Source organism: Mercenaria mercenaria, chromosome 3, assembly GCF_021730395.1.
Source record: "Mercenaria mercenaria strain notata chromosome 3, MADL_Memer_1, whole genome shotgun sequence".
Classification (NCBI taxonomy): Eukaryota; Metazoa; Mollusca; class Bivalvia; order Venerida; family Veneridae; genus Mercenaria; species Mercenaria mercenaria.
Window position 1 is genome coordinate 48,978,170 of NC_069363.1, and position 72,089 is coordinate 49,050,258.

Sequence of the window (72,089 nt, forward strand, 5' to 3'; positions counted from 1 at the left end):
GTCCAGTTTTACTTAAACACCCATTGTCGGTAAGGTGTACCTAACAGTGACAGACGGATACCATCTAGTTCTTCCAATATAAAGTAGTGAATGTCAGCTTAGAGTATATTAGCATTTTCAACATTGAAAGGAAAAAGCTTTATGATCAGTGTTATAAAAAAAAAAGCATGCGTATCATTGTTTACTGTAAGATACATGTTTATGCAGTCAATCTTACACTTAAATTAAGCAATTGTTGAATTTGAAATGTATTGTATAACTTTTTAACTATTTGTGAATAATAATACACAAGTGTCTTTGTTATTAAAACATGCTATTTTCTATCATTTACCACGAATTATACTTTACTAAGATTTTATATTCTCAAAAATGTATTAAACTAAGAAAGATTTTTTGAATTTCATCGATGACAACTTATCATCTACAAGATAAAAATTTCCAGCAGTTATTAGGAATACTTGAAGAAATACAGTGTTTATTTGATTGATATCCTTCATGTCTGATATAAATAGCTAATTGATGAAAATTGCTCAGTGCTGAGTCAGCAATGAAACCATGGTCGTATCTTTATGAAAGTGATTATCTCAAAAATGGTCAATATCTGATTCTTACACTTTTTTTGGGATAAGCAGAAACTTAACTTTTTGAGTGGTTGTAGGATAATCCCTGTTTTGTTAATGTTTGTATTGTGATGCATGGTTGCGTTCAGTGCTTCCAAAGGAAATTACAGATTTAAGTAAGATGTATGAAAGGCATAACAAAGTTCTTTTCAATAGAAGATACTATTTTGATGCAAAATTTATTATATATACTTTGATAGAAATAACATAGAAATAATGATCTTTTTTTTTAATGTGTGAACATTTCCGACAATTTTTTATTATAATGACGATGACTAAATTGAAAGGTTCAAAAGAGGAATTTGATACAGTGTTTTGTTGTTTATTTTGAATACAATAACTGGAATTTTGATCATTATTTAGTAAAATCAGAGTCTTGGCAAATAATGAACAGGACACTTCTTTTGTTATTTCTATTACATTTTGTAATAATGGTAAATACTTGTTCGTTGTTTAAAATCAGAACGCTCTTGTCCAGACTGGCGTTGGTGATGATGAAAAAACATGACAGAAATTATAATAATAAGATAGTTATGACAGACATATCACCATTATGGATATCAACATTGAACAAACATGTCTGTATTGGTGTTACATCCTATGATAGCCGTGGCTTGGAAAACGGAAGAAATATTGGGTTACGCAAAAGGCGTAATAGAATTACTGGAATATATAAGCTTAACATTTCTCAAAGTATGTGCGTAAAAAGCACAGGAGGTTTGACAGAGTAATATTATGACAGAGTCTAGTTGTTGGACATGAATGGAACTGAGGCTACAGACATACATTGAACCTACTGATACATGAATTTTAGGTGTAGAATACGGTCTCTGCCTCATATGTGAATACAGAACGTTCAACGAGCATACATTATTTTTATGCGACTTGCATTATAATCAGTTACTCTTATATACTTTAGCAATCGTTTCCGCTGTTGTTTTGCTATATCAAAACTGGTCATTACTGATTGTAAAGTCTTTCAAACTTGCAAGCTTAACAGATGAAGGTTTATCAACATTACTAAAACATTTGATTCAACTCATATAGGTGTGTATCTAGATGGTCATAGGTTAAACATTCTTAGAGGAGGACTTTCAGATTGAAATCCATCGAATTTAAACCTAACGAGGATAATGATCCTTTTGCAGTATTTGGACTTTCATAACCTGTTCTGCAAGAAAATCAATCACTTCTTCCAAATCTTTTGAAATCTCTCCTAAAGTCGCGCAAAACTTCTGCTGCAATAACTGGTGCATATTTCTCGATACAAATCTAATAACCTATAATTACTTATTCACTTTATATTGCTTATTTGCTTCCTGTGCTTCAAATTTATCTTTTTGCAGACTGTATTACAATTAAGATTCGCGCACGCAATAGTATAAGTCAACTCTGTGCCACCGTAGATGTTGCTTTCATTTTGATTAAGATATCTTGGGGAAACCGTTTAATTGAAAAACGAGATCAAAATAAACTACTACACACTGAACATAATCTAAATTTTCAATCATATTTAGACTTGCTGGTATGTTTAACTCAAATAGAAGTAATGTGTTTAGCCACAATACCTCGATGAGTGTCAGTAACGCTTGCCTGTGTCTTTGTTTAGAGTTTGCAACATCATCGGTAAGAGTGAGGAACATGATATTAGATAAATATTGAGTGTTTTTCATAAAGCAGTTGCAGTAATATATTTCTAAGACACTGCATTTAATTTATCATGGACTGTCTATAGCTATTGTTTTTGAAAACGTGTAATATAATTATTTTTGTTCTGGAAAATAGCAAAATACTTATATTTACTCAAAAAACAGACGAATGTTTTTAAAAATCTAAATGTTTTAATCAATTTGTGCGATTACATTTAGAATCTGAATACATGTTCATGCAAAGACACAAGTAAATGTAATCAAAGTAATTATCATATATGAAAATTATATCAGCCGTGTCATACAGACCGATACAGTAAACAGCCATCGTTGAGATGTTGTCACATGATATCGTTGAGACATGACTTACGTTGGAACGTACTTCTCCCAGAGTAGTGTTGTGAATGTTTAATTTGAGTGTAAATAGTACGTCACCAACTTGAAGTATATAGAATATAAACGGTGACAAATATACATAATATCTTCAAAAAATACACAAACAAATAAAGTGCTAGTTTCCGAGGTAAAGATTAGCCAAAGACAAGTGGCGAAACCGTTGGTAACGCGTGTCTACTTACTAGTTTTGTGAAATAATGCCAGTCCTTAATTTGTTTGGATTTCAATTTATTACATGATTTTCAGCGAATTATTGAAATATTTGGGTGAAAGATATCTGGTATTTTCACAGTGAAAAATATCAAATATATTTTTCAGTGGTAAGAAACTGTGAAATGGGTGAATTTAGTCAAAACTTGAAACAAAAAGAACATCTGTTTGTTTTACTTGTACATATTGAAATATCTTTCACTCATGAATACAATATCTTACATTCACACTCGTGAAACTATTGCATCTGGTATTCATTCGTGAAAGATATTTCAATCTTACACTGAAACAAACAAATACCCTATATGTATTTCAATTTTAAACAAAAATTGTTATATATTCATTCTGATTGTATTTTAAAGGGACTTGTCTATAGATATGGCTAAAAATGATATTTCATTAAACTGAAGTTTGGTCATATGTATAAGAAAATGACGTTTCGTTTCTAAACTATTTCAATGAATGCTTAATTAAGAAATAAAGCATGTCTGAATCGGAAATCGAACGAGGGATGCATCATCAGTAAAAACTTCCCTTCCACGACCAATACTTAACAACCGTTTCAAAACCGTTATAATTAAGGTAGATCGATGATATGCCTTCAGGTAAAACCATCGGTCTTAATTTTTGAATTCTCTTATATTCTTAAATCGGATAATTTATAGTAACGATGACATTTATCTATTTTTAGTATTGTTGATCATCAAAAGTTTTACCAATTGTGTAATTTTCAAAAGGAATATCACTTGAAAATCTTTCACACGATTCTAAAAGATGAGCCATCGCTTTGAAATACGAACGCCGCGTATATCTAGTGGGCTCGATCTATGTAGGAACGTGGAACATATCACTTTCTTTTCATTGTTCATTGACAATAACTTTGAATTGGCTGAAAGAAAATGACACTTGATTAAAATATTACAGACAACAAAATTAAGTAATAAAACTCTAAAATTGATCTCTCTTAGAGATTTTCAGTTATCCATCTTTCGGTATTCATATTTTCATATTTTAGCATATTTACGAAGGCAAAGAAAGGTACTTACAAGTAAACAGCTGCATACTTTTGAAAAATCAGGTGGTACTATGCCCAAACGATAACTTGATAATTACAAACATTACTATAAATAGATTAAAATGGAACAGAGGGAATTCAGCATTTTTCTAACATGTTAAAATCTAAATGTTTCTATTTCCAGTACCAATTACAAATTAGCTCAGAGGTAAAGCGTACTGTCCATGTTAAACAGATCTTTTGCCGTGTGGGTTCGAAACTCAGCATCGACATTTAATTTTTATTTCTTTTTTTTTTTGCATGAAGAATTTAGATTCCTTTATGTGCTCTGTGACAACACAGCAGAGGAATATCTAAAGCCGATATTGCAGATTAGAAAGGGTTAGCATAATGATATTAAGTAAATGCATGCACTTACGCGAATAATGAACATAATATTATGTTATATAAAGACATATGTGCAAATACAAACCATCAAAGAAAGAAACGAAAGTAGTATGGGAACAAAAATGAAAAAGAATAAGAAAAACAAAAAAAAATATCTGAAAAAAAATCCTCATGAGGATTCGAACTCACAAAACGATTTGCTTATATCCAATTGTTATCTGCATTTTACCCATGTATTCCGTATGCTATGCCCCAACGATAACTTGATATTTACAAACATGACTATAAATAAATTAAAATAGAACATAGGGAATTCAACATTTTTCTAACATGTTACAATCTAAATATTTCTATATTTTGTACCAATGACAAATTAGCTCAGGGGTAAAGCATACTGTCTATGTTCAACAGATCTTTTGCCGTGTGGGTTCGAAACTCAACATCGACAGTCAATTTTTATTTAATTCCTTCATGAGCTCTGTGACAACACGACAGAGAGGTATCTAAAGGCGACATTGCAGATCAGAATAGTTTAGTATATATAAAAGATGATGTTGATTAAATGCATGTACTTTAGCCATGCAAACTCTGAAGATACTAAATGTGTTATATAAAGTCATATATACAAAAACAAACCATCAAAGAAAGAAACAAAAATACGGAAGCAAAAATGAAAACGAATAGGAAAAAGCAAAAATGAAAACTAATAGGAAAAACAAACAAAAACATCTGAAAAAAAAATCCTCATGAGGATTCGAATCCACACAACGATTCGCTTATATCCATTTTTGTCTGCATTTTAACCAACTGAGCTATGTTGCCACATACGAAGTGGATATTTAAAATGGAAGAAATACTAATATTTGCTTGTCAAGTAATGTGCAAGCATTATGAATTGCTATTTCATCAGTTATCATGAATTAGACTCGTCCTCGCGTTTCGGCGGGAATCACGTTATCATTGGGGATTAGTACTTAGTGGATAGTTAAAATGAAACAAACTACTAATATTTACTTGTCAGATAATGTGCAAGCATTATGAGTTGTTATTTTATCAGTTATCATGAAATGGACTCGTCCCCGCGTTTCGGCGGGAATCATGTTATCATTGGGGATTAGTAGCATAACATTTACAGTTACGAGTTTGTGTTTTTGCCTTCGCGTTATGGTTATAAAACAAGGCAAACCGCTACTTCGCTGATTGGCCTGAGCAGAAGTCATTAGATACTGCATGGGATTTCATGAAAACTTGAATACAGGTAATCAGGTAAGACCAATTTTAAAAGTAAATTAGGTGTAATGTGGTTTTCACCAAGAACGGAAACGTGACGCAGTTGTTAGAGTCTTCGGTAGTTTTCCCACGACAGCATGCAAATATAGCCACGAATTCACGCGTTTGATTTTATTAATCTATATTCTGTTTTCCATGCGTATTATTTTTGATATTATTTTAATTTCTTTAAGATAAATAATAGAGCGTTCCCTTTACGGTTAGATGGCGTGGAACAGAAACAATAGAAACATATTTTATCTTTACTAAATTAACTAATATTGGATTCTGGTGAACCGGAGGTGTTTTGATTTTTTTCTACTTATCTCTCATCCTTATTCGTAGACGTTTGCGGTTTTTTAAATATAACTAAGAACAATATGTCGTTTCACGTGAATTGTATTAATAAATCTTGGATTGTCAAACTGCATTACCATTTAACCTAAATGACGTCAACGACATCGTACAAAAGTGACGTTCCGGCGCTTTAGTTACTGTCAAGTAGCGTTAACTAGATTAACGGAAATCGTCAATCTTACAGCTGAATGCCGGTACTGTAACGTCTCAATCTGACTAAAGTACATATCCTATTACGCTACGCATAGGTAGAAGATCAAATGCTTTAGTCAGATTGGAACAGCAAATAAATAGAGGATATTTGAATTAAAATGGCCTCCACTATTGGAAAAAGTGAGCCTTTTGAAAATTCAAGTGAAAATTGGACTTGCTATAAAAAAAGACTAGACCAGTATTTTATTGTCAATGGAGTAGATGATGGCAAGCATGTACCAGCTTTGCTATCTTTGATAGGTTCGAAAACGTACGGTACATTGCGGGATTTATTTTCACCGGATTTACACAAGGATAAAACTTATGCCGCACTCTGCAAATTGCTTTCAGAGCACTACAACCCTGAACCCCTGTTAATTGCGGAACGCTTCAGATTCTGGAAACGTGACCAGAGACCGGATGAGACTGAGAGTCAATTCAATGTCAGTCTCAGGAAACTCGCGGAACATTGTAAATTCGGAGGAAATCTTAATGATTCATTAAGAGACAGATTTGTTTGTGGTTTAAAGACCGAAAGTATCCAAAAGCGATTATTATCTGAAAATGACCTAACCTACGATAAAACCATTGAATTAGCCACTGCAATGGAATGTGCACAGAAAGACGTTAATGAGCTGCATGGATCTACCCAATCTCTGAATAAACTGACATTAAGAAAGAAACAAATAGCAAAAACACAACCACAGGCACTAAAAAGTGAAACACCATGCTACAGATGTAACAGAACAACCCATAAACCTGACCAATGTAGATTCAAAGACACTACCTGTAACAAGTGTGGACGGAAAGGGCACATTTCCCCAGCATGCAATCAGCAACAAAGACCTAGTCAACTGCCAAAGAAACAAAAGGGTAGAGCTAAGTTACATCAAGTGGAGGAGGAAGAGATTGATATAGACAGTTTGTTCAAACTAGATGAACATGACACAGGAACGAATAGGGAACCTATTTGGTTACAGCGGACAGTAAATGGCAGAAAGGTCAAAATGGAATTAGATACTGGTTCGGGAGTTTCTATAATTCCTATGGAGATGAAAGATACCTTGTTTCCGAAGGACACAGTGTATGAATCAGACTTGAAATTGAAACCATACTGAAATGAAACCTTGTTACCAGAAGGTTATATAAAGTGCAAAGTTAATATCCACGGTCAAGAGAAGGATTTGAAGTTGTATGTAATGAGAAAAGGAAAAGTCCCTTTGTTTGGAAGAGAATGGTTGTACGCCCTAAAGTTAGATTGGACAGAAATATGGAACTTAAACCTAGACAGAGTTGCACAACTTAAGAACAAATACAAGGATCTATTTGACAGAGACTTGGGTAAAGAGAAGAACTTTAAGGCTAAGTTGAAGTTAAAGCCAGAAAGTACGCCAAAGTTTGTAAAGGCTAGAAGCGTGCCATTTGCTTTGAAGCCGCAGATTGGAGAAGAGTTAGATCGTCTTGTAAAAGATGGAGTTCTGGAGAAAGTCGATACAAGTGAATGGGCAACTCCTATAGTACCTGTTCCTAAGAAGGAAGGCATTAGGATCTGCGGGGACTTCAAAGTGACCATTAATCCATTGTTGGAAGTGGACCAACATCCCTTGCCTAAAATTGAAGACATATTTGCGTCACTAGGGAAAGGCAAATCATTTTCAAAGATTGATTTGAAAAATGCGTACCTACAGGTTGAAGTAGACGAGGATAGCAAACAGTATCTGACAATTAGCACACATAAGGGTCTATTTCGATATAATCGTCTCGTATTTGGAATCGCATCAGCCCCAGCAATCTTTCAGAGATTGATTGAACAGGTTGTAGGAGATATTCCTAAAGTAGAAGTGATATTAGATGACATGATAGTCACAGGACAGGATGACAATGAACACTTAGAAACACTCGAAAAAGTTCTGAGTCGTTTGAGTGAATACGGGTTAAAAGTGAATATCGAGAAATGTGCGTTCATGAATGACAAAGTGGTGTTCTGTGGCCATGAGATTACCAAAGATGGTCTCCACAAGACAACTGAGAAAATTAACGCGATAAAAGATGCACCGCCAATCAAAAATGTCAGAGATCTAAGATCGTTCCTAGGACTTGTCCAGTATTACGCGAAGTTTTTGCCAAATTTGGCAACAGTGTTACATCCCCTGCATCAACTATTGACCAAGAATGCTAAATGGAAGTGGACCAAAGCGTGTCAAGATGCAGTTGCCAAAGTGAAGGAGATGATAACATCTGATCTTGTACTGATCAACTATGATCCTGATCTACCGATTATTCTCGCGTGCGACGCAAGCTCTTTCGGAATCGGAACAGTTCTCAGCCACAAGCTACCTAATGGTACAGAGCGACCGATAGCTTTTGCATTGCGTAGTCTCAATAAAGCTGAAAAGAACTATAGTCAAATTGACAAAGAAGCACTTAGCTTGTTCTGGGGAATCAAGAAATTTAACTCTTACTTATACGGAAGAAGGTTTACTCTAGTGACAGACCACAAACCGTTATTGTCGATTTTTAGTCCCAGCAAAGGTATTAGCGCTACGACTGCAGCTAGATTACAACGATATGCTTTGTTTCTGAGTGGATACCAGTATGATATTGTTTACCGGTATACAAAGCAACATGGAAATTGTGACTCACTATCAAGGTTACCGCTTGAAACGTCGAATGTACTAGAAGCTGATGAAACCGATGTCTTCTTTAGTAAACAGTTAGATACTTTACCTGTTAGCAGTGATCAAGTAGCGCTTGAGACAAAACGTGACAGAATTTTATCAAATGTACTTGAATATGTTGCGAAAGGAAAACCGATGAACAGTTATGAAATGTCGGCAGTGTATCAACCGTTCATGAACAGACAATCACAAATATCGGTTCACCAAGGATGCTTAATGTGGGGACTCAGAGTAATTATCCCTTATTCCTTGCGGAATTCTGTACTACAGGAGTTGCATTGTGGACATCTTGGAATTGTCAAGATGAAATCCTTGGCAAGAAGCTATGTCTGGTGGCCAGGAATCGATAATAATAATCCCCTTTGCGTGATATTGCTTAAGTGGATATAATGTGTTCAATTTTTTTGTTCTGCGTTTAACTTATATTCGTTTTGAGCTGAAATTAAACTGTGTGGGGTAACACATACTTAATACAAAAAGATATTTCAAACTTGGATTTTTATAGTTCTAGTCTGTGTTTTCTAGTCTTATTCATTTAAATGTTTGTATTGTTTTGTGTAACTAGTGTTTAAAAGTAACATTCTATGACTAAATATTCATTTCACATTTAGAAATTCAACATCATTATTATTCTTTATACTTACTCTCTAATTAAAAGTAATGTTGGTTTAAATTGTATGAACATTTTAAACTCAGTCCACCCCTGTTTATTATTTCAAAACTTGAACTTGATATATTTAATCTTAGTGTGGGGGGTGTGTTATGTATTGGTACTCTGAAACTAGTCACTGCCATGTCTTATCAATATAAGGTTTGTGAAGTCATTGTGAAATTAAATGTTTACATAAAAACGTGTTCGTTGAATTACGTCCTCAAATTATTCCAGGGTTCATCCACCCAAAATTGTGAATTATAATATAAAATAATGTAAACATAACATGTAGTACACTGAATTATACTGTAATAGAATTCCGCTTAAGCCGTGCTAGGGGGGCGTGAGAGGTATTGCATATTTCGTTACCTCTCATGAACATACTCAACAAAACCAAGTCTGCTATTATTTTACTTGGTTGAATTCTGTGCTTCCAAAGGATCTTCTAACAGATTTTATTCATATCCCAGTGGTGCTTATGCCACAGAGTGTTCCGTTATGACTGTTAAATCTACCTACTTTGCTTATGTATCTTTGTGAGCATGTCTATTACGCATATATCATAAACATATGAGCAGTGCCATGAGAAAACCAACAAAGTGGGTTTGCGACCAGCATGGATCCAGACCAGCCTGCGCATCCGCGCAGTCTGGTCAGGATCCATGCTGTTCGCTTTCAAAGCCTTTTACTAGCTGTTCACCGCTATCAAAAAAAGTTCATACAAATCAATCAAAGAAAGCAATTGTATAAATCATTTGAAAAAAAATGCGTAAAGTTTAGCTAAAGCACTTTTTTAAAAACAGTTTTGTTTAAATTCTGAATTTAGTTGAAAACATCGGTCATACTTGACCTTTTTAAATTACTTTTATTCTGAAAGCGGTTGATCTATGGTTACGATGACATGCATTCACTTACCTTTGATCATCAAGCGTTTTACTACTAGTTGAGGCGCCTTTCTAATGGGTTTGATCTATGTTAAAATGTAGAAACATTAAACACTCACGTCCTTCATTTCTAGAATGTAATAACTCGTTTATGTGACACAGTCCCAATGATATTACACACAGACTTTAATAGAAGTTCTTGAAATGGAACTTCAGTATGTTATATGAGCCGCGCCATGAGAAAACCAAAATAGTGCGTTTGCGACCAGCATGGATCCAGACCAGCCTGCGCATCCGCGCAGTCTGGTCAGGATCCATGCTGTTCGCTTTTAAAGCTTCTTGCAATTAGAGAAACCGTTAGCGAACAGCATGGATCCTGACCAGCTGGTCTGGATCCATGCTGGTCGCAAACGCACTATGTTGATTTTGTTATGATGCGGTTCAATTATGTCATCCACCTGTTTATCCTTCTCTGTCCTGTTTGACGGGACATATAATATGGTAGACTCGCAACCAATCAAACTTTTTATTCATACAGAAACTTTGAATGAAGTTCCTTATCCAGAAGGACCAGAAAGTATCGCAACACTATCTATATGTACGGAGAATCTTCCACGGACACCATACAACACTAAAACACTGGTGTTCTTAAATTAATTGACAGACGAAGATCCTTTGGTGCATAGAATGAAACCAAAGAAACATATAGATACTCGATTGACTGAGTCTGTTCATATGAGGTGATAAAATAGCGCCCATAGCACTGGCTAAAGCAGAAGCAGAAGTTTACAACGCCTTCTTACATTCTGAATTTATTATATTTTACATTAAAGAAAATAGCTTTGAATCCTCTGAAAGAAATTAAATATTAATTGATTCAATGAATAATTACAACGAGATAAAAAGACAAACACAAGTACAATAATTTGAATTTGCACAGTTATCAATCTTCTGTGTTTAGGTTTTCACATTGTAATAAATTAATGGCAACAAAGATGGATGTTGATAACTGAACAGCTAAAATGGCAGAATCACATGTCCATCTGACACATAAGATTGGTAGAATAACATTTGCATTGATGCGTGTATGTGTATGACTATAAAACAATTAAACAGGGTACACATCACTGCTGTTCTACAAAGCTTGTGGAGAGGTCACAAGATATTGTTTGTGAAATCTTGAATACAAGGGATCAGGTAAGACTGTCTTTAAAAGCTACTGCTAAAAGTTAGTGTTGTATGTTTATCACTTAGAAAGGAAACGTGACAAAGTTTGTAGTTTTCTTCTTACGGCATACAAAAATATGTTTAATACTTAAATCGCACTAGTCTATTTTCTTTGTGTAAGACAGTTTTGCTATTGAAAATTTGAGCAACATTTTTATTTTCCTATATTTTGTGAGAGATTTATTAATGGAGCCAAATTTCCATTGCATAGAGCTAGCTCCCTATTACAAATACATGGAAGAATATAAAAATGTGAGTTACTGTATTTCTTTTCATTCCAATGTAATATCAAGTTTCATATTTCCATTATATCTAGGAATTTTTCAACAATCCGAGCTTCTTAGATCATTTACAGTCAACAAGATAGGAAAAGGGAGGGAAACGCATATTTCTAATGACTGTTTGCTAGATATGATACTTCTTGATGTAAATCTTTGGCATGTTTATAAATATGATAACAGAAGGCAAATAATTTTTGAAAATATTGCTTATAACATAATATTGTTTATTGTTATTTTATAGACATTATGAAAAGAGTCTTGCTTGATTTTACTAATTTGTCACAAAGTAACACATAACAGTATTTTATCATATGAATATGATAAAAGTAAGATTGTCTGATAAATGTTCTCTGTTAATTTGGTTCAAAGTCACACCGACACAGTGCAGGTCATATGGAGACGTCTTCAGCTTATGATGGTGGAGGGAGACCGCAGGTGCCACCAGCCCCGGGCATTGTTTCAGGCAAAGGCCGGCACCTGATAGAACCACCGACCTTCGAGAAGCCAGCTGAATGGCTCCTAACATGAAGAAGTCTACACACTGAGCGAGGTTTCGAACCAACATTGGTGTGGCGCAAGTGATTCAAGTCAAACACCTTTACCACTCAACCACGGAGGTCCCTATTAATATGGACAATCATAAATATTTTTCATTGACAGTCCTATGCAAAAAGGATAAGTACATATATATCTAATTCGTTATTTTAACTTGTAACTGCTTAGTACGTTCTATCTTAGTTGACCATGTCTGGTTATATCTTACAGAATGCAACTGTATCTGTTTTCCGTGATCTACGTTTTCCTAGCGTATGCCAATGGGAACGGCGTAAAAGAAAAACTGCAGATAATTCCTCCAAGTATGCCAAGCTTTAACGAAATGGCGGTAAGCCGAAAATTCTGTATTGATACTTGGTTTGATCTATTTACACATCACAATAACAAAGATATTCCAGCTGCTTTGATTAACGCCTCTGATAACTTTCGGTAAATGTTTGATAGAGTACAGTCGTTAATTTTCTTGCACGTGTTTATTTATAAAGTGTGTTGAGTTTGGGTTACCAACCGTACTTGTAAATACCGTGGGGAAAATGCATTTTTTAGCATTGAATACGATACATTTAAGATTTGGAAACAAAAATAACAATGTAATGTGGACATATGAATTATACATAAAATATTTACAAGTACTTAATCAAAACCATTACAATGCGTGTGTATTCTTCAGTCACTAGGGCGGTGGTTTCAGCAGTTTCGAGTGGCCGGTTGTCAATATTCAAGCTCTGACAGGTTTACATATCACGAGCAAAATCTAGTGAAATTCGGAAAAGCACTTCATAGTGTTGCCACGTGGAGGTATACTTACTTTGCTTTATATCGAACTTAAATCTGTAGTATATATTAACCCTTACCCTGCTAGATTTCTAGAAATGGAATGGTCCATCGTTCAACTCAAGCAATACTATTTATTATTCGAAGGGGTGTTCACTGAAACTTTACTGATTGAATAGCAAACAGTGCAGACCATGATCAGCCTGATCTTGGTCTGCACTGGTCGCAAAGGTAGAGGCTAAAAGTTAAGCATGTCGCTTTAAGTACTTGTAATCGATTCGAAGTTTAAGAATTTGAAAACAAGACTGATACACTTGAACTGTTTTTACATGTTACCTTTTTTCGTTTTTCTGTCCTTGGTTAGAACTCTAACGGTACCACTTTTCAAACTGTTGTGGCCTGTTTTTTTTTATCTTTTGTTTTTTTTTTTTTTTTGTTTTTTTTTTTTTTTTTTTTCTTTTTTGCTTTTTTTAACTTTTCAACATTGGTTTGATTAAATGCGCAGAAATTTATATAAAAGATTGCTTTAATGCATACTTAAGCTTGTCTTTTATTTCAGAAATGATATTTGCAACACTTTAACCACGAGATATTTTACTACAGGCCCAGGAGTCTATACAGTCAAAGATGCATTTGGTATAGCTTGACTATTTGAATTTTTAATATACTAAAACTATCGTTTTTGAAATGTATACTATTACTGTAAGTAGTAAGAAGTTTTATGTGGTTTTTTTTTTTTTTTTTGTTATTGATTTTTTTTTTTTTTTTTTTTTTTTTGCTATTTTTTATTATTTGTTACACCAGGATTGTCTGCAGTCTTACGGAAACCAAAATACAAATTCCATTTTTCATTGTTTTTGTTTACATAGGTGCCATTTGGAGCGGATTAGCAATTATTCCAGCCACTGATTATAAGACATTTAAAATTTTATATGGATGCATGAAGATTTCAGTACTGGGCAACAGATGCGATGATCCCCGGCTTCAGGTTTATACAAGAGCTCCAAACCCAGGAAAAAGATTGATGGCAAAAATTGATTACGTTCTGCGAGGACTTTTTGGAATAACAATCTCTGAGTTACCTAGAATTAGACAACTCGAACGTAAGTGTTTGCTGCAAAATTAATTGTAATTATAACAGAGTAAATACCCGTTCGGAAAATGGGCTTAAGTTTTTAACATAAGACTTCGACTGAGTTGCTTTGAATGTCTATGTATGTGTTTCGTCAGTTTTTGTTTTATACATACATTTGTACACGCATATGTTTGTGATACCCGGTCTTCTGTTACCATTACGTTAATAAAAGATTCGCCTGGCAAGGAGAACTTTTATTTACATTGCTGTGTAACTCTGAACCAGATTGGGCTTAACAGTGATGTTTAGTTTATCATTAACTGATCCAATCTTTTGTTATGTTTTCGCTGGCGTTGCTTAACTGAGTTTTCATTGAGAAAAGTATCATTTTTGTCTGTATAAAGGGGTGGGGATCAGAAAATTTTGGACTAGCACACCTTTGAAAAAACTGTCATTAATACAAGCACGATGTTGTCATGGTGTGGGGTTTCAATGGCCATGCTCATTTAAAGTTTTGTTATAGCTGAGTTACAAGTGTTTTAACACACTACACTCCTATATACTAGTATTATTTTGTAAGCATGGAGGCTCCAGGTAGGAAGGAAATTAGTTCCTACATAAAAATGCATTCTTATCTGAATTTATTAGCCAAACAGATTCTGCAAGAATTTAAAACTATTTACAGTGTTCCTATCTAAAGCCACTGTTTATAGGTGAGCTATAAAAATAAATAAATAAGATTCTAGAGTCCAAGATCTAACTCGTGTAGGGTGCCCTAGAACGTCAGCATCTTCTCATAATATGACTACTGTAGCAGCTATTGTAGCAGAAGCAAAAGAACCGAGATAGTTTTAAAAATAGCTTCAACAGTGTGCATTTCAGCGGGAATTGTTCCTGAAATTCTGAATAAACACTTGAAATTATTCAAGGTGTGTGCAAGATGGGTACCCCCATTTGTAGACCAAAGAACAAAAGCCTCAAATGGTGCATTGTTGCAAAAATAAATTGTACAAAAATCTGTGAAAATGCAGATGAAAGGAGATTTAATGAACTTCTCATGGGGAATTAGACATGAATTTTTTTATTATTTTGAACCTCAAAGGCGTATAAACAGCAAACAGTGGCTTAGGAAAAGGCAGTAACAACCAGTTATCACAATAAGAACTGAAAGTTGCTAACGAGTTCTTAACACATTTTTATCTATTTCAAAGTCCCTGTTGTGCAAACACCCAGTGCAATAGACTATTACTGAAAAGTTTTACAAAGACGAGGTTCGTAAATCAGTTACAAAATATTACGCCAAACGTCACCAACAAACAAGTCTACGGAGCATTTGCCTTATTCATGACAATGCATCTGCACCTAAGAGCAATATTTTACAGCAGTATTTACAAAACCAGTAAGCCAAGCATTTGCCGAATCCTCCATATTCACCCGACCTAGGTCCCCGTGATATTTCCCTTTCCCTTGCTGACAAATATTCAGGCTTGGCGTAGCTACAATTCCTGACTTGGTAGCGTAGTTAATCAGTGTTTTCATAGTACCCTAAGGGCAGTCTATGAAGGGTGAATATTTTGAGGGACTGGTAGAAGCAATATATTTAAATACAGGTTAAATGGACAGTCTCAATTTCTTCTGAATTCCCTTCGTATTTGACTCTGTCTTTGTATTTTAGTGTATAGGTTCATGAAGTACCAATTCACATATACACTGATATAAAGTTTCTAGTTGAATGGCAGCGTTCTATGAATATAGCTGTCCTTGGTATGATAATTTTTATTAGAAATTCACTATTATTTACTACAGTACTACTATAGCACACTGCGACTACGTTTTGTGCACCATTGAACAGTTGAACTCGCAAGTCGTGTTTTGCTACTGAACTTACCAATGCGATCCTTCATTGTGTTCCTTTATGTGAAAGTTTAGTTTCAGATTATCTATGTTTTTGTACATTTACATTCCTGTAGGGATATGCATTTAGGGCTGCGTTCTTTGACCGTGGACATCCCTTACCAGTTGTGTCCTGATACGTGTTTAACTTACATATGAAGATATGATAGGGTAGGATAGGATAGGATAGGATAGGATGGGATGGGATGGGATGGGATAGGATAGGATAGGGTGTATGATATGATATGATATGACATATGATATGATGATATGAAATGATATGAAATGGCATATGATATGATATGACATGACATGACATGATATGATATGATATGATATGATATGATATGATATGATATTTATACAGCACCTTTTTCATCGTTAACAAGAACCAAAAAGCTTTACATTCATATATTGTATGTCATTGATTCAGATATATTGAATGCAGAAACAAACTTTCCGTGTCATGTACATATAAATTTAAACCAAGCTTGTTCTATTTTCAGCATGTCCTTCTTTCCGAGAAAATACTAGAGGAGATGGCAAAACGATGGGCTAATTACCGAGGAATCTTCGAAAATATATAAAATAATAGTGTAACTGATATGAAATAATGTATAAATGCTAAGAGTTAAAATGATGTATAAATTCTGTCTGAAACGTTCATAATCAATTTTAAACGGCTATACAAAACGTTTTAAACATACTGAAGCATAATTTTTGCTGACCTTTTCTGCACATAATGACTACCAATGACTTTAAATGAGACCCAAAAAGAAGTATTTGAAAATTGTTTGTGACCAAACGTGAAATGCTTCGCATGTGAAATGCTTTCATAGAGTTCAATATGGTTTTCTCAGCTGGGTACAAGTCCAAATATATCTCGTGTTGTACAGTACAATGTTAAATAACCTTTTTATTCTATATCTATTTTGTCTTACTATAATAATAGTTTAAATTAAAAATGTTACACTGAATATTGTATTCCTGCCTTTTCTAGTTTTTCCCAGCTTGGTATGAGTACAAATATATATTAGATACTTGGCCGAGATATTATGCCCACAAACATTGTCAGCAAGTTTGGTGAAGATCGGATGAAAACTGTTCGGCTTAAAAGAGCGGACAAGGCTAAATTCCCCGTTTTTCGAGTAATTCAAGGACTATAATCAACGAGTGTCTGGTACAATTTGGCTGGTTATCGAAACTGGCCGAGATGTAATGCCCACAAACATTGTCAGCAAGTTTGGTGAAGATCCGACGAAAACTGAATTGTAGAGCAGACATGTTTTGGATGCTGACCGCCCGTCCGCTGCCATTCATAATCTTCTCCATTTTGTTTCTTAACCGTTAAATAAAAACTGCTGAGGTATCGTACAGTTACCTGAATCAGTGGGGCACCAGAATCGGTGTATTTTGTTTAAGCATGCTCCTTGTTTGAACAGGGAGTCGTATAACATAATAAGTTTTTGCACTGGTTATGTAAACTTATTAACTACATCACAGCTTTCAAACTTTGCAAAATGTGATTTTAAATAAAAAGTAATGATGATTTAAAATACCCATGTGTAAATTTTCATGAATTTCTTATTACTTTTTACCACTGTTACAAAATCTCCTCCACTTCCCACACTTTCTAACCATTTGAAACAATATTTTGTTTGATGTAGTTTCAAAAATCTCCCAAAAATTTTATAAATATATTAAAATAAATATGCTTCCCCAGAATTAGCATACGGGGGTATTCCCAAATTTCATCTTTTTATATATTTTTGTTTTAAAAAGTACTGTTTTACCTCCATTTGTTTTCACATGTGAATGTAAAGAAATCTTGTTTTTCTGCCAGAAATGGAAAGATTGCATTTAAAATTTAGTTGCATCTCATTTGTATTCCCCTAAATTTTGGGAGAATGTAACCACAAAGGATGTCACCATCATCCACCTCTTATACTGCTGCTTGCAAAGGGAGGCTAGAATGCATGTGGTTTTCACTGCCAGTGCTATGGTTAACCTTACTTGTTACAAATATTACAAATCCCAGTAAATACATTCATTCTCATGATAAGGAAGTATTGCTTTTATGATAACTTTAATGTTTTGGACATACTTTTCCATTTTAATATCACTTAACCATATGGACTATGAGTACACTGATTCAGGTGACGGCATTTAGACATACCGCTTATAGGGGTCATGTTATTAAAATGGCTCTGATTTTCAATTGGAAGCTGGTTTTAAAAGCTTTGGATCTCTTTAGGATGCACAAGTAAATGATGTATCAAAATAAGTTCATTTTGATATATTTAACCCAAGTTTAGACAAATGCATAGGAGATGAATCCTTATCCCCACCAATACTGGTAACTCCAGGCTAGCTATTCAGACAGACAGGGCTGATACCAATTTCTAGGTTTCGTCCGGAACGGCTTCTTTTAGCGGCTTTTCAAATATTCCAACATCTGATGATCCTATTTACTGTATTTTTAAGTTTTTGATTATTAACGAACGTTTTAATATCTAAATCAGATAGCATTGTTGATCGCGGCCGATGAGGCCGCGATCATTTTGAATAGGACAAGTATATACTTGCTGGGGAAAATATTTCATGATGGACCTGTGAATTCTTTACTTGTGGGTGAAACAGGTCTCATAAGCGTAAATACGACTAGCTTCTTCTGATTATAAAACATACCGTACGATTTTTTGTGAATTAACTGTTGTTGTATTTTTAGTAGTTAAACCCGCCACCCTTGTTTAAGAGCAACATTTAAAAACACGTTTTTTCATCCTCAAGTAATAAGCTAGTAGACTCGCCCAGTTTAATCAATGTAGACGAATACATAGAGCGCTTACTTCACCCGATTTACATTCGGAACATTTTCACGCGTTTCGGGCTTTATCGTATTTTTAACATGGTTTTTCCCCAAGATGTTGGAAATTTTGTCTCATTGTTTATTTTTTTTAATAAAAATGTTACTGTTTTCTTTTTTCTACCACTTTTTTTTCCACCCTTCCTGAAAAAACAGTAATGAGTTTGTACACTTTCAGACAATTGTGCTCTGTTGAAATTTAACCAAACCAAAGTTTACCTGCATAAACAGAAAGCGTGATATGTCACCAGCGCGGACCCAGGGGTGGGGGACCGGGGGTCCGGACCCCCTCTGGAAAATCTTTAAAAAAGGAAAGAAGACAAGAAGGAAAGAAATTTTTTTCGAAAAAGGGCAACATTAGGACTGCATGTAAAGTATTGCGGCTGCTGCTACATACGACCCCGACATAATTCAATTATTTATCTAAAAGAAAAAAGAATTTTACCTTAAAGAAAGCTTGATTTTATCTTTTTTCCCCAAATTTAACAGGTTATTTAAAAAACCCGCCCCAGAATGCAAAAAATGAAGTGCTAAATTTCAAAATTTCCAGGGGGGAGGGGGGGGTGGGATCGGACCCCCTCTGAGAAAATGGCTGTGTCCGTGCATGGTCACTATACCTGTCCAGTACTGGACATTATGGTAAACGCTCTTTCTCACAAATGACAATTTCGCAACTTCTGTCCGGTTTGTACAAATTTCTGGCCGCGATAAACCATTTGACTTGTTATCCTTTGAATCGTTTTTGTGTGTTGTAACCAAAAAAACTCAAATTAAATCCAGATTTCAAGACGCATAATCAAACTCTGTACATAGAGCGCCTACTTCATCCGATTCACATTCGGAACATTTTCACGCGTTTCGGGCTTTATCGTATGTTTAACATGGGACTGTTGAACCGTCCAAATACAGAAAATACAGGATATTTTGTACGCGCGTGGCCCGGTTTTCCATAAATACAGTAATATATTGTACGGTCACGTGTTGTAAATGAACGTTCGCGTTTGGATAGATAAAATAGGTATAGAATAATGTAGAATATTGTTTCGTCCACCTTTTCCGTATCAAGGTTTTTCATTGATTCCGCTTTAAAGATAAGACAGTACAAATTTCAGTTTACATCTTCCTGTACATTCTGAAGGGGTGTTTATGGAATCTTCTTCAAGTTTCCTTAGTAGTTTTGAATCTATTGTCAAAATACAATTCTAACTAGGAAGGTTCCTTAAATGGACACCAACAAATTGAAAAAACTATTCCGAAAATATTGTTAAAGATAGTTTTCCCGGCTTCATTAACCGAGTCGTCGTATAAGTACTAAATGTTGAACAGTTTACACACATGGACACGCACTTTGTTTTGAATCATGCATCAATTTCTACTATATGTAGTAAAGGAAGTAAGAATAATACTATACGTATCAAATATATCCATGTGCATCGACAGTTGTGTTGACATGTACTTCAGCTCGAAATAAGGATTAGTTTAGTTTCATTTGAAACATGGAAATATCAATTGGAATATTAGTGTTATTTTAAACAAATGTCAAAGCACAGTGTATGTTAGTAGATAAGAAAAAAAAGCCATCACTAAATCAAAATGAAATGCCCCATATCAAAATGCTCAATGGTTCTTAACATTCTGAAAAGAGTTTCAATTTAGATTACGTTTTAAATTCTTGGGCGTTGTGAAAAAATCACTGCAAGAAAAAGGTTCAAACTTATAAATTCAACATTATTGTGGGTCCCTAGTTTCTGCTCGTATGCTCATTAGTCAATGAGGACTAAACAAGTGAAATCTTATTTCAAGCATCATTTAAACTAATTTTATTACTTTTTAAGCTGTTTTTTTCATGAAAATAAGAGAGTATGTTTTAAATTTTCAAAATACTTGTATTCTGTCCGTTTTTCTAAAGTAAATTGAATTTGGAAAATCCAATGTGATTAAAGAAGTTCAGTTAACCTCACGAAAGTCAATGAAACACAAAATTATATTTATATTTGACAATTATTGGATAAAGATTAACTTCCATAAGGTCCGTTGGTTTGCCTGCGTTTCTCTTAACTCGGGCCTGAAAATGAAAGCAGACCACTTTTAGACGTTTATGGTTAATAGTCACCAGCCATATTCTTAGTCACCAGCCATATTCTATAAATCTCAGATATGTTAAACTCGCAGTGAAAACACTGGTTTGAGTCCTCGCCCTGGCTAAAATAATTTTATTCTTACGAACATTTGTACCAAGTTTCCTTTTAAACATGCCTATTTACAGTCTGTTATCTCTTTACCTTTTGATTTTCGTTCTTTAGTTTATTCCTAATGCAATGTTATAAATAATGTCGTTGTGAGAAAGTTGAGGACTAATCGATTCTTTATTAAAGTTAAGCATACATTATGTTTAGTACCCATGTATGTAGTTACCCTATATTTAGTACCAATATATTTGAAATTTAGAAAGAATATGCTGTGAATTAAAATTCAACATACTTAAATTTTTGACAATAGAGTATCCATGATAATGCCTTTTTACTACGTAGAACGTACACAAGAATTTGAATACCTGCTAACACTGCAATAGGAACTGTGAAAAGGGAGGAGTTTCTTCTGAAATATTATAAAATTAATAATTATGATATTGTTTAACGGTTTTTAAGTAACAGATTAGCTTTTTTAGTTTTACATTTTATGAGTTTCTATTTGTATCATTTTAGTTATCTGCAGTTGAAATCGTGGTAACGGCAGTCCTTAAGAGATATTAAATTGCTATTTTCGAGACGAAACTTGTTTAAAGTCAAAACCCAAAATGTTCTTTTTTTCCAGTTGTAAGAACGTCAACACAAACATTCCTTACATGTATATATTGTTGAGTAGCGTTTTGATAGATTTACTCTTTATTAGTACATTGTATTGATATTTATTCATGTAAATTGAATTCTTTATAACATTAACGACAGTTATTAGCAGCCAACTATTTCATATATATACCTTCAAAATTGCACGAATACATACATTGTCTCATTGACAACATTATCAGTTCCCATTCGTCTTGTGGTACATGTGTATTCCCTTTCAATCTCCTTTGTGACTTGTTCAAGTTTTAGAATTTTGTCTTCGCTATAGATGCCCCAAGCCATGTTGAAATGAAATCCATATTGCATGTTATTTTGGGAACAATATCAATTACCCGCCTTTGGTCGTGTAAAATAAACCGGCCAAATGATAAACAAAACATAGTCACAACGCCCTCCTATTTGTTCAAATGGGGGCTGTTGGAAATAGAATTATCTTTAGATTTAGATTTAGATCTCATACTTGATATGTAGTATCATTATAAGGTCCTCTCCAAAGTTTGTTCAAATGGGGACACTTGACTTCTTTTAGGGGCTGCTAGCGCTAATAATAGAAGTAATTTAAACGATTTCTTGTCATGAACACCTTGATGAATCTTCATCAAACTTGGTCTGGAGCATCATTGTAAGGTCATAACCCAAATGTTTTTCAAATGGTTGGATATCCTGTTTCATTCTAGGAGCCATTGTAGCTTAATAAAGAAACACCTTTAAATGACTTCTTCTCATGAACGGCTTCGTGGATCTTTTTCTAACTTAGTTTGTTGCATCATTGGAACGTGCTCTCCAAACTTTATTCAAACTGGGATGTTGGTCCTTTGCTAGATCTAAAATGAGAAAAAAACCTTTAATTACCATTGGTTGAATCTTTATCAAACTTGTTAAAAAAAATTATTGCAAGATCCTCGCTAAGTTTTTTCGAATTAGGGCTCTTGGTCTATTTTAGGGGTCGCTGGAGCTTAAAAAATATGAAGCCTGTAATTGACATTTCGTCATACCGCTTGATGGATCTTCATCAAACTTGGTCTGTAGCATCATTTTAATGGTTCCGCTTCACCTCAGTTCCTCCTGTTTATACTAAAACGAAGAGGTACTATTCTTTATTCAGTGTGGCATGTATATATTCAAGGTCAAATAGTCAGGTGAGCGACTTAGGGCCACACGATGGCCCTCTTGTTCATTCAAATGACGTTCGTATTATTTTGTAAGATTTCAACGATCATCAAGTTAACATTGACATTCCGAGGTTCATTTCACTAAACTTGTATCCGTAGGTAGGCTTCTAGAAGAGAAAAACAGCTACAGCTATATGGAACAGCCGAAAATGATTTGAAATAGCCGAGTCCATAGAGGTCTGGGAAAATGTAAAAGAAAATTTATAAGAAGATCCTCTGGAACTATAGAATGCAATCAAGCAAAATAATTGCAGACTCAGTTTGAAGAAATGGAATGTACAAAACCACCCCTATGCAAATTAAGCGGTATCTCATAAATCAGATAACATTTTCTTTTTTGCAACTTGTGATCTATTCATGAATATATTAAAACGAAATAGTAAATGCTGAGCCCCATTTTGATTGTATAAACCTTGATTCTGAATACCCAAGTACACAGAACTGCGTCACAGAAATTAGTTTCCATTGACCTTCACTGAACTGTTTCCTTTCACAGGATTCCAGCAATCTAAACACATTCTACAGAGTCCTTGTGATTTCAAAATTTGAAACTGGTTATACATGTAGTTGCAAACTCGGACTATACGACTGTGTTTTCTGTTAAATTGCAATATCTTACATAGTCTCAGATAAAGACTCTACTAAACGTGTTTTAACAGCGTTTGAATCATACCAGTATTTAGGTTATTGCAAGTAGTTAATTTTATATTTATTTTTTTCATCTTCGAAACATGAAATGAAAACAAATGCAGCATGAAAGAACCTGGCATATCGGCAATATAAACACATGCCTGCACTTGTTGAACGTTTTTTCCGGAGCCTTATAGATTAAACATAAAGCGAAGGATTATAGCAGTGACTGTGTTTGAATTTGAAATGTTCATCTTTCAAAACCAGTTAGTACTTGATAAAGCGTACGATAGCATACTTACAGCAAAAAAACATAGTCATGTTGTCTGTATATATGTTACTTTCATTTGATCTTATTTGGTTTTAAAGCCAGTATGTTTATCGGCTACGGCAGATAATTTGCTTCAAAGCTAATTTTATACCTTTCAGACCCTTGATATTGCTTCAAACACCCAAAAATTAATCCAAATATCTATTTTATACCATTGGAACGTTTTGCTTCCGCCAGTAAAGTATCTTCTTTAGATAATATTTCAAATGAGCTAATATCCAGGGACTTTTGCAGATCAGATTATCTGTAAATATAAAGTTTAACATAAAAACTTCTCTCAAAGTAAAGTAAGGGTTGGCCATTATGTTCTTGAAGTGAAAATTCCTTTCATTACTGTCAGTATCATGTATGTGAAATTATGGCAATTTAGGCAATTTAGGGAAGGATACCTGCAGGAAGGCCATGCCCGCCTTATTATGATTGTATGTTGGATACTTTCTTAAGATAATATGTACAGTGTTGTTTTCATGAAATGTGTAAAGTACGAGTATTGTAACTGTTCCTTGACCTGCATTGTTGTATTCGACTCGGTTAGATGTTGCCAGATCTTGATCCCATGAGCTGTGACCGGCCTGGCAAAATCCACGAAAGCTAAATGTCCTACATATACCGACTTCGTAAATCTGAAACAATAAAGCACCGTGCAAGTGTGGGCTAAATACTGAACTAAATCGCCTAGGTAAAAAGTTTATGCATAGCTTTATACTTATTAGATAACCGCATAAATTTGAATTATACTTTTCTGCATCTCAAATAAGGCCACACTTCAAGATCACAAGAGACTCGTTTCTACTACCACAACATACAATTTTGTCATGTGTAATTTGGTACACAGTAGGAATTAATAAATATCTTGATCTTTAAAGTAGTAGTCTTTGTAGTAATCTACATACATTACGTCAATACATAAAAATAAAATTTGATATTATACAAACAATTCATTTGGTACATTGCAAGTCAATAAAAGAATGTATGAATTAAAATATTGTCTCCATTCAAAACTACAAGAATTCAAATTATCGATCAAATAGGGTTTACTTTACTGTCAATACTTCAATTCAAAACGAACCCACGTATAACATTTCAAAAGAAAAGTCTTCGAAGGTTAATATAATGCTAATAGCAAAGAAAGACCCAAATGTTCCCACAAGAAATATTAGGTCCTGTCTATGTAATCGAAATATATAAATAATGCGGTAAGTTCATTCTCCATTCAACAGAATACTTCTCTTGAATTTGCTTACATTTTAACCACCCTTTGGCATTTACGCTCATCTAATTCTGATTCCAAACTTTTCATTTATTCGCTTTATTCAGGCTCATACAAGATGTTTTGTGTTGCAATTCTCTGCTTTTTAATTTTAAATTCAAATCCCAGTTTCGGGATTGAGCCAGTATGCTCAAGGTTTCATTACGAGGAACAAACGTTAGAAAAGATGATCAGGCAGGAAATCTTCGTAAAGAAAATGAAAGCTGACATTGATGACTCTAAACAGCAAGTAGTGGACGCTATTGTAGACTTGAGAAATGAGAGAAACAAGTTTGCAGCGGATTTTGAAAGGTTGAAAAATGACGTTGAAACCCTGAATGGCAACCTTGAAAATGCGTTAAATGGTATGCAATCACAAAATGAAAAAGTCATTCAGGACTATACCACAGAAATGGAAATATTAAAAGGTATGTACTTTCTGAGTATTAAACGTTATTTAACGTTAGTTTTGTATTGTTATAAAGTCGGAAATCTCTGTACAAAAGCGAAAGTATGACACTTATGTTTCATTTTTCAAAGTAACTTAATCAAAGGTGAAGTATGAGTTTAATATTTTTAGTTCTGTATAAAAAAAAATATGAAATAAGGAAAAGCCTCAAATCGAGTTCGGGGAAATCAGATTTCAATTTTTTTTCAAACTTTGTAACAACGAAACTATTCAGATAAAAAAATAATTTGGTGTTATCAATTTTTTCATAGCGAATATCATACTTTGCAAATTTACGGGGAAGTCGATGTCTCTGTGACGTCATTTCTTTTTTACCGCGTTTACTTTAGAAATATTAATGACACACTTTTCCAAAAGAGTGTAATCATTTTGCACCTAACTGGAAGCTTCTTTTGTTGTATTTTTGAGTGAAAAATAATTCTAAACAATAGAATGACATTCTCTCTTCACTGCGAAGAAAAGACTTCCTCACCGCCAGGTGCTTCCTTGAGACCTGCTCAACCCGGGGCTAGAGGGTGTGGCGGCATTTCCATACCGTCCATAAAAAGGCTCGATCAAACCAAGCCTGCAACATCTTCACTTATGTCGTGTTGGGCGACCTGTGAATTTTTCACTTTTACTCACTTGAAAAGGTTATTCGGGTCTACTCTAAGAGCTCGCTATCAAAGGTTATTACAACTGTCCTAGTATTTCTTCTTTGATGTACAATATTTTATTCGACTCGAGAACGAGGCCTTGCAAAATCCACAAGAGACGAATGCATCATACTCTACCTATTGCTAGTGTTATATTAGCCAAAATGGACTATAATTTTAGACAAAAATACTTAAAACACTTTTAAAATAGTGCAGTCTATTAAGCATGGAATATCGAGGCACCATCATTTCATGATCTTGACGTCACATTACACGTCACGTCTTAGGCGACCCATTCCATCATTGATTATTTTTCCGTATCCGATAGGAATTGAATATATTTATCAAATACAACGTGTTTTACAGACAAAAATGTCGTAGGTATTTCACAGAATATAAGATATAGAGTACTGTTTACATTTTTTTGTAAATTCAAAATGTTATATAAAGTATTCGTACTACTTCCAATATAACACATTTTTGTAAAACAGCACTGAGTTATAGTTTCGCGCGTTCTAGTCAATTCTAAATACATATTATTGGGACTTCATTCATAAATGAAAAACAAACATTATTCACAAAGATCAATTTCAAGATTTTATCAGTATATACTTTACAAATCGCCTAACGCAACACTTAGCTTTATGTCAATATCTTAAACGTTACCTGAAGTAAAATTTCTGAAATTTGGCATTCAGCCATATTTTGAATGTCATAAAGAAAATTCAAGGAAATAAGTCAAAGCTATTGTATAATTTGATAAATTTTATGACAACGCACAAGTTTTTAAAAAGCCACAAAATCATAAATTATAAACACAGTTAATTTTTAGACAAGTATACTCCATTTTATGCGTACACTTATACCTTTGCTTTGTCAAAACAAGAAAAAAATAAGAATATTTTAATGCAAGTATTTACACATTCTGTCAATGCGATAAAATTTGGCTCATTTTGGCTGCTATTATAAGAAATTTCATATATTCATAGTCGGATTTAGAAAGTATCTCTAAGACAGTAAAATGAAAAAGGTAAAATCTTATTTATAATAAATACTTTTACATATACGCAGATGTTCATTTTAATCATCCTTTCTAAAAGTGTCTTAGGGTGAGTTACCTACTTTTGCAAATAATTTATCTTTATAATGGAGTCCACGTGATAGTTATCACGTGCGCACGTGTTTTTATTAACACGTTCGCACGTGGTAGCTATCACGTGCGCAAGTGATAAATAAAATATTTCCTATGTCCCCTCTATGCCACCGTAGAGTTCCAGTCGATGTTTTCAAAACCTCTTATTCGTTACTACCGGTTAGTTCTAGAGAAACGTTGCCGAAACTTTAATACACAATGTATTTACATCGTTAATTTTCATTCTTTTTAAATGACTATAAGAAACCCTTTGTTATTTCAGGTTCTGTTGTCACACCTATCGTCGCATTCAAAGCGCATGTTGTGTCAGAAAACTCATTGAGCAACAGAAAGGTTATAATATTCTCAAAGAATATTTTTAACACGGGTGATGCTTACGACAATGCAACTGGCATCTTCAAAGCTCCAGCTGGAGGCATCTACCTATTCACGACTCAAATATGTTTATCTGGCGGTACCTATTCGTATTTCGGCATCACTGTGAATGAGGAACTTATCTCTCAATCTCTGCTTGGAGACAAACAGTGGACTAAATGTTATACAATGGATGCCATTGTTAAAGTAAACAAGGGTGATGACGTCACTGTTAAATGCATTAGCTCTTGTGATAGTAGTGATAGTTTGTGGAATAATCTTGGTTACGCTGCAAGTAGCTTCTCGGGTGTACTTGTCCAAAGACTTATTCTTTGAAATACGACTGTAAAGAACGTTGTCCGGCTGTATGACCTGTTTTGTTGGATGTTGAATAACTGATGATTCTGTTGCCACAACAAATATCAATATTTATCATTATGCTTTCTAATGAAATATTTAGAAATATTGATGAAATATAATTCCTATTTTCATTGTTTTTATTTTTATGTGTAATAGAGTTCCGCTTAAGCCGGTGTTTGGGGCGTGAGAGGTGTTGCACATTTCATTACCTCTCATGAACAGACTCAATCAAACCGAGTCTGCTATTATTCTTCTTGGTTGCATTTTTTGGCTCCAAAGGATCTTTATACATATTTTATTTAAAATAGTTGGCATATTGCATTCTTGCTTTGTTGTATTTATCGGTGTCATCAGTCCAGAATTTTCTCTTTATGCTTTAAACGATATATGTTTCTTGTATCAATACTTGTATTCCTAAGTTAAAAAAAGTTTATACGAAATTATTTTCAGTTGATTGTCAAACAAGTTCTCCTATCTATAACAGTTACACTTGACGCTTCATTTTTATTGTATCAACAACCAAGAGGGTGAAGGAAAAGATAATCCAGTTTCTCTTTTAATATTGATATGTTTACTTCTCTGCAGTTGAATATCGTAGGCTTCAAGAATGAAGAACACGACTTAGCGAACAGAAACATCTTGAAAGCCTATTTTCATTAATGCGACAGCAACAAAATCCAAATAAGGACATATTTCGAAAGATCTATCAACAACAAGCTAGTTACATTTTCACGAGGGTTTAATTTTCGCTATATTCGCGAGGTCCCTCACCTCGCCAAAACACGAATAGAACAGACCACATAACTGTTTAATTTGGAACAATATATGGTTATTAGTAAAATACTACTAACCAAATGATTCTGGTCCGAAGTTTCATTTATATACAGGCTAAATATGTTTTAACTGACCAAGCAATAACAAGCAATAAAAAGGTTGACGTTTTGCAATTTACTTTTAATAAGATAAACAAGTTAACGATATAAACATTCTTAAAAAATTTAGAATTGTTTGTTTTTATCTATTTTACCAAATGCATTTCTGGTTCATGTTTTGAAGCTCGTTTATAAATCAAGACATAAGTCTAATCAACAATTTCTAGAATAATAATAGTTTAACAATGCATTGAATGTCAACCTGTTCAATTGTTTTTCAGCTTCAAACAGAAGCTATTATCAAACAGAAAGCTGATATTCATTTCGGTAGAATTATTTTATTTAAAACAATTATCGTGAATTTTATAGATTTATTAACCAGAAATTAGAACAGAAATGAAAACCTTAAGAACTTTAAATTATGATAGGCTTGTAGCTCAATTCTTTTACACATTTATTTAAAGGGGCATATGCAACATTTTGCAGCAATGTTAATTAACATAAAAGCCGCAAAATATTGATCATTATTCAGAGCGAAAGACTCGTAGAAAATATTTTGTCAAATAATGGCTGTTTAAAAACAGTTCAAATAAAAAAGAATGCTCAGAATTAAGTACTTTCAAGATAAAAACTATCAATGTTGCGCGGTAAATGACACGTAACGTCATGGCGTCAATTACGTCGTTTTAAGGTAACAATGTTTTGTACCGTTTCTGCGGTATGCTTTATATTATTTCAGCATTACTAAACCATTAAGCATCAGATCAGGGACAGGTAATGAATTTATTCCAGAAGAATAAATATACATAGTTTGTCACAAACGTTGTCGTAAATCCTCACGTTAGCTTCCGGTTAGGCATGCGCACATATAAATGTTAAAGTATCTGGTCTACCATCATTGTAAGATCATCTCCAATGTTTGTTCTTATGGTTTAGGAGCCTTTAGAGCTGAAGATAGAAAAAAGAACTGTAAATTACTTCTTCACATGAAGCGCTTGATGGATCTTCATCATACTTAGTCTGTAGCATGATTTTAATTGTTCCGCTTGGCCACTTGTTTATACTAAAACGCAGATTTTACCATTCATGATTCAGTTTGTCATGCATATATTCAAGGTCAAATAGTCAGGTGGGTCTCTATGGCCCTCTTTTTAATTCAAATTATTATTTTGTGTGATGTCAAAGATTTCAACGATCATGAAATTAACACAGCATTGGACATGTTGATTTTAATTTTACGGAAACTGATTCGGAATGTCCTAGTACATAGTATTTGCCACAGAAAATAGTCCCCATTGACCTTGATTGAATTGAAAATAGCAGAAAGTTCCGGCAATCTAGAATCATTTTATTGGCGCCTCCCCATGAGGGCGGAACTTTTTTGGAGTCAAGAAATGTTGGTTTATATGAGAGGATGGGCAAGCTATTACTTAAATATTATTGTGTAAAATAAATTAAAAATGAGCCGTTAATTATTGTCGGCCTATGATACATCTGTCTATATAATGAAATTACATATTTATGCAATTTATTTGCAGCTCATGTTTATGTTGTTTTTGTAGAAAGTAAACAGTTATTAAAAATATAGAATAACTGTCCCCGAAACTACAGCAATAATAGACTAGCTACGGGTACGAAAAATGAGTTTCTTGAATATATGCTTTGGGACCATGGAGTCTATTCAATATATGTGTAATAGAGTTCCGCTTAAGCCGGTGCTAGGGGCGTGAGGGGTGTTGCACATTTCATTACCTTTCAAGAACAGACTCAATCAAACCGAGTCTGCTATTATTCTGTTTGGTTGCATTCTTTGTTTCCAAAGGATCTTTTTACAGATTTATTATATTATAATATAATGCTGTGTTTGTGGTGTTCTGTGCTTCCGGGAAATCTACCCTTACCTTTTATCTTTTATTATGTTTTGGTGTTTAACTATGGACTTACTCTATTCTTATTGCTATTTGGAAAAGTATTTAAAGTTAAACCTAATACTTAAATCCTTCCTTTAGATCGGAAACAAATGTGTTTAAATTATTTTTGTATGAATATTTTGCTAGTCTATCATCAAGTACCTAATTATCGGAGAGTCAGTCATGCTCATATTATCTGAGTTAAGCTTATGTTTTTATTGAAGACTGATTTCTCACAACTTGTGTAAGTAATGGTTTTCCTGTGACACCTATTTCATTAATATGTTTGATATAAGTTACATTCATTTTAATACTTGTTCAATAAACTATTCTCTTTTATTCTTTATAAAAAAGCCCTTTGATGTTTACATCAATGATTTTCTTGTCCTTGTTGTTATAAAATTTAAATGCTAATAGGTGTAATTTCAAAATCGAACTATAAGTCTGTTAGACTGCAAGAACATGTTAAGTATCAGACAACTACTTGGACTCTACTTATCACTTAAACAACTTCTGTTTCAATATAGATACAAAAAATGTAATACCAGTTAAGTCAAATCAAACATGGACTGAGGTTATCACAAGTGTATTTATATCTATTTTCGAAATATGCAATGAAAACAACTGCAGCGTTATTTATTTCTATCCGGAGCATCATAGATAAAACATAAAACGAAGAGTTATAACATGTTTGTATTTGAAATGTTTATCTTTCAAAGCCAGTTGGCACTCTATTGATTAAGGCATATGGTAGCATTAGTACAGCAAAGTGCAAAGCCTGTATGTATGTTATCTTTATCTAATTCATTTTGACAGCATGATTTGGTTTTCAGACCCGTAGGTTTATCGGCTACGGCACGCAAGAGCTGTAACAAAACTAGTTTTATACCTTTCAAACCCTTATTATTGCTTCAAGGAGCCAAACATTTATCCAAAGATTTGTTTTGTACCCTTGGAACGCTTTTCCCGCCGATAAATTATTTTCTTAAGATAATATTTCAAATCACTTAATATCCAAGAACTTGTGCAGACCAGATAATCTATTTAATGTAAAATAAGGGTCGGTCAGTATGTTTCTAGAAGTGAAAATTTCTCTCATTTCAGTAGATATCAGTCATATCAGATGTGGTATTTCAGTGGAGGATACCTCCATGAAACCATGTCTGCCTTATTATGATATTGGGTACTTTCTTTAAATAGACAAACAGTGTTGTTTTATGAAATTTATCCATACTGTGAGTGTAAATAAAGATATAATAATTTTAAATACTTACTATAACGGTTGTTATCTGACGAGATACAACATCTCAAAAAAGCAAACTTTGCAAAAGTATATCGTGCCTTACTTAGTCGGTGATATAAATCCGTCAAATCTAAAACTGGCATATATTACTCTGTAGTATCTACCTGTAAATGTCATAATCTGTTCTACCTACTAGTAGACCGATTTCCTGAATTTAAAACAATAACGCACCGTGCATGTGTCTTTTAAATACTCAACAAAAACATAGACAATGCATACGTCCAGGTAAATAGCTTTATATTTTGTTGCCATTTATATGAAATAATCCTTTCCTGCATATCAAATTAGGCTATACTTTAAGATCACAAGAGAATAGTTTGTACTATCTCAATATACATATCAAAATGAAGCGATACAAGCTTCAAGCACATAGTGACTTTTTGTCATATACAATTTTATACCGATATGAAATTTGGGAATGACTTGTTTTCAAAGTAAAAAGAAATGTACATACGTCAATAAAGAAATATAAGATTTAGCATACAAACAATTCATTTGAGACATTGTGAGTAAATGCAAGAATGCATGATTTGAAATATTATCTCAAGTCAAAACTACAGGAACATTAAATTCTTAAACGCTTACCCATCAAATTGGGTTTTATTTAACTGTTGATACATGAAGTCAAAAAGTACCTTCGTTTAGAATTTTAAAAGAAAAGTCTTCAAATGTTAATGTAATGTAAGTGGCAAACGTTCCCATAAACAGTGTCAGGTCCTATCTGTGCATTTGAAATATAGCAATAATGCGATAATTTCATTCTCCATTCAACAGTATACTTCTCTCCTCTTGAATTTGCCTACGTTTTAACCACCCTTTGGCATTTACGCTCATCTAATTCTGATTGCAAAGTTTTCATTCCTACACTGCTTCAGGATCGTACAAGATGTTTTGTGTTGCAATTTTCTGCTTTTTAATTTTGAATTCAAATCCCAGTTTCGGGATTGAGCCAGTATGTTCCCGGTTTCATTACGAGGAACAAACGTTAGAAAAGATGATCAGGCAGGAAATATTCGTGGAGAAAATGAAAGCTGACATTGATGACTCTAAACAGCACGTAGTGGACGCTATTGTAGATTTAAAGAATGAGAGAAACAAGTTTGCAGTGGATTTTGAAAGGTTGAAACATGACGTTGAAACCATGAATGACAACCTTGAAAATGCGTTAAATGGTATGCAATCACAAACTGAAAAAGTCATTCAGGACTATACCACAGAAATGGAAACATTAAAAGGTATGTATTTAACATTAGTTTTGTATTGTTATGAAGGAAATATCTGTACAAAAGCGAAAGTATGACACTTCCGAATATGCTTCATTTTTCAAATTAACTTAATTAAAGGTGAAGTGTGAGTTTAGTATTAGTTCTGTATAATAAAATAATATGAAAAAAGGAAAAGCCTCAAATCGAGCTCCGGGAAATCAGATTTCACATTTTCCAAACTTTGTAACAACGAAACTATTCAGATAAAAAAAATGATTTAGTGTTATCATTTCTTTCATAGCGATTTGAGGGATATAAAATGACATTGTTTTAATGTCTGTCCGAGTTTTAATGTATCTTCAAGATTTATTTCGATGTTTCTAACACCATGAAAAATGTAATATAGTTTAGGTTCGTAAATAGATATAAAATTGTTATCAAAACTCTAATTGCAAGATTTTAAGGGCAAATTTTCGGGGAAGCTGATGTCTCTGTGACGTCATTTCCTATTTGCCGCGTTTACTTTAGAAATATTAAAGACACACTTATCCAAAATATTGTAATCATTTTTGCATCTAACTAAAAGCCTCTCTTGTTGTATGTTTGAGTGAAAAATAATTTTAAACAAAAAAATGACATTCTCTCTTCACTGCGAAGAAAAGAATTCCTCTCCGTCAGGTGCGTCTTTGAGATCTGCTCAACCCGGGGCTAGAGGGTGTGGCGGCATTTCTACTAACGTCCATAAAAAGGCTCAATCAAACCGAGCCTGTAACATCTTCATTGATGTCGTGTTGGGTGACCTGTGGAGTTTCCACTTTTGCTTTTTTGAGCAGGCCCAAAGGGTCTGCTTTTCGAGCTCGCTATTAAATGTTATTACATCAGTCCTAGTAGTTCTTTGATGTACAATATTTTATTCGACTCGATAACGAGGCCTTGCAAAATCCACAAGAGCCGAATGCATCATATTATATTAAGCATGGAACATCAAGACACCATCACTTCACCACCTTGACGTCATATTTCACGTGACGACTAAAGTGACTCATCCTACCATTGATTTTTCTTGAAAATGTTATATACAGTATTCATGTGACTTTCAATACAACAAATTGTGTAAACCTACATTGTTATAGTTTCGTGTGCTTCTTGCCAATTCTAATTATATATTTTTGGGACTTCATGTATTAATAAAAAACATACATTATTCACTAACATTAATGTCAAGATTTTATCAGTATATACTTTACAAATCTTCTAACGCAACACTTAGCTCTATGCCAATATCTTAAACTTTACCTAAAGTACATTTCCGAAATTTGGCAAACAATCATATTGTGAATGTCATAAGAAACTTCATTTTTGATACAAATTGACATCATAAGACAGATTAAATATTCTAGTGAAAAATGGGCATAGAATGTCTTTAAATAAAAGTTAATTAAAGTACATTTATTATTGAATAAATATATTTATGGATACATCTAATCGCACTTTTCAAAGATGCGAGATCGAACCATACTAAAATGCCCGTCTATTAACAAACTTTATGTAGAAACAGGTCTGAGAGCTGGAAAAATGTACATTTTTATATAATATCGTGTTTATATGGAAATTTTTTTACTAAATGACCTGTTCAATTTCACATGTTTGTGCTGTTTCCTGACTTTTACATCAAACATAGAATACTATTTAAGGAAGACATAACATACAATTTATTTACTAATTCGTATTTCGCAACTTTTTCAAAATTGGTTCAGGTATTGAAATAAATAAAATTATGTGACTGCATATTTCGACTTGTTGTAATTTTGACATTTCTCTAAATACATTAAATATTCAGTTATATGAAAGGTGTAGGCAAAAAGCTAAGTTTTAGAAGATTTGTTTAATGTATTATTATAAATATGTATTATGTCATAAATAATCACTTTTTAAGACTTATCGTTTCTCATTATTATAACTTTTAGAAACTGGCCAAAATGTGATTATCATTACAAAATATTACCGCGGTACAAACGGTATATATCGATGTCGAAATGCATCTTGAGATTGCCTTTTATTTACACGAGCATTAAGAGTCACTTACTGCAAATTACTTGTCTCTTATTGCTATGTCTTCGAGTCTTACCAACTAAAGGTTTCAAATTCTTAAATGTTAGGACGACATCCAGCTGACTTTCTGAACTAGAATCTAGAACTGCAGAGAAAGTCTGCATTGCCAATTAAAAGCTAAAAGTCTCCATGCGATGCAAATTAATGTTTGGAAAACATATATTAAGTATACTAAGTTCTATTCGATGGCTACGTTGTTTTTGCTTTTTAAAATTTTGAGGTTATGTATACAGACATAGCGCAATTGTTACTTTTTGCGGATTTACTTTTGTTAATTGATCAGGGTTCCAGTCGATGTTTTTAAAACCTCTTATTCGTTAAAACCGTTTAGATTTTAGAGAAACGTTCCTGAAACTGTAATATTTACATCGTTAACTTTCATTCTTTTTTAATGACTATAAGAATCACTTTGTTATTTCAGGTTCTGTCGTCACACCTATCGTCGCATTCAAAGCTCACGTTGTGTCTGACAAGTCATTGAGCAACAGCAAGGTTATAATATTCTCAAAGAATATTTTTAACACGGGTAATGCTTACGACAATGCAACTGGCATCTTCAAAGCACCGATTGGGGGCGTATACCTATTCGCGACTGAGATATGTTTATCTCCCCGTACCTATTCGTACTTCGGCATCACTTTGAATGGGGAACTTATCTCTCAATCTCTGCTTAGAGACAATCAGTGGACTAAATGTTATACAATGGATGCCATCGTTGCAGTCAACAAGGGCGGTGACGTTTCGGTTAAATGTTCTAGCTCTTGTGATAGCAGTGAGAGCTTGAGTGGATCTCCTCTTTATCAGACAAGCAGTTTCTCGGGTGTACTAGTCCACAAACTTGTCGTTTGAATTACAACCGAAATAACAGTTGTCTGCGTGCATGACCTGTTTTGTTTGATACTGATTCTCTGATGATTCTGTGACCACACCAAATGAATATCAATATACTTTAAATCATTGAATGGCTTAAAAACAAAAACTGGTTAAATCATGTGCACAGGGTAAGCACACATCAAAGTGTTTAAGTCACATATGTTATAGGATTAAGCTTATGGTGCAGCCCTTACCGGTAACCAATGTGATCCAACAAGTTCTTTATATTCGGTCATACATTGAGTAAAAAAATATTTATGCTGTATTAAGAGACTATTTTGGTATGTGACAACTTTTTGCTCTTCCCTCAGGTGGTCGTCTCTTAATGCAAGTTGTACTGTATAAACAAAATGAGTTTCTATTATCAACTGCCTTGTAAATATCTAATACTCATTTCATTTCTATGTAGTCGCAGACATCAGGTATACGATTATAAAATTTATAAGCAATGGTCACAACTGAACAACTGAAACGATTTTCTTTGTGTGGGAGTCACGGTCTGACAAGGTTAAGCTCGTTTCATATAAGCAGTTCTCTCCCAAAGGAGCTCTGAACATTCAAATCTGTTTTAAAATGACTTTAGATAGTAGCGAATAAAATGTTTGTTCATACATTGTAACAGTACTGCATCTTTTTCAGTTCTTCAACTCTTTCTTCAGAAATTGCTATCTTTAAATTTGCATTTCGACATTGGAACTATTGTTACAGATAGATCTAATATGTTTTTGTCCTTTTACAATAACTTGGTTCATTTCAGAAAATTATTTTATTCAGTTCTATTTACTTAACACATTTATATGATAATTACTATTTTTGTTTCCATGAAACACAACTTTTAAAATAATCTATTTTGCTACGTTCAAAATGTTCGTATGTTGTAATGTGCGAATGAATTAAGGACGTTTTAGCACATTTTAGCACCTTTTCGGGCACTGCAGAGTGGTGCACTCTTATATGAAAATAGAATTGCTGCATTCTCTTTTTGGTGCACGCAAGACTTTTACGTTAATAATCTCAGTTGTAAAATGGATTCTTGTAAAAACCCATGCACTTGATGGAGGGACTTTACAGCATTCCGCTGGAGTTGAAGCTGTTTCAGATGTTTATGACAGCTATATTTCTAGTCAAAATTTTAATTTTGCTCTTTCTGAGCACAGTTAATATTCCTCAGATAAGGAAAAAGTATTGAATTTTGCTTATGTTAATGTTTGTGGGTTAATTTCAAAAATTATTAATCCAGATTTTGTTTCGTTTGTGAAAGAATATGATGTTGTTCATTTTGCTGAAACGAAGTTGGATTCTTTTGACAATCCTATCATTGATGGTTATACCTATGTTGGCAAAAACAGAGAGGTTTTTAAAAGTAAATCGGGTGGTGTGGGCATTTTCATTAAAAATGATTTGTTCAAAGACTTTCAAGTGCTCGGCATGAGCAGTGAGCATTGTTTGTGGTATAAATTTAAGGACTCCAGTTGTATTTTCGCCGATGTATATATACCTCCTGAAGGGTCTCGTTATGGCTCGTTAGATAGTTTTGATAAGATAGAAAGCAACATTTTAGACATTGTGTCTCAATATAATGATGCATCTTTCGTTTTGTTCGGAGACTTTAATGCAAAAACTGGTAAATTAAAAGACTTTGTAGAATTTGATCGTTATATCGCTGAATCTAATCTTGATGATATTGCCGGCTACAATCTGTCTATTAGTAATCTGTCTGATCTTGGTATCCCATTACAACGTTATTCAGAAGACTGCAATAATGTTAATAATTATGGACATAGATTACTTGATTTATATAAGTCAACAGGTTTACTGATTGGTAATGGTAGATGTGGTAGTGATATTTATGTTGGGAAAAATACCTGTGACAATAAGAGTTTACTTGATTATGTATTATTGTCACCTTGTAATTTTCCTGTAATGAAAAGTGTTGATGTGTGGGATTTTGATCCTATTTTTTCTGATATTCATAGTTGTTTAACTGTTAAGTTTCGTTGTGAAACTTCGATACATAGTACAGTGGACGATTGTGTTTCTACTTATACTGATGAAAATGTAAATGATGCATGTGATATTCACACTAACGTTAGTAAGAAAGCGTTTTGGGATACGTCTGTTAAAGAGCAATTTATGGACAGCTTGCTTTGATTTAGAAATCTTATCAAATTTACAAGACGAATGTCAAAATATTTTTGAAAATAAACTATATAGTGGTAGTTGTATTAATAGTATAACAAAAAAGATTTCGGAGATGATTTATTCAGCTGCTGATAAATGTAATCTTGTTAAAGATGTTAAACCTATATATTTTGACTGTATTGTTGCTAGAAGCAAATATTTACGTTGTAAGGATTATTATAGACGTAGTAAGACTGATATTAATTTTGCCAATATGGTTGCTAGTAGTAAAAGTTATAAGAATTTTTTGAATAAGAAATATAGATTTTTAAGGATAGTGTTAATAAGAAACTTATAAATCTTCGCTCTTCTGATCCTAAAGCTTTTTGGGGTTTGCTTAATAAATATTGTAATGAACGCAAAAATACAATGTCGAAGATTTCTAAAGAGGTTTTTTACAAACATTTTGTGGCGTTGAATCAATCTACTTCTGGTGAAGATTCTGATAATTTACAGGATATTAATATTGAAAATATTACTTGTGATAATGAAGTGTTGAATAAGTATTTCAATGTTGAAGAAATACGTAGTGTAGTTAGAAAACTGAAAAACAATAAAAGCCCATCAGTTTTTGATAATATTTTAAATGAATATTTGAAATATGCAAATAGTGAATCTTTTTTATCTTTATTGTGTCAACTATTAATATAATATTGGATTCTGGTATTTTTCCAGATGTGTGGAGCTGTGGTATTATTTTGCCAATTTACAAAAACAAAGGTGATACCTCTGATCCTAACAACTACAGAGGCATTACTATTTTTAGTTGTCTGGGTAAATTGTTCACCAATGTGTTAAACACAAGACTTAATAATTTTCTTGAAAGTCATAACTTACTAAATGAAGAACAGGCTGGTTTTCGTAAACAGTATAGTACAATTGATCATATTTTGTCGTTAAAACTTCTGGTTGATTTTTATTTGAGTTCAAATAAGAAATTGTTTTGTGCCTTTGTTGATTATAAAAAGGCTTTTGACTCTGTTAATCGAGTGCATCTCTGGCAAAAGTTGTTAATGCATAATATTGATGGTAAATGTTTGAAAATAATTTATAATATGTATAGTAAAGCTAAATCCTGTGTTAAGGTTAATAATGACTTGTCAAGTTTTTTTCATTTGTCATACTGGCGTGCGTCAAGGTGAAAATTTGTCACCTGTGTTATTTTCAATATTTTTGAATGATCTAACTTGTCTGCAAAATATGAAGGCTTAGTTAAAATGTCTAAAGCAACTTTTGAAAGTCTCAGTGATGACACTGTTGATGTATATTTAAGGCTAATTATGTTATTGTACGCAGATGACACTGTTTTATTTGCAGAAAGTCAGGCGGATTTGCAGAAAGCTTTAGATGCTATGTTTGAATATTGTGAGATATGGGATTTACATGTTAATGGAGCTAAAACTAAAATAGTTATATTAAAGCTAAAGCTAAACGTAACAAAAGGGCATTCAGTTTCATGTATAACGGTAAACAGCTAGAAATTGTTGATGATTTTTCATATTTGGGCATTCTTTTTAATTATAATTAATTTGATAAAAATAAGAAAAAGCTTGTCGATCAGGCACGTAGAGCCATGTTTTCAGTTATCCAGAAAAGCCGAAAACTCAGCTTGCCTATTTCAATTCAGTTACATTTGTTTAATACTATTGTTGTTCCAATACTATTACACGGTAGTGAGGTTTGGGGTACGGAGCGGATAAGTATAATAGAGCAATTTCAACTTCGGTTTTGTAAATTGATTCTAAATTTGAAATCTACAACTCCTAACTGTATGAGTTATGGGGAGCTGGATTTGCAGCCTTTAGCATTACAAGTTAAGGCTCGTATATTATGTTATTGGTGTAAAGTAATTAATTCAGGTAGTGACAAGATTTGTAAATTGTTGTACGATACAATTTTCTATTTGTATATGAATGGTGCACACACTTCTTCTTGGATTTCTTTTGTAAAAGATACACTTGATGAACTTGGAATGTCTGAATATTTTCATGCTAGGTACATAGATATTAATTGTTTCAAAACAACTGTGAAAAGTAGGTTAAAAGATCAGTTTTTGCAAAATTGGCATGATAGTGTTGTCACTTCACCAAAATGTTTAGTCTATCGTACTTATTAAAAAGAATTTGGTTTTGAGGAGTATCTTGATATATTACCTTCTCATTTAAGTAAGTATTTGTGTAAATTTAGAACTATGAACCATTTGTTGCCAATAGAAAAAGGTAGGCACTTGCATATAGAGCGCAATCAACGAGTCTGTCACCTCTGTCCGAAGCAAGTACTAGGTGATGAATTTCATTATCTTCTGGAATGTAGTAACTTCAAATCCATTAGAAAGAAGTTTATTCCCAATAATTTCACTACACGTCCTAATATTCATCAACTTGATAACCTCATGAATAGTAAAGATAAGGGTTTACTTGTTAAATTAGCACTGTTTTGTAAAATTTTAATGTCAAATTTTAAATAGCTCATTCTCCTGATTCAGTATTGTTTTCTAGTATTCATGATTTGAGTAACTACTTTACTTGTAAACAAGTACGGATGGAATTAACATGCTTCGGTTTTGGTATAAGTTGTATGTTACGATAATGTAGAAATTAATTATGACATATCGTTGTTTATTTTTATGATCTCTGGTGTAACATGTAAATGTTTTGGACCCCCCATTATTGAGGTTTACATGCAATATAAGGGAGAACATTAAGCATTCAGGTCAATTAATAGGCAATATTTGGGGGAATATACATTGTTATTATTTCTGCATCCGCAGTTTTTGAGCTGTCTCCCTTTCATCTTTCATCTTTGGTTATTTTAGTGTGGTTGGTCCAATTCATTTTTTCATTTTTTCTTAGTCAGACATTGTACCGCATTTTGTACAACACTGTGCACAATATTTTGTACAATATTGATTTGTGACTGTTTTATTATTTCACTTTGTTTTTTCCACATGCATATTATATGCCATGGATTTAAATAAATCTGAAATCTGAAATCTGATTACCAAGAAGTGTAGACTGCGTAGCATAATTTGTTAGGGTTAATTGAGGCATCCGTTTGTGGCATTTTTTTTTTCTTACGTTAAAGCTGTCCTTATTTTCAGTATAAAATTACATCTATTCAAATTTTAAACTTAGGACTGTGAAAACAATCGATTGCGTATTATCTGTGTACGACAGGAAATTCCACGTGCTTGTGACCACCGACGAATGCCGAATGCAGACAATAGGCAATCGCACGGAAATTGACGAGTGTAATATCGAGTGAACCATGTAATAAATATCTCAAATTTAGATGAAGGTATAAACGTTATTTTTAAGTTTACAGTTGTTTATTGTGTATAAACATTCATTTAATTTTAGGTAAGTGAATAAATGGTTACGTTATTAAATATTTCATCGTCATGGTGTGTGAAATAAGGATAGTCAAAATCCCCACAAAACCAAAAAAAATGGAAGCATTTTAGGCTTAAGCTGCCCTGTTAGAGATACCAGCAACCAACTAGTAGGTTCGTTCTGAGAAAAGCACTTGATTTCTATCTGCATGTCTGCTATGTGTGAAAGCAGAATATTTTTTCTCATATGGGCGTTTGTAAGTAATACGCAAGCGACCTATGCAAATATCATTTAAAAATAAAACCTTGATAAAGTTCTGAGTGACGATTATATCAGCTTCGTTGTGGGCCCCCACAAATTCAAACAAATTGTATACATGTATATAATTTTGTACATGCATTTTTACAAGATTTTATTAGCGCAAAATGGTAATACGTGATATCTGGACTAGACTTCTGTTTGACGGATTCTACAGTATCATCTGTCCATATTACTGTTTTATGACTGAATGTAATAAATATTGTCGTCTTAATTGTTATCAAAAGTTTATGACTAAATGCAACAAGTGTTGTCGTCTTCAATGTGTTACAACTGACATAGCTGAAATAGACGTTATTTTGACAAACTATTTTTCTTCTGGGGAATTATTTTCTTAACACAATAACAATTCAAACTCTAAAAAAGCCTTTAAAAAGTAAAAGTACTAATATGATGAATATTGCTGTGGTTTATCAAAATCAAAATAAAGTTAACCCTAAAGTTACATTATCTGTCATAGTCTATGTATATGTATGACCGTACATAATACAGGTAACGCAAAACAAAGACATTCCTGGAAGAACAGATATGCACATTCAGAGAAACATCATGTTCTACAAGAATGCCAAGCTGTTATGATTCTTGCACTGAATTATAACGTGATAGAAAAACGGAGAAATTGTATTTGATCCGCTAAAAACGTAAACACGTTTTCCGTTGTTTTAGTTTAATATACCAAACTATATACACATAATTTGAAAAATCAAAGTGATGTAAAGGAACTACTTGCTTCTTAAATGATGTAATTAATTTTATTTTGAATATATCATGAAAAGAGTGGTGTCTAGATGTAACATGCCATTTACTTAAGACGGAGAGGTTTCCACAGGTGTTATCGGAATCTTATAGGCCTTTCGGAATGCATCTACAAAAGCGGTGGACAAAATAAAGACTCGAATGTATATCTGATTCGTTTTTACAGTGCCCTTTGTATATCAGGTACGTATTGCCTTTTGTATATGTAATTAATATTTATCACAACTTCTATTGTCCGTAAGTATTGACCTGGCACTCATTAATCTTCGCCAATATTTTCGGGCGTTTTCGTTATTTTACGCAATATTTGTGTCCTGAAAATATCTATATTTATCAAAATAATCGATATAAATAACCAACGGCACAATGGTGTAGTGGTAAGCTCTCCGACTTAGAACGGCATTACAGGGCATGTGCAGGGGTTCGAATTCATTTCTAACCAATTTTTTTTTATATAATTCCGTGTGTTTGTATTTGCATCTATTTTACATTATTTTATGAAACATTTCATTTTGTGTCGTTAACAACAGTTCTTTGAATTGTCCGTTGAATGAATGAATACTTGTCCGGTCCTGAAGGTTTTAAACGACATTTGTAGAACGGTTTTATGTACGTAGAAAAATGATAATAAATAGTAGAGTATTTCATTGAAAAATCATGATAAGTGTGATAATTTTTCGTCTGTTAATTTTACAGATAAAATAAAAAACAAAAACAAACTGGTCAGATAGAGGACTCGAACTCACAACCCTGAGGTTAGTGGCAAAACGCTTTGTCCGCATTACTACATCTGCACATGAAACATGGTTGCATATAATTGGCTTTTCAATTATAGTTATATCGTTATTTAGGTTCGGACACCGAAGATTAATTTACGGAAACATACGGAATATTCATGAGTGCCAGGTCAATACTTACGGACAATACTATATAATACACGTGTCATCAGTTTGTTAAAGAACAAAATATCAATCAAATATGTTTTATTCTAACGCGATCCGTAGCAGTTGCTATATAAACATATAGCGAAATCGCCTATACATGAATCTACGATAGAATATAGCTGTTCCATTCCACCCTACGATTGTAACACGTGAGATTCTACTCGTCGACTATATACTCGACTTTTTCAGTGCTTAGTAGTAGTAATAAAAAGTACATCAAATTTTCTGAAACAAACAATTCCTGACTGATGAATTTATTTGTTTATATTTTTACCGTAAGAAAATGTTTCAGCCAGTCTACACAGTACATGTACATGTACCGGTAAGTTTCAACATCTATATCTGGTCGGTATTATCCAGGAATAGTTCTCTCTCTCTCTCTCTCTCTCTCTCTCTCTCTCTATATATATATATATATATATATATATATATATATATATATATATATATATAACTTCAATTATCACTGATATATATTTTAAAAGAACTGATTCAAAGCAGTATCTAAATTTCAAATCATGCCATCCTAAACACACAAAAACAAACATTCCATTTTCTTTGGCAAGGAGAATTGTACTATTGTTATAGACAAAAATATACTTAAAGCACGTTTGAAAGAATTGGCCGCGGTTCTGGTAGAAAGAAAATACCCATTACAAGTTATTAAAACAGGAATTATTAAAGCCATACAAATACCTAGAAGTACATTATTAAGCGTTCAGAATAATAAAAGTGGAAATATTACACCATATATTTCTACATTCAATCCTAAAAGCAGGGAGCTATTTGGGATATTAAAAAGTAACTTGGATATTTTAAAAAATGATGATACTATGAAAAGAATACTAAACGACACGAAAATCATAAAATGTAAAACACAACTTCCGAATTTAAAAAGTATTCTTATTAAATCAGAATTTAATGAAAACAGACCTTCTCCATCAGTACAAAAATGTAATGACCCTAGATGTAGTTTATGTATTTGTATTATTGAAGGGTCATCTTTCAGTTTAAATAATAAAATATTTCATGTTAAAGAAAGCATGGACTGTACTGTTCGGAATGTATTATATGTATTGGTTTGTAATGGATGTAATGAATTTTATATTGGTCAAACAGGAGATAAACTCAGAAATAGAAGGACAGTACATGACCAACAAATAAGAGACCCATCAACAAGACAATTACCTTTAAGTACTCATTTAGATTTATGCTCAAAAACCGTTCCTAAATTTTCTATATTTCCTTTTTACAAATTTCATAGTAATGATGTTTCAGCTAGGTTATCTAAAGAACGCTATTTCATTGATATTTTTAAACCGAAACTTAACCAAAATTGATGACGTTACAATATTAATGTTGTGTACACATGTGTACGCAAAAATGACGTTGCTTAGCAATTACACATTTATTGACGCCATATTGTTTTATTTGCCCTGATGAGTATAAACGAAACCGGTAGGCAAATATAATGTTACTCATGTAATGTTGTTTATATTTTCTTTATAATATACTTGATCCGGTACAAACTTTTGCATTTATATATATATATATATATATATATATATATATATATATATATATATATATATATATATATATATATATATATATATATTCTTCAGGTTGGCAGCATGATTTCATTAAAAACCCGTTTGTTTATCGGCTAGGGTACGCTACAACTGTACCAAAGCTAATTTTATCTCTTTCAAACCCTTGTAATTGCTTCAATCCAAACATTTTTGTACCTTTAGAACGTTTTTCCCGCCGATAAGTTATTTTCTTAAGATGATATTTCAAATAAAGCTAATATCACAGAACTTGTGCAGGTCTGACTACGTGTATAAATAATAAAGTTTAACTTTTCCTCTCAAATGTAAAGTAAGGATCGACCAGTATGTTTCTAGAAATGAAAAGTTCTCTCATTACAGTAGATATTATTAAAAGATTTACAGAGTTGTTTTATGAAATTTATCCATACCCTATGTGTAAAAAAAAAGAGATGACAGTTAAATATTTACTATGACGGTTGCTATCTGATACAAAATGTCACAAAAAAGCAAATTTTGCAAAAACAATATCGTCACGTCAATGCAAGGAAGCTGGTAACTGCATCGAAATAAATAAGCATATTTTGCGCTGAGATGACATGAATGTTTTAATCAATGACGTGTATAAAAATGTTAGTGCCTTACTTGGTGATAAAAATCCGACAAATTTGAAAATTATAACTGGCATATGTAACTCTGTAGTATAAGTCTGTCCTACCTTGACCGATACAATAACCCAACTTGCAGGTGTGTGTTAATTATTGAATTAAAACAGACAATGCATCCGTCCAGTTAAACTAACTTTATATCTTGTTGCCATATGAAATTATACTTTCCTGTGTATCAAATGAGGCCATACTTAACGATCACATGAAAGTAGTTTATACTGTCGCAACAAACCTCTTTCAAGTCCAAAAGTGATAACTTCACAATATTTGTCACCGATATGGAATTAAGGACTTGCTTGTTTTTTAGTTAAAAGTTAATCTATATACGTCAACACAGGAAAATATAATGTAACATAAAAACAAAACAATTCATTTAAGACATTGTGAGTCAATAAAAGAATGCATGAATTAAATTATTATCTAAAGTCGAAACTACAGCGCTTATATTCTTAACGCTACTCAACAAACTGGGTTTACTGTACTTTTGAATACTTAAAGTCAAAAGGTAGCTTTGTAAAGAACTGTTTTTAAAAAGTCATCACCAGATGTTAATGTAATGTAAATGGCAAATGTTCCCATAATGAATATCAGGTCCTATCTATGTGATCAAAATATGATAATACCGGTATTGCGATAATTTCATTCTCTATTAAATGGTATACTTATATTGAATTTTCTTAACCACCCCTTGGCATATACATACACCTAAACCTGATTCTACAGTTTTCATTCCTTCGCTTCATTCAGACTCATACAAGATGTTTTGTGCTGCAATTTTCTGCTTTTTAATTTTAAATTCAAATCCCACTTTCGGGACTGAGCCACTATGTTCCCGGTTTCATTACGAGGAACAAACGTTAGAAAAGATGATCAGGCAGGAAATATTTGTAGAGAAAATGAAAGATGACATTGACGACTCTAAACAGCAAGTAGTGGACGCTGTTGTAGACTTGAAGAATGAGAGAAACAAGTTTGCAGCGGAATTTGAAAGGTTGAAAAATGACGTTGAAACAATGAAAGGCAACCTTGAAAATGCATTGGAGCGTATCCAATCACAAACTGTAAAAGTCATTCAGGATAATACTGCAGAAATGGAAACGTTAAAAGGTATGTATTTAACATTAGTTTTGTATTGTTATGAAGAAAAACACTGTATAAACTGAAGTATAACACTTTCGAATATACTTCATTTTAAGTAGCTTAATTAAAGATGAATTTTAGTATTAGATTTGTATAATAAAATGGTATGAAATAAGGCAAAGCCTCATATCGAGCTCGGGGAAATCAGATTTCACTTCTTTTCAAATTTTATAACAACGAAACAATTCATATAAACGTTTTAATTTAGTGTTATCAATTCTTTTATAGCGAATATCTTATAATTGCAAATTTACGGGGAAGCCGATGTCTCTATGACGTCATTTGCTATTTGCCGCGTTTACGTTAGAAATATTAATAACATATTTTTCCAGTTTCTTTCCAAAATTTATCTTTAAAAAGAATGTAATTATTTTTGCAACTAAATGGAAGCCTCTCTCTTGTTGTTATTTGAGTGTTTGAGTTAAAAATAATTTGAACAATCGAATGACATTCTCTCTTCACTGCGACTTCCTCTCCGCCAGGTGTGCCTTTGAGATCTGCTCAACCCGGGTGTAGAGGGTGTAGGTGGTATTTCCACTACCGTCCATAAAATCTTCATTTTTGTCGTGTTGGGCGACCTGTGGAGTTTCCACTTTTGCTTTGTTGAGCAGGCCTTTCGGATTTGCTCTTCGAGCTCGCTAAAAATGGTTATTACATCAGTCCTATTAGTTCTTCTTTGATGAACAATATTTTAGTCGGCTCGAGAAAATTGACTTTAATTTTATACAAAAAAAAATACAGAAAAAAATAGACGTTTGAAATCGTGTACTCTTTTTAAGCACACCATCATTTCATCATCTTGACGTCATATTTAGTTTAGTTCAGTTTATACTTATTTGTTTTAGCTCGATTGTGATGAAAGCTTAAAGCCTGTATGAACCACTCTCGAGTCCGATTCTTGGAAAAAACAGTACTGGTGTAATATGAGAAGTCATGGTCGTGACCCCAGTGGGGCTCGAACCCACGTTGAGTTCACGACTAAGGCGACTCACCCCACCATTAATTATTTTTCCGTATCCGAATGGAGTTGATTTTGTTTATCAAATACAAGCTGTATTACAGGCATAACTATCACAGGTATATCATAAAATATTAAACATAGTTTTGTATCTTCAAATTGTTCTATCAAGTATTCATATGACTTTAAATATAACAAATTTAGTAAAATAGAAAAAGTGGAAAATCACACGTCGCTCAACACAACAGAAACGAAAATGTTGCAGGCTCGGTTGCATTGAGCCTGTTCATGGACGGTAGTGGAAATGCAAGCCAACTGATTTGTAGTTTCGCTTGTTTCTTGGCAATTCTAAATACATATTATTTGAAATTAATTTTTAAATGAAGAGCACACATTATTCAATAGCATTAATTTCAAGATTTTATCAGTATACACTTAACAAATCGTTATATTAGAAGTTACCTGAAGGACATTTCTGAAATTTGGCAACTATGATATTGTGAATGTCATAAAGAAAATTCAAGAAAATAGATCAAAACCATCGTATAATTTGATTAATTTTATGACCACGAGCCATGTTTTAAAAAGCCACAAAAAACATAATGATTATAAGCGTGTTTATGTTTTAAATAAGTATACTTCATTTTGATATAAAATGAAAATGAAATTATGACACGTACAAAAATACCATATTTTGCATGTCAGACAGGATTTTCCCGTGTTTTTGTCGGTGCTAGAAAAACTCATCTTACACCCCGCTCACGTGCTGAAATTTACGAAGCCTTAGGAATGCGTACATTCATACGCTACTATAATAAATAATAGCGCTTAAAAGGAAACATTTGTTTTTTCATTTCTTCTGTTACTTTAAGAATACGATATGCAAGAAATGAAGGTGCGGATGAAAATAGCTGGCTCTCGGGTTTCGCGGTAACTCGGCAGAGCCTTGTGACTACCTAATCAGTTACCATCGAGCCAGATATTTCCCTGTGAAAGATTCTTATATGTTTTGTCAAAGCATGAAAAATACTTTTGAGCATATTTTTGGAAGAAGCAAGTATCTACACATTGTGTCCATGTCAAAAAGGTTGGATCATTTTGGTTACTGTCTTAAACATCTTTATATACTAATAGTCTGGTTTAGAAAGTATCTCTTACATTGTCAAACAAAAAAAAGGTGAAATCCCGTAATACATACTTCTTTAATGTATTATTATAAACATGTGATATTTCATAAATGATCACTTTTAAAGATTTATCATTTCTCGTTATTATAACTTTAAGAAACTGGCCAAAATGTGATGATATTACCGCAGTACAAACTGCATATCAATATCGAAATGCATTTGTATATTGCCTTTACCCGTCTTTACTGCAGGGGTCAATCGTAACCGAGCAGTAAGAGTCACTTACTTGAAATTACTTGGCTCTTACAGTTATTTCTTCGAGTCTTATCAACTAAGAGTTTCAAATTCTTAAATGTTAGGACAACAGCCAGCTGAAGTTCCTGAACTAATGCCAGGGAAGGCTGCAATACTCATTAAAAGTGATGTAGTTGTAATCCCAAATTAACGTGTTGAATACTTTGAAGTCTTACTGAGTTCTTTTCGATGACTACGCTGGTCTTGCTTTTTCATTCTTTCTTCTAAAATTTGTGATTATACATACAGACATCGTGTAGTTGTTATTTATGGACTGCATTCGTATGAAATAGCATTTGTTAATTGATCAGGGTTCCAGTCGATGTTTTCAAAACCTCTTACTCGTTAATACCGTTTAATTCTAAAGAAACGTTGCTGAAACTGTAAAATTTACATCGTTAAATTTCAATCGTTATAAATAACTATAAGAATCCTTTTGTTATTTCAGGTTCTGTCGTCACACATATCGTCGCATTCAAAACTAACGTTGTGTCTGACAAGTCATTGCGCGACAGCAAGGTTATAATATTCTCAAAGAATATATTTAACATGGGTGATGCTTACGACAATGCAACTGGCATCTTCAAAGCACCAGCTGGAGGTGTCTACCTTTTCACGACGCAGATATGTTTATCTACCCGTACCCATTCGTACTTCGGCATCACTTTGAATGGGGAACTTATCTCTCAATCTCTGCTCGGAGACTATCAGTGGTCTAATTGCTATACAATGGATGCCATTGTTAAAGTCAACAAGGGCGATGACGTTTCGATTAAATGTATTGGCTCTTGTGGGAGTAGTGAGAGTTTGTGGAATAATCTTCGTTACGCCACAAGTAGCTTCTCGGGTGTACTCGTCCACAAAGTTATCCGTTGAAATATGACTGTAATGGAAGTTATCCGTGTGTATGGCCTGTTTTGTTGGATAAACTTTGATTCTGTGACGACAACAAAATTTAATATTGATATTTTGAATTACTAAATGCCTAACAAAATCTGGTTTAATCATATGCACAGGTTAAAAATTTATCACAGTGTTAAAGTTACATAATATCATAAGAAATAGCTTATTTAGTTATTATAACGCCCCAACTAGTAACCAATATGGTCCGCTTTGTTCCTCATTTCTGATCAGATGTTAAGTACTTTCAATAATTAGCATTGTTTTATGTGTTTTTTCTCTCCATGCTTCACATCATGTTGACATTGCTTATGTTTAAATTTTAAAGGAAAGAGATAGAATGTCGTGCCGTGCGCTCGAGATAAGATGTCGTGTTCACGAGATATGATGTTGAGCGCTCGAGATAAGATGTCGTGCGTTCGAGATAAGATGTCGTGCGCACGAGATAAGATGTCGTGCGCACGAGATAAGATGCCTTACGCTCGAGATAAGATGTCTTACGCACGAAATAAGATGTCGAGCGCTCAAAATAAGATGACATGCGCTCGATATACGATGTCGTGCTCACGTGATAAGATGTCGAGCGCTCGAGATAAGATGTCATGCGCTCGAGACAAGATGCCGTCCGCGCGAGATAATTTAATCTTTAAAAAAATGCATGTCCTAAGCATACCATCGTGGTTATCTTCCATCGGAAGCATTGAATTTAGAATGAGTCAAGAATGAAATGTTCATAAATAAGAAAAGTACTTCGGAAATAATGGAGATTTCGCCGGGATATTTGGCAGACAAAGATATAGAATGTTGGGCTATTTATTGAGGTAAATGCCATAAGAAAAACTCCGCGGTTCAATATCTAAAACAATGAAAATCTGGCCATGGATCAGCCATCTGTGTGATTATTTGGTGGTCTTTTTTATTCAGAAAATATTCCTTTAGATGCCTCTTTCTATCCTCTGAACTCAGTAGGAATCTGATTTTCATTGATTCACATTATGTATAGACAAAATTGAAAATACTGACTGCAAAACGAAAGCAATCACGTTGTCCGATCAGGTGTCATGTTGTCTTGTGGTGTCGCGTTATCACGTTATAGACTGTGATACCCGTACCAAATTTCATAGACCCACCATGGTTATAAGTGATAAAGAAGGTAAATACTATGAACCCTAATATCATAACTACATATTTAGAAAAGATAAACGGACAATTATCACGTCTGGGCAAATGTTGCAATTCGCTTTAGAAATAAAAAAGGATTGTGTTGATAAAGAAATAGAATTCTAATATGCTTGTTTCTGTTAAAAACACACTTATGCTAAATTGACGTCACGTTAACGTGCAATGACGTCAGTGTTGATTTTTTTGCGATCAAGGAAGAGCGATACTAAATTTTATCAACTGTTTCAGATTCAGGGCATATTAGAATAGAAATAATGTATAGCAAAATTGTGTTTTACTTAGATTAATACACGAAAAATCGGTTATGCGCCGCCAGAGTAATTCACTCAGGCTACGCCCTCGTAAAAGTATTCCGCGGACGTATAACCACTTTTCGTGTATTAATAACGTTAAAACACGGTTTCTTTATGCATTATTTCTTAAATAAAAACATTTGGGCATTTATAGATGACAAGAGCAAACAATCAGATGAAAGCTCTGGCAAATTACAAGATATGACAAAAAAGCACAGACTTGTCAATGGAACTGGTAAATGATGAAATGGTTCTGCATGAGACATTGAAGGAAATTTCACACGAGTGGCGAACCCTTTTCCTTCTAACGTCTTTAAAATTCGAATATTTCGTCATTAATGCTTTCAAATTGTCTTTCTTACTTTGTTCATATTTTACAGCAAGTTATATTTTCCTTGTAGGCTGTAAGGCAAAAAAAAAGTTAAAATGGTTTGATGAGATAAACGTTAAGATGCGTTGCCATGAGACTAATAAGCGAAATCGCTTCTAAAACGTTTGAAATTTACTAGTAACTGTATAGAATTCAGTCTAATCCTACGGTGACTGACTGCTTCAAAATAGCCACAAGAACTATTCAATGTGGGGTCTTAAAAGTATTTGGCTACATATTATTATGAGCTTTTTTTTTGTTATCGTAACTGAATGTGATCGTTCAGGCCTTTACAATATTGGAACCATGTTATAATAATAATTCTAGCATAAAACTGCTGTTATTGTCACATTTCGGGGGTGTTTTAACAGGAGAGAAAACGTGTGTTAACAGAGCGATTCTCGCGCTCACGTGCTGTTATAACACCTTTTTTATATATGCGTGTTCCGTGGCAAAGCGCTACGGGCTCGGGCACCAACCAATCCCTCGGGATTCTGCAGACGTTATAACACGAAAAAACATGCGTTATCCCTACATTCTAGCATAAAACTGCTGTTCTTGTCACTTTTTGGTGGTGTTTTAACAAGAGAGAAAACGTGTGTTAACAGAGAGATTCTCGCGCTCACGTGCTATTATAACATGTTTTTATATATGCGCGTTCCGTGGCAAAGCGTAAACGTATTACGGCCCCAAAACGGATAATTCAAATGGAAATGACGTCAACGTGAAAAAACAACTCAGATATTCCCGCGCATTTCATGGAAATTTGATGACGTTGAGGGAGAATGTATTCATTTATTAGTTTTCTCCGCGTTTTATGCTAGAATAGCGTTAGCGCATGTTCATTTCGTGTTATAACATCTTCAGAATCCCTCGGGATTCTGCAGACGTTATAACACGAAAAAACATGCGTTATCCCTACATTCTAGCATAAAACTGCTGTTCTTGTCACTTTTTGGTGGTGTTTTAACAAGAGAGAAAACGTGTGTTAACAGAGAGATTCTCGCGCTCACGTGCTATTATAACACCTTTTTATATATGCGCGTTCCGTGGCAAAGCGTAAACGTATTACGGCCCCAAAACGGATAATTCAAATGGAAATGACGTCAACGTGAAAAAACGACTCAGATATTCCAGCGCATTTCATGGAAATTTGATGACGTTGAGGGAGAATGTATTCATTTATTAGTTTTCTCCGCGTTTTATGCTAGAATAGCGTTAGCGCATGTTCATTTCGTGTTATAACATCTTCAGAATCCCTCGGGATTCTGCAGACGTTATAACATGAAAAAACATGCGTTATCCCTACATAAAAAATTCTTCTGACGGTAACATGTACAGACATGCAAATAGGACACCTTATTACATCTTAGTTCAAACATGGCCTTCTATAACATAAACAAAATGTACAAACGTTAAATTACACGACAATCACTCAGAAAACATCATTTAAAATCGCATTCATACTTAAACATTATACATAAAACAGTGTAAGTTTTATAGTCAAAGACTTCGTACAATCTAAAACCTTAGTTGGTACATTCATTATTGAAATGCATACCCATATAGAAAGACCAATTTTTGGATTTTGCAGTCAATAAATATGTCATCTGTGATTACATTTCAGGTTTTCAACATATTTGCTAAGTCCTTTGACTTTACAAAATTGATTTGGCTTAAATATACAACCACACGCATAATTTAATGCCTAACGACAATGCCGTTCTATCAAGGTCACATTAGTCAAACACTTTCATGATGCGCTAAACAGAAATTGGTTAGTATGTTACTGATTAGAAATTGACATATGGGAAATATCTACGCACGGTCTGATTATGATATAACTACAGACAAGTTCTATGTGTTTCTTTGCAGTTTTGGTCGCATGTTCACAAAACATTTTCAGTCTTACATGAGTTTAATAATGAAAATTATTTGTCATATATATCCAAATTAAACGTTGAGTGTATGAATATTTTCAACTGACTATTCAGTACTGATTGGAATTTATTCTTGACGTTCTAGTAATACGTAGCTGAGACCGAAAAATGTTTTGTTAACATGAAACTAGGTTGTACTTGAAATGTACTTCAAGGAAATCTTCAGGAAAAATAGCCTAAAGGTGGTATTTAAATGATGATAGCTCTTTATGTCTTGTTTCAAAATTTTATTGAAAAAAAATTGAATAGCCATTATACATCTAGACCTACGGTGGTGTGATTTGGGTTTTAAGCCGCACTAACACAGTACAAATTTTATGGCACCAAACAGGACTAAGAACGTTGGTTTCACACCTCATTTAAGTGAGGATTATGGAATCAAAACTTTCGCACCCGCTAAAATCACTGAGATTTAGCATAACCAAATGTTCGGACTCTAAAAGTCGCTTCTAACGATCATGCAAGAGTAAAGCAAAAGTCCAAATTCATTTCATACACAAGTTGACGGCCTAGAACCACTTGGAACCTATGGTGGTGTTCAGCAACAAACTTAGTTATGTTTCATATTCTAAGAAAAAATGATAAATAGCCAAAAATGTTGCGAACCAACAGGGTACAGAAAACAGTTCAAACATTGGAAAATATTGCATTTTAACTGTTTGCTTTATGTTATGTGGAAAAGTGATCCAATCTTAATGAAAAACAGGTACGTTTATAACGTTTTGACGTTGCATTTTTACTGAATTGCACACACTCGTAGAATTAACGGCTAATATATTGTGATGTTTTTATAGATATTTTTGTCGTGATTACAATGTAGTTTGAATTTTAAATTTTGATGCAACGAAAAAAACACAGAAACACACCGATTTCAGTAAGAGCCGACAGATGGCGCTTTGACGTTAATATGTTGCTATGTTACCGACGTCAGAATAAAATAAAAAGTACATTTTCGCAACGGCAGTTGTGTTACGTTTATTTTAACCAAGTTTGAATAGAATCCGACGATTTTTTAAAAATCTCGACAAAGGGCGCATACTACCTTAATGTTTGACGTTATGTATTTTTGTTTGCGCCATTCTTTTGTGAAAAAAAGTTGTTATCGTTAATGCTGTAAGAACTAATCAATGTATTTGTACACTGCGTCTGGAGTTTAAGTTACTGTACTAACTGTTGTATTGACATATTCTTCACCTGAAAATAAAAAGGAGATAATGCGAATTAAGGGCTCATTTTAGGTCAACATTGACGTCTTTGTAAGCAGGACACGTACATCGAAATACATTATGACTACGAATAATTCGAAAACTGTTTAAACCTAAATGTTTCTCTTTTCATTTGAAATCGTAATTTAAGGCTATTGCGTATATTACAACATGAGAAAATTAAAACTAACTAAGTTCTACATTGTTATTATTTTCCATTTGGGCGCCTCTTGTCTCATAACTTAGATTTTCGTACGATTCATTTTCAGACCTGTAAGAGAAATCAAATTACACAACTATTTCAGATTTTTAATTTCAATTCAAAAGTTGCTTGCAGTATATATTCTTTGATGATACGGATTTGTAGTCGTTTTCTTTTTTCAAAAACATAAAATTTGATAATAAGTATTTATATATAACATGTATAAGAATTTCAGAACACATATAGAAAGCTTAGATCTGTTACGATTAAAACATAATTAGATTAATGCTCTGTGCACGTGTTTGCAGTGCTGATTAAACCATCAAACATATGCATTATATTTACGTTTGACAATAGAATATCAGACTTCTGTTTCCGGAATGTTCACGTGTTTCCTTGTGCTCTGTCTTACCTGCACCTGAAAATAAATGAGAAAATCCGTCATGTATTGAAATGAAAACAGCAACACACATTTCTGAGACGGCTATTATTGATCGTTTCATTTATGTAAGTTTCTAATTGAATGCATTACAGGCAATTGCCTCATATTTAGTGTTGCAGTTTACCTCAATTCATAATGAAATATACACTATATTCCGATTTTATTACTTAGCTCTTTAGAAACGATTGGTTCTTATCGACGATTAAAACACATTATTCTTGAAACAAGATAACAGCAGATGTCCAGAAGTAAACGTACGAGTACATGTCTGACAACATGTTTATCGACTTCTTTGCTCTTTACGATGTAGAACACACGCAAAGAGAACTGTTAAGCACTAAAAACTTGCTAATACTGCTATTGGAATTGTGGCAGAAGCGTCCTCTGAAATCTTATCAAATTCAGAAGTTACTGTCAATAGTTTTAAATGAGCATATTCAACAGAAGTACTCAAACTTTAAACCTGAGTTTGTCTTTACAATATTAGCTACCGCGTTTTATGCTTGGCGTAGTTAAATAAAAAATTATTTTATCAAGACTAACCTTTTCGAAGAAGCACACTAATGAGTATATTGTCAAAAAGAAACAATATGCTTATAAACAAATCTACCTAGGATATATATACATAAATTGTTTCATTGATAACAACATCTGTTCCAGTTCGTCTTGCGGTACACGTGTACTCTCCCTCAGTCTCCTATGTGACATGTTCAAGTTTTAGTATGTTTTCTCGACTGTGCGAGTCCCAAGACATTTTTCATGGTGGATTACACTCTACATAGCACTTATCCGCTCTTGATACGTGCTTCTGCTTGGTTTTAATTGAATTGGCCATTTTGGTCTATCTGACAGGTGCGTTTATCAATGAAAATAAAACTTTTTAGAAGAATGATCACAATAACGAACAAAAGCAAACAATGTATCACAGCTTGATCCAAAATTGGCTGGTCTTTTTTTCAAAAGTGTAGTAGTAGAAGTTCTTGAAATAATTATCATCAAGATTTCGGTTCATTAGCCTGCATATACCTTTGGGGTTTAGTAAGGTTATTATATATGCAAATATAGTATATGTTGTGATACGTAAGTAAATAAACAGATATTCAAATGAACATTTATTTTAAAAAATAACGAAGAAAGTGCTTACAGGATACTTCCAACGTGAAGTTTATCTCATTAACTATACCAGAACTGTCTATGCTTCTATATGTAATGTTCTTTCTGGTCATTAGGCGAGACACAGATGTAATCTACAGTTTATCTCCTTGCTCGAGAAACTGGGTTGTTTCATTAAGTCTAAAACCGTCATACATCCATATCAATATTATGTTCTGTCCTGGCTTTGTGGCTGTATGCGATGGCGGATAACCTTGTAAGAATATTGTTGATCTTGCTTCTATTAGTTCATCCTCGTTTGGAGCATCTATATTTATTTGATTGAATTAAGTATATTTGTAAGGATGCTTTAAAACAAGCAGGTTATGCAGCATTTAAAAACGCTTCTGATACCTGTTAAAATATTAGAAACGGACATTTTCAGCGGAAATCTTTAGAAAATACATTTTACCTGGGATGAGTTGGTAGAATACATTTGAAATTTGACACACAATTAAGTAACATAACAACGTTACTAAATGGGGTGGTGAAGATCGAAAGTATTGTCAGATAAAACGGTAAAGTTGTAGGTAAAATTATTATAGATAAACTAACAAGACACCATACATATTATCCTTAATGTTGTGTTGAATTCCAAAACGTTTCCGGAGGCCTCCGTGCACCTGTAAATAACATTCCATCCTTCCATGTCACGTGTAACTATTGGTATCTTCATTATTTCGCCTTGCAGATGAAATCTTGATGTTTGATTACCGTAACAGTCGACTAGTAACCAACTAAACGTTGCGTTCAATCCACGGGCTTGAACAAGGTGAGTTTGTGGGTAACCTTTGAATGCAGTTGCCAAACCCTCCGGTATTAGCATTATGCTGACTCTCAATGTCTCACGTTACAAACTAAATAGACAAGCATTTAAATAAGTACAAGTGAAATATGCTTTTGAATTGGTACGTAAAATATGCATTTAAAATATTACATGTGAAATATGCATTTTAATTAGAACAAGTGAAATATGCTACTGAATATTTTAATCGTTACAAAGGTTGATTAAAAGATTATAAGAGTTCTATCACACTTATGTTTAGGTGTTGTTAATTTTGATGCAATATGTCAAAACTTTTACCAAATATTTTGTTCGAATTGATTTTTCAAGTTAACTATATGATACGTACATATTATTGTCATTGTTCTGTTAACTTCCACTACTTTACCCGAATTGTCTGCACACCTGTATGTTACATTCCATCCGTCCATGTCACGTGAAACAAACGCTAATTTCATAATAGCGCCTTGCACGAGAAACTTTGCCGATTGACATTCGTTACGTCCATTTAGCAACCAAGTAACAGTTACACTATGTCTTCGCATTTTCAAGAGGGAGAGCGGCGGATCACCATTGAAAAAAGCAGACGAACTTTCTTTTAGAAATCTGCCTCCTTGTTGTTCATGTATACCTTTTAGGGTAAATCATAGATGTCTGACTGTGGTAAAATTCAACAACGACGCTAGTGCCGAAATACATAACGAATACAAACAAGATCTAATTGTCGTGCTGGAAAATAATTTACAGCTGCTTTCGAAAATAGTGCCTGTTTTTACGTGCAGTCTGTTCTTGGTCTGCACTGGTCGCAAAGGTAGAGAAAGCTAAAGGTTAACATATTTTACTAAAATATTGAGTTTTGCAATTTAATAAAGTGAATTGGGGGTATAGCTTGGGACTGATATTTCATGTCTTATAAATAATATCATGTACATATGCGTAACAAGGACAGTAGTACGAGGTTGCTTCGAAACGACCGATGATTTCAACAGGGATCACCGCCTTGAAATATAGATTAGCACAGTAGTACTAACGCCTCATGCTTATTTCTAACTTGGTCGTAAGTTAGTCACTGTGAACTGAGCATGGTTATAGTGTCGTTTTGTCTTACTAAATAGGGCCTATAGTATATGTATATAATAAAATTGTTAAAACTGCGTCATCAAACGAAGAGTTTGGCAGCTTCTTAAAGATGGAACGCATGCATGTAAAAGTGACAAGACATACAAATATGACGGTCCCTGGCCGAATTCCTCTCGTATATAATCTTTAAAAAAAATGAATTGTGTACCATTTTGTCCTTTGTACTTCATCCTCGTGCAAAGTACATCTTGTACAGAAAATAAACAAAAAACTGTCCAACAGTTACCCAGCACAGTGTACCTTCTACGAGAGAAATTTAGTGGCTGTACAAGGAATGTAATAAAATATGCCTTTGCATTTTGCACAAGAAATGAAAAGCAGAACGAAGATTCTTGCATTAAAAAAGGCAAAGTAAATAGTACTCCTCTCAAATTGAAGTAATTAGAAAACGATAATTATGTAAATGGAATAAAAGGAAAATAATTGACAAACTTCAGCACGAGATTCGAACCTATTTTGTTTAGATCCGAAACCAGACTGCTCTTACCTACTGTGCTATACAGTCACTTTACAAATACCATGTGCTAACTTAATTATGGTATTTTGTATACAGTTGTGTATCAAAATATGACCATCCTTTGAAAATAAACTCGTCTAAAGGCCAGACTCAAAGGTCATTAACAATTCGTAAACGATAGAATATGGAGTGTTCAGTAAATAAATATCTTCAATGGATTTGACATATGCATGCACTGTACTTTTGTGGTATGCAAAGAAGATGTTTTGTATCCAACAGACAGTGTAGTTTCTGAGGTTCGACTATTGCAATACTCGTATTATGGCTTGTATCTTTAATAATGTTATTTACCATAAAAATAAGTTCTCCTGTTCGAAGATAAAAAAAAAAGTAAATTCATCATTTAAAAGGGTATTTGGTAATCGGCAAATGTGTAAACAATTATTACTCATAAACTGCATAACATACCCAGCATAAATAGTGTCCAGCAGACCGCATGTCCACTATCAAACGACAATGTATATGTTCCGTTGTCTGTAATGGTGACATTCCTAAGTTCTATCGTTATAGACATCCTATCATATCGGCTTCCATTTCCATATACGACAGTTCTGTTTCTCAAAAGTTTATCGAAAGTAAAAAAGTGGAAGTTTGTAGGAATGTGGTCGAAAATTATGGCACGAAAGAGCTCTGCAGATCCGCCTGTTGTGTTGTAAAAAGTTATTCGATGAAAGTATCTATACCTAGAACCAGTGAAGAAAACGGCGGTATCTCCTTCTTTTGTATACACTGCTTCCCTCCTGACACATACTGAAAAGTTGTTAAGATTTACTGTAGCTTAAGTAGAGGAGGCGGTTTTTCAGACGCTCAATCCTGCAGGTCGGATAATATCCTCGTTCAGTGTGCTGATACCGCTACTGTAGTTATCAAACAACTAATCTTTTATTCAATATATTGTTTTTGTATTAAAAGAATGACACGACTTATTTTAAGCACAGTAATAGCGTGCTTTTCCCCTTTCTAGTTAGAATTTTGACAAACAATTTGCATTTATATATTTCTGTGGTAATTTCGTAAACATTATAGTAACATACTACGAGGACAGTGTGCTGGACATTCAGAAAAACTATGCCAAAAGAGAATTGCATGTTATAGCAAACGGATTTTGTATGGAAGCGTCTTAGTTCCACATGCGTAAAATAAAACTTCAGTTTGTATCATATAATCTCCTAACTAGGAGTTAGTATCACCTAATTAGGAATCACTAAGTCATAATTAGGAGATACTAATGCCTAATTACTATTGCCTAATTACAAGTAGTTCCGCAACGCATGATAAAATTGTTTGATAAAAGTCAGTTCAAAGATTGAAATTTATGTTTAGTACCCATGAACAAGATGAGCTATTGTGATATCAACTGTCCGTTTTCCGTCCTTGCACAACCATGTTTTGCCAAGCTCACCTGAGCACGAAGTGCTTTCACATGTGAGCTGATACCCTTTTGTCCATCTCCCGTCCTTCCGCAACCTTTACGCACATGTGTTTTTTCCTCAACTGGATTGTAACCATACCTGATAGTCCAGGTCATAGTCATGAAGCACGGATCTCTTTTCACAATGGTTACATCGACGGATATGGCTTCAACTACGGTAGTACTAATGACACAATTCTGGCAAATCTGGCCAGTCATCCCGACGGCTACACTAGCTTGATAACAAATACATTGAGGTCAAATTCGAAAGCAATAATATTGATTAAATAGACGCCGACGGTTACACAATCCTCTGTTTCACGTGATCGCCGCTATACCGGTGGTCTAAACCAGAGATTCAAACGGTTACGTCGGCGCGTATTACGTGGATGACAGTACTAACGGCAACAATGCTAATGAGAAAAATGTTACAAACGACGAAAGACGTACTTTAAATCATTGATTGACCTAATGAAACATTACACTGGCAGTAACGCTGACACAAAATGATGACGACAGATGAAAGGGTCAGTCCTTTATCTCAGAAGTCCCCAGCCTCTAATTAGGAGATACCAAGCAATATCTTACGCAAATAGCACTGGGACGCCTCCAGATGTATGTAAAGGGACAATTGTCTGCAGAAATGTTCCGGCATTTTTTACACTCAATAAGCAGTGAACATTATTGATAAACGTTGTTGAAAGTAACTAACGAAACGTTACAAAGAAGGAATAGCATAAACGTATGTAAATGACAAACACATATATGAACAAATAAAGCAATTTATTTTAGAAGGGGAGGCGGTGGTAAAAAGAGTTATGTTTGTAATGGAGAAGGGCTAAAATAAGAAACAGAGTGAAATACTAGTATAAATTGAAAATAAATCACGCCTTTACTCACACCTTTAGCTCACTTGACCACAAAGCGCTAATGGTGGGCTTAAAGGATGTCCGTCGTCCTTTCATTGAAAGCATCTACATTTCTCAAACACACTTTGAACCAATGTATATTGTCATTTCATTTATCCACTTATTCTTATCTCATTCTTGCCTTGTTAAGAGAGAATATGTATGACCCTAAGGTCAAGTTTGATTATTCTGAAAGTAATATATTTCATTATCATATCTAATGATACATGTATTTGCATTTTGGAACCTTCGTTAAATTACCAATCACCATGATATTTACACAGTCGAAATGTTAATAACTAAGGTCTTGTTCAAGCTAAATCAGAATTTCACTCTGACACATTCATTTTTTCACCGGTCGTAATCATATTTACACAGTATATATATATAGAATCTACAGATTTGACTGTGTGTGTTCAAGATAATTGAACAAGTGTTTTGAAAGGTATGATTTGTGCCTTGGCTTTATGAAAATATTGATGAATTTTCAACTGTAGCATGAAAGAATCTGATCATGAGGTCTAGAGGTATGTATCCTTGACTTTTGAAAAACCGGTGTTTTCCTTTGTTAAAGCTGAAGCTGTGAGTTCAAATTAAACATCGGTTAGGTTGTATTATAGGCCAGATAGGTCAAATTCATCACGTGTTTCGTGCTCTATACCTAATTTATCACGCGTACCGTCTTAAGATAGCATTTTATCATCAATGGTGGTCATTTTTGGAATGTGTATGCGTATGTAGTACGGCTCAAGATGGTCTTGTGGAAAAGTCAGACTGGTTGCAGAGCAGATATGTGCTCTTGATACAGAAAATGGTTTATTTAACCTCTTTATTACAACACATACGTATAACAAAACTTGATATACGGATCAATATCTTGAGAAATGTATGAAATTGTGTTTTTATTTTCAATTGTGACATGTAATGTGAGAATGAGGAGGAATTGAATACTTTCGGGTTATAGTAATGTTGGAGTTTGGGAGGAGGTGAAATGGGTGGATATTGGAGATGCTTAGAAACAATATGAACTGACACAAGAAAATTATGTTTCTACTTACCGGAGGGGGAGTGATATGTAATGGGGAATAAGGGGCGAAAGGGGTTTGTAGTTGAAAAATTAAGAAACTGTTCAGAGAAGTATCAAAAATGTTAAGAAAAAGTACAACTCCTTTTAGATTTGGCTGGGAAGTTATCAACAGTGACTTTGACGTTTGGTGTCCGATCAAATGACTCTGGCGTTTTAAATAATGTACCATAAAAAAACAAAAGATGTGTTGCCATTTAGAGCCCTTATTTTTGATAAAGGCCAATATTCATGTGAGGTTTGATGATAAGAAAAGAAACATTAACCATAATAAGGGAATGTTTACACCGAGACGAGTACAATCTCATTCTTCGGCAATTAAGGTAGAATATTTACAGTATAGACGTCATCACTGCACATGAATATTACCATAATCTGATTTGAGTTACATGTTTTGAGTACTTTTTAGGAAAGTACTTGAAATGGATAAAACATAGTATATTCATTTTGTGTACAGAATAGTTGTCTATTAAATCTGCAAAAGAGTTGCACATATTTAACATCTGCATTCTAATAATAAGCCATATTTTAGGTAGCAAGAGCTTGTTGTTGTTGTTTTTGTTTGTTTGTTTTGTTGTTGTTTTTATTTTTTTTTTTTTATTTTTTTTTTTTTTTTGCTATCTTAACTTAATCAAAAAAGCGTTTCTAAAGGCCTTGTGCGCTAAAAGAAAAATAAATAAGTAATACAGAACATACCAGATTGGAACCCATCACACAATGTTAAGAGTAGCACGAAAGCGGAATAATAAATTAACATTTTCAGACGTCTGAAATTCCAAAATATGTTCTATTTTATCCAAATATAAATCAATAAGTAATGCATATACTTAAATTAAAGCAAGAGGTTGTCACGACACTACCCACTTTAGACTATTCTATTTTTATTATGTTGACAAAAGAGAGAACCCGGAAAAAATCCAATTCATTTGTTTAACCACAATTTTGTAAACCATCAGTTTGCATTCCTTTATACAAAAGTTATTGTTCACAACGGATTAGTGATACAATATTATTGTATTGTTGAAAAGAAAATTTGTAAAAATAAATAAAAACTACAGTGAAGAGGTTTATTTATGAAAACATCGGTATATAACTTAATTAAGGAACATTATTTTTGTTCCATTTTATTTTTTTATATCGTAAATTACTTTAGCAAGTACGCGAAAAGGTGTAGTCTGGCTATAGTGATGTTCCTGCAATGATTAGTGATCAATTTCTTTCTAATATTTTATATTTATTACACCTTTAAAAATATTAAGTCGAGGTGAATATTTCACTGGCGTCTATGTATTTTGTATACATATTAATCATTTTGTACCGGGGCGGGTGCGTTCTTCAAATGTTACATCGTATTGGAAATTATCCTTAATTTTTCATTGTCTAAATATATATTGTATCAATTTCCAGTTTGAATAGACTCAAAATGTTATATAAGATCTAAAAGATGAAAATGAAAGCATTACAAATATTATTGCACTGTTAAGGCTTGCATCAATTTGAACATTTCTGTTCTGTATGCTAAATACATATTATGATGACCATGAGAAACTTTATAAGATTCTGCAGGTCAATATTTAAATATAGTTTCATTAACAAGTACAATGCAGTATAGGCGTCCATAAAAAATCCTGTCGGCGACCTCGCATAATTTGAGGACGCCATCAAAATAGTTTAAATACAATACAATACTACCCAGAATTCCTTGGAAAGTCGCTGTATGACCTACAGGCGTAAATGTGAGTAAAATCTAATAATATTTTAGTATTTTAATATTTTGATATTTAAGACTTTGGGCCTCTCTGTCCAAAATATTTGAATATGCTGACTACCCTAAAACCAGTTAATTGATAAGAAGTAGTCATTATCAGTAAAACTATTCTCATTATTTCCTGCATTTATTGTTAAACTGTTGCATTCTGGGGAAACATAAAAAACAACTTGACAAAACGTTATCCGTCTAATCATAAATGTATTTTATTGATGTTTTAATTGCTATAAATCACTGTGTATTAGGATTCGTAACACAAACTATTCAGTTCTGAAGTGTTTCTGTCAAAAAGGAGAAACTGGAATGTTATTATTTTGTAAAGGAATTATTTTAACAAATATAGAAATCCTACTGGAATCTTCAAAGAAAGTACTGATATATTCATGACTCTGATATGTTTACCTTCAGATACTGCAATGTATTTTAAATTCATATTAAATGGTTGTCTTTCTAGTACCAATGTTATGCAATGGATACTTTTTTGAAATCTTTCTTTTCTGGCTTTGTTGTACTTTAAAGATTTTAACGTTTTTAAATGTTTCTCTTCTTCTTGCCTAGAAATCCAAACATTACAAGATAAATGTGCTTTTGAGTACAATCACTACCAATGCAACGTGCAAATATACTTACGAACGTGCTATCCGTTGGTCAGTAACTTTCTAATACTATTTGTAAAATATCAATACCAAGCGAATGGCTGGAATTTGTGCAATACAAAAGGTAAATGAGTGACAATATAAGCAATTAAATTCTGTATAACCAGCCTTATTTATATTTTATTGCCTGTCCAGTAAATGCCTGATATTTATATGAACTTGTTCCTCTGTCATATAGAAGGTTCGCTCCAATCACTGCTTTAAATTCCCAAGTGGGAGGTTTGTCACTGATCGTTCTAATTCGGGCCCACTGTGTTTTATTTGTTTGTTTTGTCCTTGCTATTTGACTGTTAACTTTGTTGACTTATTTTGTATAAAAGTCAGTCTTTTACACATCCGTGCATACACTGCTGTGGAGAGGCTGCGTTTCTTAGACTATTGCCGTGTCAGGTGGATCTTTTCTCGCCATAAACTTGTGACTTTTATAGGGTTGTATTAAAAGAGGCACTGCCATCGTAAGTCCGAAATGTAAATGATAAATTGCAAACACAGAGGCATCCGTTAGAGATTTCGCACAATGTCGAACGGAACCAGGGAATTATGGTAGACAGACCGAACGGTACCATGGTAATATTTAGTTTGCGTTACATAAAAAAAGATATCATATCAAAGGAACACTCAACAGCAACATTCAAATAGAGGACATTACATGAGTGTCTTTTCATCTTGAATATATTAAACGAATTTAATGAAATAATAAAATGCGAGACTGTGCCGAACATTTTATCAATTTTATTCAAAGAGTTAAAAGGTATATTAGATCCAGATTTCATATTTAATCAAAGCCCTGAAAGGACTGATAGCCAGTGCTTATTGAGTGGTATTTCAACAGATACACCTGAAGAATCAACATTTCATTGTGCATAGACCGGTCATGATTTGAACAATGTTGGTAGAGGTCCACTAGACATGCCTAATATCTAAGCTCTGTGCATTGTGGTTTTTAAAGGTTTTCCCTATACAACTCTATGTAAAACTAAGTTTGCCCAAAGGGAGGGGCCAATTTCAACCCTAATACTAACCTACAATTGGGTATCTTTAAATTAAATCCAATGTGGAGTGGCATAAATGTTATATTCTTTTTATCACATGTAAGTTCTTCCTGCTGAAACACCAAAATTTCTTCTTTCTTTACTTACTATAGACCAAGTAAATTCGACCAAGTCTCCTATACTTAAAGTCGATCCACACCTTAGGGCCGGAATGTAGAAGATCGACGGAAAAGTATGAAATTTGGCTCTGTTATATTTCAAACTCTGCATTTTTTAGAACTTAAATACTTTTTTCGATTTGACTCTTTTGCGATCATGTTAAAAGCTCAACCTGGTGGTACCCGATTTTTTCACACCAAATGCACGTTTTTTGTCATAATTTTACTAATATTTTGGCAATTTCATTTTTTTCTATTGCGATTGAGTTGTATGTTCCAATGTATGTGACAAAATCTTAACGTGTTTAGTGCATTATAAGACCGCCATTTTTATGAAAACAAATTGGCCCTCGCCAAAATCGGTATAGAATTTGTACGCGCAAATTTATGCACCTTGACCTATAACTTGTTTCCGTGCGGGAAACAGTCTGCTGCAGGGCTCGCCCTTTATTATTATGTGTTCTCATTATTTTATTATTTGTTTTTTCCCCTAAAAAACATTGAAAATCGTAGTTAAATGCCAAAAGTGCGACTCTTTTAAGGACATTATATCACGTAACGGCAGTCTTTTTTTGATTTGGAAACAACCGGGCTGGGGAAGACATTTTTATGTACTCTTTTTGATGGGACAGTCATGATTAATGACACGGTTTGTTGGTGACCAGATACGGGATATATGCTGGCAAGGAAATCCATATCAGGCGAGAGCGAGAGTCCGATATATAACTAATTTAGAGTATTACATCTTTAAAATGTAGCAGTTGTTTACAGGATATGTTTCTCCGTAAGGTCTTGGCAAATTTTGATAATTAGTCATAACGGCAGAGCCTTGGTACCGCCTAAACAGTTAGACCAGATATACCCATCTGCACCTACAACCAGTGAAAGAATCTTGTATTATTACACTACACTAAATTAGTGTATCACCAAATTTATGTAATGGCAAGACGTCAAACATGTTATAATTGAATTTAGATAATTCACATATCAATAATAGTGACAGATAGAACAAGCTTAATATGTTATTATTTTTTACCAGAGTACTAGTCCAAATAAATAGACGTGAAAAAGTTGTCATTTGACGTTCAACAGTCAATATTCTGACATTTTACATTTTTACTATCAAAGCCTTTTTCGACGTCCTGACATAACATGGAAAATAAAAATGTAAAATATCAATTAAAATGAACTTATAACGTGATATGAGTTATGTCAGGTCTTATATTTAGGACTACCAGAGTACGTACTACGTGGGTAAAAAGCCAAAAAAACGGAGAATAAATAGAATAAACGTTTACCGGTCTTACACATAGTTCTAGATAATCCTGTGCGGATTTCAACCCCTACTATGGAAAACGAAGCAAATGACTTGCTTCGCCATTCCCTTTTTTATTAATGTACATACATAATATGTAATTCAGTAAAACGCCCCATGTTATCATTTTTTTGTAAGCACAATGTTCTCTCACTTCCGCTCATGCGCACTTGCAGTTTTCAAATTCTTAACGGAATGCGCGGTGATTGGCGAAGAAGACAAAGTTGTGTTATTCATTGTAACCTTTGTTGATATGATTTTATGTGTTATGTAATAAGTGATTTAAAGCCTCATTATGGATGTGAGCCATTTAAAAATCGGAATCAACGTTGACATTCAACGTACAGATGGTGCGTAAACATTGTCCCATTCGTCGATTTTGACTGCCATTTTGTTGCCAACATAAATAATGCGAACAAAATTTGGTTTATTTTACTATGTATCTCCATGCCTAGGAATTCTAGAAATCTATGTAATACATTTAACCAACATACATATTTGTGTCTATCTAATTCTGTCGGAAAGTTGATTGATTTCCTTTTTGTAAACTTCTTTGGTGACTCATTGTAATGTTGTCTGAAGTGGGTGGGGTATGATAAAATCTGACAGCCAGTTCGGTCAAAGAGCTATAAAAATAAATAGATTGGCAACTTGACAGGCATAAAGAGCAAATCTCGCCAGCATCATGCGGGAGCTGAATGAGATCTCATTTTACCGGTGTATGAAACAGACTGCAGAAGGATAAAATTTTGTGTTGTGAAAAACTTTCTATCAGATCTTTGTTTATAATGATAATGGTGTTTTTTTTTTAATGTTATTAGTATTTTCTACATGGGGAAGGAATGAATTTATGATTGGAAGTCTAAGAAATCAACAGTTGTCGTTTGACAATTGGACCGGATTCGGATTCTGTCTATTATGTAACGGCCGTATCGCCAGTGAAATACTTTAATAAGTGTCTGTTGATTTGATCACTCGTGATCAAGTCAGCAAACGCTTCAATAAGATAACGCGGTGACATGCGCTTACGGGAGATTATCTCCTGTTGCTATTCTGTGTATTTTGTATTTCTTTGATTCAGTTTAATAAAGATTTGTATACCTAGGCTTAAAGTTGACCAAGAAAATTAACTAAATGGGAGCACTTGCAGTTTAGCGGTCCCTATAAATTATAATAATAGTTGTTTAAAAATGTCTTGAAAAGGGTAACTTTATTTTTAGATCAATATGTTTGGGGCTGCTGCCCCCACACCCCCACTTTGCTGCGCATGTGCATTGTAAACTTCCAGGGACCGCTAAAATGCATTCTGCCTAAACATTGCAAACTGAGTGAGACCAGCATTTAGAGGACTCAGTCATTCATCTACAGATCTGGTATATAGCCCAACAAATTTGACGCGACCTTAGGATTTTCATATGGGAAATATCCCCACTCGCGTCAAAAACTCGAAAGACCAAAATGGAGGAAATTTCTGATGAAATTTTTATCGCTGTCGACGCTTTACATGCTATAGCTAGGTTTAAATTTAGATTATCACGAACTGGCCATAAATTAAAAAACAACTGACATGTTATAAAAGTAACTAGTGATGGGCCGACAATCGGATTTATAATCGTCAGCGTGGCATTCATGATCACGATCGCCGACCACTTTTGCCTGACTGATTAATTACTTGGCACCATAAAGGGTAATTTAGTTGTTTCTGACCTCTTTCTTTCTGCTATTTACGGTTCTTTGGGGCAATTACGCCAAGGGATTCTACTCTTCTACAAAAAAATGGCTTCCAACACATTTGTTGATAATGTCTCGGAAGACCTCGAGGTCATTTATGATCACCCAGATTTTGGAAGGTATTTGGCTTCAAAATTACAAAATTAAGCCGGGGAAACCATCATCCCAAACTCTGGACATTTGTATGGCAGTATGCAAAGCATGTCGTAAGACTTACGCAAACAAAAATATTTTTAATTTTTGATTTTGTGAGATTGAAAAAATTCCAGTAGTTGACTAAGAATTAATAAAACGTTATTACATTTTTTTGCTGAACTCCAAATAATTTTTAGTTTAATAACACAATATCACTAGATTAATACTGTCTGTCTGCACCTTGGTGAAATTTAGACGAGTACCTGATTTGAAGTTGATTATCTTCACAAATATTATACTTTTTAGGCTGTTAACTTACTTGTGTTAATGAAGGGTCTTTGCATATAAATTAAAAGATACAACATCGGTGCATCAACTCCTGTGAGACATTGATAATTATATGATTTTAATGTAACTTGACTTTGGTATTTCAGGTCGTATCCACTCTGCAGTTATCAGCGGGACAAATAATGAAGCCAAGAGTGTCACAGTTGAGTGGTTTGAACGAGGCGAGACCAAAGGCAAAGAGGTATACATATTTTACTTGATATGGATAAAACAGCGGCATAATCGGGTTACTTTTAAGTAATGAAGTGTGTTACAGATATTTTACTAACATTCTAAGGGGTAACTAAACTAACATATTTTTATCGCCTTCTGTTACTTCTGTTCATTCCTTAAATAGAGGGGACTATAGCCAGATAGTAACAAAACAGCTAATTCTGTCAGTATGTGACTAAAATGCTCACACCCAGCACCCCAGTCAAAAATTTGTCCGTTCGTATTTTTTCACAACCAGCTTGAACACCTTTTAGACGGCATGCTTTAAAAAGTGCATTTTCATAACACGACTTTCAGGCACAGATAATAGCCAATGTCTAATTGGGCGATAGTTATAAAACTCTTAGGGCTGTCTGATTATAATTGTCCTGATTTAACATACATCTGGCCCCTTTTTGAATGAATGCATCTTTTGGAAAATGAACATGTGTAGGATGCAGGATGTTCAACTTATAGTTTAACAACATGGCTTTGAAAATTGCCAGTTTTCAGGTTTAATACCTCATTCTTAACTTTTCACATTGATTTATAAAATGATAGCATTTTTTTCCATTTGAGAATGTCTGAATATCTGCCTCTGATACAAAAGAATGAAAAGCCCTGGCAAGCACTTCATGGCAGAGAAATTTTCCTTTTGCTCTTGAAGGTTTAAGAGGGTTTAAAACTTAAAAAAATCAACTGAACTGAAAAAAAAATGTTTGAGTCATGAAAAAAGGTACTAATATATTTTCATCATGCATGTGAATGCCCTGGAAGAATTCAGATTGGCGCTGATGATAATTTCAGATAAAAAGTGACAGCATAATGAAATATAAACCTTGCCATTGAAAAATGAGATACTTTTATAGGTAAAGTGGAGCTGTTATGTACAGTACTACTAGAAAGAAACATCATTTACAAAAGATTTTTCTTAACTAATCTATTTGTAAACCAAGTGTCCTATTATATGACAGGGAGAGTATAAGATTTCAATAAAGTTGTAAAACAAATATTTACACATAAGGACATTTAAATTTCTTTTTCAAGTGGCCAGTATTCTTGCATACATGAAGTTTGTAGAAGAGAAAAAATCCTGTGAAGTGTTATCATTTGTATTATTTCTGTAATACTTCACTAATATCTGAGATTTAACTACACAATGACAATTACCAAGTTTCGTGATTTTAAATTTTGCTAGGTATTCAGTGTGCACATTTTTCACACTCAGTTAATACTGATAAAAGTTTGAGTCATCAGTTTTGAAATTATATTATTTTTAGTGGAATTCTTATTTTACATACTTTATACAAACTGTACCGTATGATATAATTATTTAAATAAAAGTTGTAATTTATGATTTGTGTCTTTCTGCATTTGTAAGAGATTTTCTGGTGTATACATTTTGTAGTTATAATTATATATTTTATATTGAATTCTGGTTATGTCATCATTTGAATAATGATACATAGGGTTTTAAATTGTCTAGTCAGATGTGAAACTGGGTAGAAATGAGTGAGCTTGTAAACTTTCTCACATGTAAAA

The 72,089-nt window shown here is 33.5% G+C and overlaps 5 protein-coding genes across 5 annotated transcripts; all 5 read left to right on the forward strand.

Annotated features, from left to right (window-relative positions):
- The first annotated feature begins 7,294 nt into the window (after positions 1-7,294).
- On the forward strand, positions 7,295-12,345 carry LOC128555891 (uncharacterized protein K02A2.6-like). Its single transcript, XM_053539689.1, has 3 exons — positions 7,295-9,088; positions 11,426-11,506; positions 12,187-12,345. The coding sequence occupies exons 1-3, from the start codon at positions 7,295-7,297 to the stop codon at positions 12,343-12,345; spliced, it is 2,034 nt and encodes a 677-aa protein (XP_053395664.1).
- On the forward strand, positions 11,350-17,091 carry LOC128556033 (uncharacterized). Its single transcript, XM_053539932.1, has 6 exons — positions 11,350-11,506; positions 12,583-12,700; positions 13,043-13,170; positions 13,706-13,782; positions 14,016-14,249; positions 16,621-17,091. The coding sequence occupies exons 2-6, from the start codon at positions 12,584-12,586 to the stop codon at positions 16,671-16,673; spliced, it is 609 nt and encodes a 202-aa protein (XP_053395907.1). The 5' UTR covers positions 11,350-11,506; position 12,583; the 3' UTR covers positions 16,674-17,091.
- An 8,165-nt stretch (positions 17,092-25,256) lies between these two features.
- LOC123523502 (uncharacterized) lies at positions 25,257-28,310 on the forward strand. Its single transcript, XM_045301167.2, has 2 exons — positions 25,257-25,636; positions 27,728-28,310. Exons 1-2 carry the CDS (start codon positions 25,288-25,290, stop codon positions 28,153-28,155), a joined length of 777 nt encoding a protein of 258 aa, XP_045157102.2. The 5' UTR covers positions 25,257-25,287; the 3' UTR covers positions 28,156-28,310.
- Positions 28,311-33,152: 4,842 nt separating this feature from the next.
- LOC123523503 (uncharacterized) lies at positions 33,153-36,448 on the forward strand. The gene is made up of 2 exons (XM_045301169.2): positions 33,153-33,499; positions 36,003-36,448. Exons 1-2 carry the CDS (start codon positions 33,259-33,261, stop codon positions 36,428-36,430), a joined length of 669 nt encoding a protein of 222 aa, XP_045157104.2. The 5' UTR covers positions 33,153-33,258; the 3' UTR covers positions 36,431-36,448.
- Positions 36,449-45,618: 9,170 nt separating this feature from the next.
- LOC123523515 (uncharacterized) lies at positions 45,619-51,115 on the forward strand. Its single transcript, XM_053539933.1, has 2 exons — positions 45,619-47,310; positions 50,171-51,115. Exons 1-2 carry the CDS (start codon positions 46,962-46,964, stop codon positions 50,596-50,598), a joined length of 777 nt encoding a protein of 258 aa, XP_053395908.1. The 5' UTR covers positions 45,619-46,961; the 3' UTR covers positions 50,599-51,115.
- The last annotated feature ends 20,974 nt before the right edge of the window (positions 51,116-72,089 follow it).

Coding starts and splice junctions, on each gene's coding strand:
- LOC123523503 (XM_045301169.2), top strand. CDS start 33,259: ATGATCAGGCAGGAAATATTCGTGGAGAAAATGAAAGCTGACATTGAT. Junction 33,500..36,002: donor AGAAATGGAAACATTAAAAG/GTATGTATTTAA, acceptor TTGTTATTTCAG/GTTCTGTCGTCACACCTATC.
- LOC128556033 (XM_053539932.1), top strand. CDS start 12,584: ATGCAACTGTATCTGTTTTCCGTGATCTACGTTTTCCTAGCGTATGCC. Junction 13,171..13,705: donor CATAGTGTTGCCACGTGGAG/GTATACTTACTT, acceptor CTTTTATTTCAG/AAATGATATTTGCAACACTT. Junction 14,250..16,620: donor TAGAATTAGACAACTCGAAC/GTAAGTGTTTGC, acceptor TTCTATTTTCAG/CATGTCCTTCTTTCCGAGAA.
- LOC123523502 (XM_045301167.2), top strand. CDS start 25,288: ATGTTTTGTGTTGCAATTCTCTGCTTTTTAATTTTAAATTCAAATCCC. Junction 25,637..27,727: donor AGAAATGGAAATATTAAAAG/GTATGTACTTTC, acceptor TTGTTATTTCAG/GTTCTGTTGTCACACCTATC.
- LOC128555891 (XM_053539689.1), top strand. CDS start 7,295: ATGAGAAAAGGAAAAGTCCCTTTGTTTGGAAGAGAATGGTTGTACGCC. Junction 9,089..11,425: donor TTGTCAAGATGAAATCCTTG/GCAAGAAGCTAT, acceptor ACAATTAAACAG/GGTACACATCACTGCTGTTC. Junction 11,507..12,186: donor TCTTGAATACAAGGGATCAG/GTAAGACTGTCT, acceptor TTTGGTTCAAAG/TCACACCGACACAGTGCAGG.
- LOC123523515 (XM_053539933.1), top strand. CDS start 46,962: ATGTTTTGTGCTGCAATTTTCTGCTTTTTAATTTTAAATTCAAATCCC. Junction 47,311..50,170: donor AGAAATGGAAACGTTAAAAG/GTATGTATTTAA, acceptor TTGTTATTTCAG/GTTCTGTCGTCACACATATC.